Here is a 70,634-nt window from a genome sequence, read left to right as displayed (position 1 = left end):
TTAGAGGAGAAATTCTAGGGTTTCCGAAGGAGAATTTAGGGTTTCAGGTGGGGAATTTGAGTTATCTGCGATAAAGACGAGTGGACGCGTAAATGTGGACCTTGCTTTCGCGCTGTCGCTGGATTCAAATTTTTGCCTGAAGGGCGCGCATATAAGAAGAGTGGAACTTTTAACATTTGAATTAGCGTCCAATGTGGTTGGACTCTATGATGTCCAACCAACGGCTGAGATGGGAAATATTTTCTAAGGATTTTTAAGTCAAACTGATCTCTAGGAAACCGTATTCCTCCGTCCATCTCACTGTTCATTCAACACTGATTAATCCAAGATAAGTTCAAATTCGGCAATTATTTGCTAATGGTTCAGCTTGATTTTGATTAAGAAAAATTTGTGAAATTCTATAAAATATCTAAGAAATTTTGGAGATGTGTCGTACTAGAGTAACATTGAAATTAACATTGTTTCACACATTGTTGTGCACAGAACCATAGATGCTTTTCACAAGTATCTCGAAGAAAAGCATCATGGTTTTGCACACACATCTACATCAGCAATGTGTGAAACGATGTCAACTTCAATGTTACTATATCATTTTATGATATCTTTGGGTTTCTTTCCAAAACCCATCGTCTTCTACTTCCCTAGAACCGGCTCTATCTTGTTATTCAGATTTGAATGTTAAAGAAAATAAAATTTTGAAGATGAAAGGTAAATTTTTAATCGTATTCAAAGATTAATAGATAAATATTCATCATTTTAAACAATTGAGCCCTTATTCATGATTTTATGGATTTTTTGAAAAATAAAAATTGAAGAATTCTGTAACTATGCATTATATTTTATTATTATTATTGTATTTGCATTGGTAACATAGACTAGATCCCACCACCTCAAAGTTGTTTTTGCAATGTGTCAAACCAAACTAGGCCATGGTTCTATGCCCTTTTGACTATGGTTAGGCCTCTCAATGAGTAGTTAGAGGGCGGGCTTGAATGAGCCCTAACCCAATCCCTTAAAGTGGTGGGTTGCACCTAAGACAATCCTTAACCTCCATCAAGCCTCCGTCAACACGGGTTCAAGTTGTATTTGGGGTGATTTTTCATGTTTAATAGAAATACTATAATTTTCTTGTACTAACACAGCATTCCCTTCGGAATAAAAGGAGTAAAATAGAAAATATAGTAAAGTTAAAGAGGTGTTATTGAAAATGGGATGAAAATCATGAGAAGAAAAACAATAAAATTGAAGGGGGTGAAGAGGAAAGGCATTTAAGTGTAGAATAGTGTGGATCCGCTCCATTGTAGTTGAGGGGGATGTTTATACCCCCAATGAACTGTAACTGAGTGAGGTCTGTCTTTGTATTTTATTATATAGGTAAGGACATGTACTTTTTGGTTATTTAAAAATATATAATATTACTTTTCATCAAAGTTAGGATTCAATAGTTGAAAAATAGTTAGAAATGAGAATAAATTCATTATTTTTTAATATATTTTATTTATTTATTTTGTTACAACAGGATACTACTAACATGGGTTGTGAAATGTTAGAACCTAGCCTGGCCCAAATTTCATGGGTGGGAAATTTTAAATCTACCCTATATCAAGACCCTAAGCCTTGTTTTATCTAGTGGGTGGTCATATCAGGTTAACGGATTAAAAGATAAATTGACAGGCCCTAAATATTTTTATAATTTAAAAAATATTAATTAACATGAATTTGCCACAGCAATACGCACCCTTTCTCTGATTATAGTATTAAAGAAAGGAAAATGTTGAATTAACTTCTTTCGACACTCCACTGATGTGTTAGTGTGCAAAGAATCATAAATTTTTTTCCTTGTATCTTGAGGCAAAAATCAATGATTCTCTGCACACCGCCACATAATCAGAATGTTGGAACGACTCTTAAAGAAATCCAACATTGTAGGTAGCTATAAGAAGGCCATCTTAAATCTTAAGGGCGATTATCTAGATTCTTAAAAACTATGGTTCTTGACTACTCACAGTATTATGGTACTTATATCCTTTCCATTAGTTACTAGTTTGTGCTTTAAATGATAATTTGGTATACATTTAAACAAAGACATAACAAATATTATTAACATACATAGGAAAGCATCGTTCTTATAAAAAGAACACACTTTCAAATGAACTTAAAACATTTTCATGTGAAATCCCATAGATTTCATAGTGGAAAGTGCAGCTTAGGAACCAAATACAAGTTGTCTTTTTTGAACATAGTTAACCCAAAGGTCTCATTCATGTCCAAGTCTTCAGGTTTCATGTCATTAGGGAGCTTCCAATCAAAGTGGTACAATAGAGAAGCTAATGTAAGTTCCATGTTAGCTACTCCAAATGAGATACCAGGGCACACACGTCTACCTGCGCCAAATGGGATGAACTCGAAGTTTTGGCCCTTGAAATCAATTGAATTATTGACGAATCTCTCTGGGTCGAACTTATCGGGATTCTCCCAGCTGAGTGGATCCCTACTTATTGCCCAATAATTTATGATGGCCCGAGTCTTTGCTGGTATCTCGTACCCATTGATCGTACATGCCTCCATGGATTCTCTCGGAATCAGCAAAGGTAGTGGTGTATGCAACCTTAGAGTCTCCTTGACGACTAATTTCATGTAGTGTAGTTCGCGGAGATCGCTCTCTTTTACTGTTGCGTTGTCCCCTATGACTCGCCTGACCTCTGCCTGTGCTTTCTCCATCACTCGTGGATTTCTTATCAACTCGGTCATTGCCCATTCTATGCTATTGGACGCATTTTCGGTTCCACCCACAAACAAATCCTGGTTGGGAGCAAACAAAAATTCCATGAAGATGAGAATAATTTATAATTCTATTTGATGACTTAAATAACTATACAATGAAAATCGTTCATCGCTATTTATATTAAATGACAAGGAGTACATTATTGAAAGTAAAAAACTCACAAAGGTGGGAAGAAGACAGGAAAATGTGATTCACTCATTTTTCACAAATCGGTTTTCCTATCTCGATGAAAATCACTTCTCAGCAATCATGCGGACCATGGTTTTAAAACTCATTTTGATGTCTTGTCCATTCCATGAACAAGACCGAGTCGTCTCAGATGAGATATCCAGTTTATTTGAGTCGTCTGGGTCAAGATTTTAAAAGAAAAAACCTTAGAATTAGAACAATCCCAGTCTTTGAGATGACTTGTCAACTCGTCTCGTTGGTGGAAGATACCAAGGCAACTCAGACGAGATTTAAAACCATGATACAGACCCTTAATTCATGGAGGTCAAGATATGATTTCTAGACACAAAGGTTGACAAAAGATAGTACTAGCCATAGGGTACTTGAATGGTCAAATAGAGGTGGAAAGCTTTTTCGGATCTAGTCATACCATTACATTATATTGACAATTCCAAAAAACTGTTCATACTATGAGCATAGTATGATGGCGATCGGGCAGGTATGCCCCCATCGTCTAGTGGTTAGGACATCTCTCTTTCAAGGAGGCAGCGGGGATTCGACTTCCCCTGGGGGTAGGGTACTACGAAAGGAAGTTGATCATGGATTATCAATAAGTCTAGAATTGATTCTTCCGGGGTCGATGCCCGAGTGGTTAATGGGGACGGACTGTAAATTCGTTGGCAATATGTCTACGCTGGTTCAAATAGTATTCATATGTGATTTATCCCAATAAATGGGATAAGCCGAATATGATGATGATGATGATGACAATATGAATCAATATCTTCCACACACACACACACACACACAAAAAAACCAATATGAATCAAAAGATTAGAAAATCAGAATTTGTGAGAAGTGCAAAGGCATAACACACCAAGATGACAGCTTTAATGTTGTCGATTGTCAATGGGACCTCGAGTTCTTCATTCTTCATAACTCGGAGGAGAACATCAATCAGATCCTCGTGCTCAACTTCAATCGTCTCATCTTTCTTGACGTGTTCTTGGACAATTTGAGTCAAGATGCTATCAAGCTCGTAGAAATTCTTCTCCAACCGTGCCTTCATGCCGCTAATCGCACCAACAAATTCAAGAGAAGGGAAGAAATCCCCAACGTGGAAACCGCCTGCCAATGACGTCCCTTCCTTCATCGCGGCCTTAAACCTGAACCGATCATCAAACTTCTTCCCGAATGTAATCCGGGTGGTTATGTTATGATTTAACGTAAATAACTGCTCAGCTATGTTCACGGGTACCGAACAAGTAGATGAGATGGAGTGAACAAGAAGAGAGACTTCTTCTTCTCTAACAAATTTGTAAGACTCAACTCGTTTCATGCTTAGAAGTTCAAGGATACAAATCTTTCTCAATTGTCTCCAATAAGTCCCATAAGGAGCCAATGCGACATCAGTGTAGTTGTAGCCTAATAGCTTAGCTGAGACGATTTTAGGCCGATTTGCAAAGGCAAGGTCATGGGTCTTCATGATCTCCTTAGCCAGTTCGGCCGAGGAGATTATGATGGTTGAAACCGAACCGAGCTTTAGATGCATGAGTGGCCCATACTTTTTAGCCAAATCCCCCATCGAACGATGTGGTGAAGGTCCCAAAAGATGGTTCATGTTGCCGATGATTGGTAGCTTGGAAGGACCAGGAGGCATCCATTTTTCACGTTTTGGGATCAACAACTTGATCAGAAAGAGAAATGTGAATATAGAAATTAAGGTGATTCGGATCGTTTCGGAATTATAAATCTCCATGAATGGAACATAAGCCATTGGGGTTTCTAAGCTCATAACAATACCATCCTTCCTTGTCTGCACATATATATATATATATATATATATATATATATGGGTCGGGTTCCTGCGACACACATTGCGACACACATATAGACAACGTGTTTGTCTTATATGGGCAAAAATGTTTGGAATGGGCTGATTTTTTATGAGGATGATCTCTGTGATAAGGGGATCATCCATTCCAAAACTTGTAACTCCATCAAAATTGATTTACAAAAATTGGACGGTCTATAATTTTTCAACAAAAATTGGACGGTCATTATGAAACTTCTAGACTGTCCAATTTTTGTTGAAAAATTATAGACCGTCCAATTTTTGTAAATCAATTTTGATGGGGTTACAAGTTTTGGAATGGGATGATTTTTTGCCAGGATGATCCCCTCGTCACAGAGATCATCCTCACAAAAAATCAGCCCATTCCAAACATTTTTGCCCATATAAGACAAACACGTTGTCTATATGTGTGTCGCAATGTGTGTCGCAGGAACCCGACCCATATATATATATATAAAGGAAAAAAAACAAGAATCAACCCATGGTTGAGGATATCCATGAGATTCTCTAGTAAATGTTGCCCTAAATGGATCTTCACCAACCACTAGGAAACTTATTTTTTTCCTATAATTTTAAAACTCATTGAGTTGACTCAAATTTAGTCAAGTTGACTTGACTAGGTTAGATTTCAATGTGACTAATCCATTCTCGATTGAACGAACTTGCCGAATCAACTTGTTAACTTGACTGAGTTAGATAAATAATGCATCAAAAGTCAAGTCAAACTCCACCCAATTCAGTGAACTATCTTATATTTGATAACTCACATTTTTTACCTAACTCGATCGAATTGACATGTTTCAATCAAATTTGGGGTAGAGTCACTCGAAATCAATTTTGGATTAAGTTTCTCAATTATATATGGTCAAACTAGTCTTGGTAAGATTTTAAATTTCACTAAGGGTCGTTGGGACCACATTGATTACCACATTGGCAATCCAACACCACAACTTTCTAGATTTCATGAAAAAGATCCTATTAAAAAAAATCTTTTTTGAACTTGATAGGTGTTGTAAATAATATTGTTGTGGTAAGATAAAACATAAATGTTTTTATTTGTTTTAAAATATTTAAAAAATTATTTAAACATTTATAAAAGAGAATTTATATTCTGACACCTATTTCTACTTAGAGCATCCCAAGATATGTACTAAATTATCACATGAATTGGGTTGCTCTTGGTAAAAGTGAGTTAATATATTTTTCTTTGGCATACAAGTTTTTGAGTTGACTCAATTCAAGTCGAGTTGAATTTTCATATACTAAAACCATAGGTTTTTTGACTTGTATCTCAGATTCTTAGCTGTATACGTGATGCTCTGGTTAGAAAAGTCCATAAATAAATGGGTTGATTGCATGTCTTTGTCTAAGTATTTTGTTTGCTAGTGAGAAAGAATAATCATGGATACTAAAATCGAATATTATATATTTAATTGAGAAATTTGAAGTATCACTCCCTGTTATCGTTCAAAATAAAATAAACACTTTTACTATCACATAAGGTAGAGTCGTGATTTTTTTATGCCCCCTCTGACATATGCTTCTTGACGTGGCATGGGCTAGAATCGTAGATCTTTTTCCTTGGGATACACAATTGTATATACACATAAATAAATGTAATTGTGTATCACGAGGAAAAAGATTTATGGTTCTAGTACATGCCACGTGAGGGAGAGCATGTCAGAGAGGGGTGTCAGGAAATCATTATTCTATAATGTAAGATGGTTGGGATCACCTTAAAAGGATAATTTAGATGCACCCCTCCAAGTTTTGGAGAATATTGGAGATAACCCCTGTTCTTTCAAACCAATGACTACCTCCTTGAGGAGGGTCAACTTTGAGAGGCAAACAAAAAATGACCTATTAATACAAATCCAATCAATATACCAAAAGAACCTAGGTTCTATAGGTGGGGAAAGTTAAGCCCATATCTAGGAACGTGACCTACCATTATGTTCTCACAAGTCACAATGGCCACTCTGTAGCGACTTTCACTTTGAGAAGTCCACTAATGCATTTAGTGTCTACTTTGTAGTGGCTTTCAATCTTGATACACTTCTTTTTAGATCTCTTAGTAATCTTTTTCCCAATTCATTCCTTTATGTTGCTAGCTTTGATGCCTAATGATAAGTACTTATACACCAAAAAGTACTTATGTTGTTGAAAGGTTAAGCCAGCGTACCCTTAAGGTCATAACACCAAGGGTCCCCCGACCAACCTCAAGTCTAGAAGCGTGTAGTGTTCCACCATCAGTATGACCTTTCACCTTCTAAGCAACCAAAACAAGCTTTCGTTGGTGGAGCTATTACTATACATAGCTCATCGGTGGTTGTTCATTGTTTACCCTAATTTTCAACCTCAAGGGCATTTAGGTTACTTTCATTTAGTTTCTAAGAGAAGATCGCAGTCAAATGGGTAAATCACCAGTTTGTAAAACAAAGGGGTATCTCAAATATTCACCAAAATCCAGATGGGCAAGTCTAGATCACCCTGATTTAAAGTAGATTCGGCTCTAGTCAACCAGGTTATATATAAATAAATTTTTTGAATAAAAATTAAAACAAATATATAAATATGATTTGGGGACTAAGAATCTTCTAATCCACATTATAATAATAAAGAAAAATTATATTTTTAAATTGAGAGTTGTTTCTTCGAGGGTGGAAAATTTTAGTTAATAAGATGCAAAAATACCAATTAATTAATGAGACAAAACAATGACATAGATACAATTGTGACATCGCATACAGCCAAGGCCCCTCTATCAATAAAAAATTTGCAGTAATTGTGTGGAAATCTTAGAGAAGAAATATGAAAACTGCAAATTGGGATGTTAGGAGAAATATTTCTTTTATTAGAATCAGCTAATTTCTATATATATTTTTTCGAGAATTGTTGATGCAAATCAAACCATTTATTTATTTTTATGTCACAAATCCAGCCGTTGATACCTCTCCATCGTCTAATTCATCAAGCACAATCACACCATCATTCTTGATCATCGCTTTTGATCTCTAGATGACCATATATCGTCTATAGGAGGAGGATAACACTTAGGCAAGCAAGATTAGTAGTAAGTAATTATTAAGTGAATGAGGGTTTTGGCACCTAGTTGTGGTATCAACATTCACAGACTTTAACAAACTTAGTGAGGTGGCACCATTTGGAGTAGGATAACAAGATTGTCGTGTTGTCCAAATAAAGTGCGCTATATGACAACCCATACATCCAAAAATTGAATCAAGTTATAAAGATTTTTAGAAAAAAAAATTTGTTGCGAGACTCGAGGAATTTGGGAATTAGGATCACAGAAGTACGAGAGGATTGGGGCTTCTCTACGTTCATTTGTGTTAATATGTCTTCAACGCTAAACAAGAACACATAGAAAGTTTTTGAAGATTAAAGTATATATATGGATCAGTGTCCCTTGACTCCTAAGAATTACTAAACACATTGATCCCAATCTTGTAAATGCACTAATGGATGAGGTTATCATCGGGATAAGTATCTCCAAGATCGGTGTTATAATGATAATTATAAATCTCAACCATTGGATTTTGTGTTTAATGAGTTGGGATCATGTGTTTTTTTCACGAGTCATTCTTAGGAGTCAACGGATCCCAACCATTGGGATATGGTAGGTAGAAATGAATTTAAGACCTTTTTGGTGGGCTTGGCCGGTTGTCCTTTGGCCACATGTTTCATCTCAAGAGGCCTTGTTTTTAAAAAAGGTGTCCATGTTGGATAAAAATCCTTTTAAGTCATTTTTTTACATTTTTTCTATTAGAAAAAGATACCTTTGGAGAGAGAGAAACAGCATAATGTTCTAGGACAAAGAAAGTATGTCTCGTTCAATGCATTTGGAGATTTTGAGTCTGTTTTATTTTAGGTTGAAATTGAGCAAGTGTTTTTTGCGGGTTTGTTTTGATGACTTTGTATTCAAATGAGATCTTATGTGTGTAACTTTTAGCGTTCTTTACTTGTTGGTTTTGGTTTTTTAGTTTCTGTAGTTATTTTTCACCAATATATCTCTTGCAAAATTTTGTGATGCTTCGTGCGGTTGACCAAATTATCGTCGTACTCTTAAACAGAAAGACCAACAAAATAATAAACTTTCCCACTCATGCTAGTATTCAAGCATAATCTAGTTGATAATTCATGTATCATATTCATATTATAAACTTTTTTTTTGTTTTCTTCAAAATTTTGAGTAAATGTGTACTTCTAAATTCAATATTTGAAAAAGGGAAAAGATTGCATGGACCAAGGGAGTATGTAGAGTATGGACCGGGGCCCACATTTGGGGCACATAGACAATCCCATCGGTTCAAATGACAACTCAACCCTCTTGTTTGTGGTCTACATTAGGTTTGAAAGAAAAAAATTAAAAAAAAATATATTTTTTGGAGCTAGATCTTAAGTTTAAAAATAGATGGCCATTGACCTCTAAGATTTAAAATTTAAATCTAATAGTAAAAATAAAGAAAAACTTTTTTTTCAATTCTGCATTTTTTTTTTTTTTTTGGGCGGGGTTGTGGGGGGAGCTCATAAAATTCCGTACTTCATATACATGTGGCACCTGATGGTGTATTTGGGTGGATGGTCCTTTGGTCCATATAACCACATCTCTTCGAAATAATATCTTTTGCAACAAAAGCACTATTTCTAAAAGAAGTAGCAAATAATCCATTTTGAAACAAAAGCAACGAAAAAAATGGGTAATTGTGAAGCAGCCTTATGAATAACTTCGACAAAAAATACTCTATATAAAGTGGATTGAGAATCAAGCTTGAAGAAAACAAAACTCAATGTCCTCACTAATTTCTCCGAAAAATGGGATTTATATGAAAATAACGGGGCACCTAAGAAGTAGTTATGAGTAAAACAATGCATAAATTTAGAATATGCAATCTCACTTGACATATTTGTGCACTTTTTTTATCTTTTGGCCATTCCTTCAACCAGGGCATCCCACTTGGATTATATTCATTCAGATTGTTGCTTCTAGGTGTATATCTACTTGAATTGTATTTGTGAACTTTTGTATCAATGGTTTTTTTATTTCTTTCTTTTGATCTAAATATCTTGGGAAAAAAAAAGATAAATAAATTTTCATTTTTATACATATTGTTAGACAAAGTTGATAGCGAATTCGTAACTTTGAAAAAATAAAGTAATTAATTCACCACTTTCAAACCAAATGAGTAAGTAAGTTGATGTTTTGAAATCCAAAGCAGCGAATCCATTACTTTGAAATTGAAAAGAGCAAAAAATTTGTCACCTTATAAAGAAAAGAGAAGTGAATTCACGTCTTATGGTTAATAAGCAGTGAAATCGTGTCTGATTCATTAAGTTTTGTCAATGGTGTGGAGAATGACGCATTTATTATATATAAAAAAAGTTGAAGATTGAACGCAGTCCTTCTCTAAGGAGTGTTTTATTTTCATCCTTTATTCGTTATTGGAATCTTAAGCGAGTTATGATAGATAATTGTCTAAGATAATTAGTCAAAAGGGTATTGGGGTAATTCACATTTTTCGTCAACTGGATTATTAAGATTTTGCTTAAAAATTACGAGGCATTTAACAAGAAAACCCTATATTAGAATGTGCTATCTTTGTTAAGTTTTTTTTTATAATTTATTTATAGTTAAAGGATTAATGGTTAACATTTAAAAAGGTAAAATTATGCTCAAGGAGGTTTGAACCTAGGACTTGAAAATAAGACTGGCAATGGGTCGAGTGTGGGACAGATGAAGCATATATATGTATCCTTATCTTTCTCTATATCTAGATAGTCATATCTGATTTTTTACACACTTTTTTAGGATATCCACATCCAATTATTTATCCAAAAAATTTAAAAGATATTTATATATATCTCATTGTGAAGATGATGGAAGAACCTTAATTTTGAGTTATACATATATCTTATTGTGAATTTAGTGTATGAAATTCAGATAAATAAATATTCAAATCAAATAGGATACATATCCATATCCAATACTAAAATGATCTAATGAATTAATTATGGATAATTTTATCAAAGGATGAGCATGATTGCACCGACTTTTTTCAGGAATCTCACCCACATGGTAGTTGCACCCCCGGAATTTAAAACATCTTTGTTGAGGTACCCACATGATAAGTGCACCAACCAAATACCTTTTGTTATCATCCCCTATTGAACTTCACAACTCGTCCTCATTGTTGTCTCACAACAAACCATCTTCATCTTCGAACAAGAGTTGCTCTAAACCTTACAAGGCATTAAATTTAATCTCTTTTTTTGTTTGCTTATTATCTCTACTTTGTAATGTGGAAAAACGACAGAAACATTGGGGAAAATGGTAGGAATTGGTTTAGATTGGGGTTAAAACTATAATGCACAACATTTGAATGCTTAAAAAGGTTGATAAATGCTTTTATAGAGTATTGATAACAAGAACTTGTTGATAATGTGTTAAATCTACCCCCCCCCCCTCCCCCTCACAAAAAAAAAAAAAAAAAAAATTGTTTGCTTATGTCGACCCTAAAAGGTCAACATGTTGTAAGTCATGTCGATAGGACACGTCAAACATGGCTTAAGCCATGTCGACAAGACACACCTAACATGGATTAAACCATGATAGATGCATCCTGTTGGCACAGAGTTTTTGTAAACACAAAAATGAAAATAAAAAAATACTTGAAAAGATGCAAGTTTTATCTATAACTTTTGAACTATCCCATTGACTAGCTTTCAATTGTCGTACATAGTTAATCAAAATAATGATTTTTAGAACCTTTTGAACCCTAGAATCAATATTAAAAAAAATGGAAGAACTAAGGGGGTTCTCTTCGTCTTCCCCAATGGCATGAACAAAAGTTTAGTGTTTTAGATTTCAAATAATTAGTTGTAATGGTGGGTCCAGTGGGTGCAATTGTGCTCACCTTTCACACACTTTCTAAGGATATCCATGTCCAATTATTTATCCATTTTTTAACAAGATATTCGTATCCAACTTGCACCCAAATTTCAAATGAACATCCGAGTCAAATGTATATATCTCATTGTGAAGATGAGGGAAGAACCTTAATTTGGGGTTATATATACATATATCTTATTGTGAATTTACTGTATTAAATTATGTTCAAGGAAGTTTGAACTAGGACATGGAAATAAGACTTGCAATGAGTTGGGTGTGGGTCAAATGAAGCAAATATTTGTATCCTTATCCATCTATATATCTAGATATTCGTATATGATTTTTACACACTTTCTAAAGATATCCATTTTTTTTAAAGGATATCTGTGTCCGACTTGTACCCAAATTTCAATAGGACATTCGAGTTAGATGTATTTATCTCATTATGAAGATGATGAAAGAACCTTAATTTTGGGTATACATATATTTTAATGTGAATTTACTATTAAATCCAAATAAATAGATATTCAGATTAAATAGGGCACATATCCAATACTAAAAAGGGAAAATTATTTTTAAAATTATTTATTAGAAAAATAATATTTTTTCATTTTTTTTAAAGGATACTAAGTGGGTCATTTGAATGCCTTAGTTAGAGTTTTTGAATTTACCCTTGTCAAACCATGTTGTTTGGTTGTCTGGCTTTATTTATTTTTAATAAAAATTTAAAACAAAACAGTCAAACGACCTCGTTTAATTTTTTTAAATAAAGAGGTCAAATGACTTATTTTATTTATTAAATAAAAGGTTGAAACAAGACGGTCAAACGACCTATAGTTTGAAACAATTGGATGCAAAAAGGTTATTAAAGTTCTTTTTCAATCTTGAATTTAAATTTCGATAACGGATAGAAATATGGATGAAAATAAGCAATTTAATGGCCAATTTTTAATTACAACAGTCTATTTCCCCTTATAAATATGAGGTTCAAGGTGATCTTCCTCACCTAGTTTTGATGATCTTACTCTCTCTAATTCAGATTCTCTTTACTTTCTCTCTTTATTTGTCTTATTTTCTTAATTCTTTAGTTTTTTTTAATAAGTAAATACTTAATTTATACAAGAATATTATTAATTTTTAAAAGTTAGAATAAGAAGTATGGGTTCAAAATGTTTGAACCTAGGACTTGGGAACAACCTCCACAAGTCTTACTACTTAGCCAAGTGGCACTTCTTATGTCTTAATTCTTTAGTTGCTACAAGCAAACATCAAAATTCTGAAATGGCTAGAAGAAAGGTTGTATGCCGATATGGAGGTTATTGTGAAGATGTAACCTATATCGGTGTTAATGCTCAAATTTTAATGGTAACACCAGAGATTATATTATCAAAATTACATACGATGGTTGTTTCAAATTACGACATTAGAATGACTTTTATCTAGAGATTAATCATTACAATATTACATGGAAGGTTTTTTAGGCTTTCCACTCATTGAGATGAAAACTTTCTTCTGATTGTAAACTTTATCCGAAGAGTTTTCTTCCGCATTGGTGCTGACTTGGTTGACTTCTTATGATTTTGGGCATGACATTGATTTATTGATCTCTTCCTCTTCAAGATACTAGTCTGACCCTCCCTTGCTCACTTGCGTCTTTTAGGACGATAAAAGGTGGGAAGGATGGGGCCTCGGTGTGGTGCCTACCAACAATCCTCCGATGACTTAGTTTGTACTTAGATAAAGGAAAATGAACGAAGGAAAAAAAAAATCAATAGTGAACTTGCAGAGTGATTTTTTACTTGTCAAGTTTCAACCAACAACCTCTCTATCAGTTTTGTAGGTTTGTTTTTATAGACGAAATCCAGATACATGTGTCCCCACACGGCTAGTCCATATGTTTATATGAGCTATTTAGTTGGGATACACTTGAGTGCTTTAAAAGATGGATCCATCACTTGTAAATGAGGTTTCAATCTAATATGTAAGTGTTGCAAATTATTAATGTTAAGTAAAAAGATCTTTGACGCATGGTATTTTATCAGTCTGATAAGATCTTATTATATTTATCCATGTGGGAGGATGTGTTTGGGCTCAGATACTTGCTCGGGACTATTTATGTGCTATTGGTCTGGTCGAATACGAGTTAGGGGTTTGATTAGGAACAAACTAAGGTAAATACGATATTAGATTTAGATAAAAAACATATTAGGGATCGAATACGAACTCAAACTCAGGTCAGATATGTAACATCGTTAAGATGTGGATTGCTTTAACATATGTTTTAAATGAGTCCAAGAGCTCGAGTTTAACACTCTTTTGAAGTTGGTTTTGGTCTTTTGAGGTGGATGCATCAAGGATTGTCACGGTCTCTTGTTTTGACAAGTTTTTTATCTTTTGTTACGAATGAGGGTACTTGGGGGCATGTAAGAGTCCTCGTTTTTTTCCAGGTCTGTCTTGTTTGGCTATGGATTTTGAGTTCGAACTGAGGTTTGACTGGCCTAGTTGGTTTCCTTTAAGTTAATTGTAGTTTATCATCCTACGCCCGTCAACCTAAGGCCTTACCATACTCTTTTTGAGTGATCTCGGTTGGTACTGAACTTACATTCTACTACACGGTTTAGGTTTTATTCCTTCCTTGCTATTCCTTGGCCTTGCTAAGGTGTTGGATTGCGTACTTTCAACTCTCATCTTGATCTATAACTACCTAATGACTCTGTTTTTAATACCTTGGTATAAGAGCATTGACTCTTTGATACTTTTGACATGATGTCTGTGCTTCTGGTGCTCGGTTGAAACTGTGCTTCGTATTCTTTATAGAAGGGACATACACTACTATTTTTTCTTCTTTATATAATGCACTTGGTTCAGGGTGTAGAGCTCAGTACCTCTCTGTTTATTGACTCGATATAAAACATTGATCCATTATTTCTTAACAGATCTCCCTCGTTCCTTTATGGCACGTATCTTAATAAAAAAAGTGTGACAAAAATGGTCTCCACAAACCAATATTAATTGATATTAAGAATCAGCTTACTTGGGAATATATTAGAAGTGAATGAAAATTCTCAAAGTACAATTGTTTTTGTAGTCCATCCCAAAAATAAATATAATTCAGGATATGTTGAAATGCGTCAATCGAATTATAGTCACGTGAATTTACAAGGTGAACTTAGCTCATCAAATTAAGTACATGAAAATGCCTATAATCCAACTATATGTGATTCTGTTACAAGGTGTCAAATACAATATTTTATTTCTTAAACAGGATGGCCAAATGACATTCTTTCGGAACAAGGCAATCAAAGGACCTTGTTTTGAATGTAATGTACATACAAAAGGTAATTTTGGTATTTAAAGATTTTATTTCTTAAACAAGACAGTCAAACGACCTTCTTTAGTAACAAGGCAATTAAACGACCTTGTTAATATATTTTAAAAAAATTGTTAAAAATCATTATTATTATTTTTAATAATTTTCCCTACTAAAAAAGACTAGATGAAATAATTATAGATAATTTTATCAAATTCTTAATTTGATAAAAAAAATTATACCCATAATTGAATAACTCATGTTGGATGAGTTAGGTAAGCAGATATTATCTGACCCATTGTCTACCCTACGTGGAAATACAATCCACACATCTTACGAACTTAGCCAAGTTAACAATTCAACAACTTTTATTGTGTTCTAAAGAGGAAAGTTGGTAGTGAGAGCTGTCAATTCTCAAAAGTTGCAAAAGTTTTTGTGTTTGGAAGTCTTAACTCACCAACTCTCCAACTTTATAAAATTGTAGCATTTCAATTTGGCTAATGATAAATTGACTTACTAAAAAATACAGTACACGAATGACTTGGGAAGGGCACATAACTATAGATTTTTTTCCTCATGTATCTTGAAGAAAAATATCTATGATTCTGTGCCCCTGCGATGTCATCGACGTATAGACAATGTAGATTTATCATGACCCTTTCAATTTTCACGCCTAAGAGGCTTTCTCTTTCGTCTCCTATTTTTATTTTATTTATAATTATAGTAATGAGAAAATAAAAGGTACTAATTTTTTTTAATAAATTAATTCTCAATAAAAAAAAAAATAATAAAAATAAATCCCATATTACTACTTTTATTTGGATAATAATAATAATAATAAACAACCGGGTCTATTCGACTCGGTATTTTTCCGAGTTTTTAAACCATGCCAAAATTCCCAGAAAGCGAACGAATCCTAACGTACAATCCGCAAAATCTGCAAAGAAGTACGTGTCCTCATCTTCTCAGTCCCAACTCCAAGCAGAGGTACTCTATTTTGGACTCACAACCTGAAACTCCCTCCATTATCCATTACAGAGAGGGAGAAATATTTAGGGTTTCTGACTCACAGGATTTGGTGAGCTCCCTTAACTTTGAATTTTGATGGGGCGTTATCGCGGTGTTCCCAATTCTGCAGACGAGGATCCAACCCAAAGGTTCGTAATTATCTCTCTCCCTGATCGTTTCTACCTTTCATGTGTGGAGCGATTTGAGCTATTTTTGATGGATTTTTGGTTCGTAATTCACTGTTTTCGTTCTTAGTTTCAGTAAAGGAACCTCTTTTGAGCTAATTGCGGCTTTTCTCGGTAGAGATTTCTACTGTTTCTGTTGGGTTTCTAAATTGTACTGATGTTGTTTGAGTACAGTTTTGTTTAGATTGAACTTGTGTTTTATTTCAGGTTTAAATTGTTCCAATTAGCTCTACTTTGTATTAAACATGCCTATGTATGTGATTGCATGTACTTGAGCATTCATAAGGGAATTGATTAATTTTGAAGTTTGTGTTTTTTATTTATATTGAGAGAGAGATGCGTCATTTTATAATTGTAGATTTATGCCTTAAAATAATTCTAGACGTGATGTTGAAGTGGTTGATCAAGTCTACAAGGTTATATTTGTTATCTTCTCGGCCTTTCCACTTTCTAACCTGTTTACTACACAAGGGGAATGAAATAAGAAACAAATGATAGACTAGTAAGGTAGGTAAAATGATCTTGATCATGTTTAGCTATCATTAGAAAGAAAATTACTCTTCCAAGTGCCAATCTTCTTTCAAATCTCTCTGATTCAAACCAAATTGATACACTAAAAACATCCAAGGGTTATTGGTGTTGAGAGTTAAGCCCTTATCTCTCTGGGGGTCACAATATACCACCCCATTGGGGAAAAAGAGCTTTATTGAAATTCCAGGATGATCATTACATGAACCTTAATACGGTATTTATAGAGATTACATCAATGGTAAGCCTAATCTAAAAATCCTAATTAACATAAATCACTCCTAATTTTAAATTTATATATCTTAATTGCCAATACTTCCTAATATAGAAAATACTAATTGATGTATTCTAACCATTTCACTCTCCACCACGACTTACCACTTGTGATAATATATGCCGACAATGAAACAATATATCTCATGCTTCTTAGTACAATGCATCTTATTCTCTAACACACATTCCACAATTGGCATCTGTTGAGGCCCACTTTGTGGTGGATTTTACTTTGTTACCATTCATTTGGGCCCTCCTTAGGGAGTCTTTTCCCCTAGACTTTGCGACAATTTTCACTTTGTTACCCTTCTCAGGCTCTCACCCTTTTCCCCTGGTTACCCATTCCATTGGCGCCTACCAACTCTATGACACCCCCTTTTTTATGAGTAACTCTGTGGCGGCTTTCCAATCCAGTAACTTTCTTTTTGGGCCCCTAGGATGCTTGTTCCCCTGGTAGCTTGATCCGAGGTCTGAACCCAAGATTTGGTGATGACTCTGACACCATTTGATACGAAGCAAGCCAATACACCTAAAACACCTAGGTGTTAATAGTGCCGAAAGTTATGCCCTTTATCTATTTGGGGTCATATGATTCTTCATAAGATCTTGAATTACCTTGGAACAAGAGTTAGCCCAGTATACCCAAATAAAATGATATAAAGCTACCTGCCTTCCAATCTAGATTCAACACTAGGTAATCTAGATTCAAGACTAGGTACTCACTGTTTCTCACCCTCACCCTAAAAAAATGGTTGTTAAAAAGGTTAACACACATATTATGGATGTGAGAGGAGGTCGAGATTATATGAAGCACAAAATGATTGAATTACCTTTTTTTTTTTCTGTTTTTTTTGTTACTTTGTTTTCATTATAGTTTTTCTTCTCTTCCCTTTGTTCTTTGTAAGGGACCATCTCGTCCTCTTATTTCGTTATTTTATAAAAAAAATTATACATTCAAGAAAATGATCCTCGAGATTTGCTATGCTATTGATCTTGGTTCCTTCTTTATCCGAATTTGCTATGTCAAGGGTTTACATGCAAAAGATTCTTTGACGCCCAAGTTACTCTCTGTATGGTGCGAAGTGGTTCAAATAGAAAATCACACCTTATTCATGGCTTTTACCCCCTTTCATAATTTCTACCTATTGTTAACTTGGCAACCATGCTTCTTCATTTTTTGCCTCTAATAGTGCATCAATTACTCATAGTGTATAACTACCATACAAACAAAAGAACTTACTCGTAATTGCCCATAACTTGGAATTGTTTCGTACTTCACACGGGATCCCAAGGTTTGGCCAGCTGCCTTCAAGACTCAGGTTCTGCTTCTGAGTTCTACTTCGATATCATTGATGTCAGATTGGAATCAAGCTTATACTTAAAACATTTTCCTTGTATTTGGCTCGTATTTTGAGGTGACACGTGTCACTAACCTTGTAGTTCCAAAATTACCTCCCACACATACCATTTGCACCTTCAAAGCACCACAACACACACGATCATAATTGTTAGATGAGAACAACACTGTCCACGTTATAGAAAATCATCTGCAAGATGGAGAAAGGTAATAACAGCTCCAAGCTCACACACTTTTGTAACCTTTTATCACGCCACCGACTAATGTTCTCCTTTACATCCTATTACTATCACAATGAAAAGAAAATGAAACTAGGTATCTTCTTGTCTCAGACCTTCAAGCTTCTATAATATCCCATTGGAAAATCGTTGATCAAAATAGAGAAGGCAATTGTAATCTCTGTTCCTCTATCTAGCCCCAAATCTCATCATTCCTGACATATAATCTAAAAAGTCTCAACCTACTTGATCATATATTTTTTTCCAGATCAATCTTGCACACAAACCTTGGATCCCTTGTGATGCAAGTGGTGACCATAACTCACTTTGTAGCATTTATGTTAATAGTTTCCAAATTGTGTATTGGGTACTTAAGGGTAATTTAGTAATTTTCTTACTTGAGTTGAATCTATACAAAAGATTTTGTAGAGAAGTGAAAAGACTTTTGACTATTTTGTATTGTATGCAAATTCTTTGCTAGAGAGAGTTTGGGTGTATGTACTCCTATACCCTTGTGCTTCCTCTCTACTTTCTTGCATTTTTTGTTCATTTTACTCTGATCTTTCTATTTGCTTCATTTGGTATCAAAGTCGTAATTAAATCTGTCATTTTGATGGGTTCTCTTGGTGGCAAAACGAGGATGAGTGGGTAAAAGTATTCCTAAAAGAATCCATGAAAAGATGAAGAAATTGAGGTATTGAGAAGGCAAATCAAGCGATTAACTTGTCTAGAAAATTTTCATGGTCTTAGGGTGCAACATGAGGATAGTGGTGCTTGCGAAGGTGATGAAAACCTTTTCTACAATTGTGCTCCATGTGTTGAGTTGGACAAGGAGGATTTGAGGCCTGAATGTTGCAACTTAGTGGGTGTTATAGAGACTAGAGACCACGGAATCAAGGTCGACATATCGGATTTTAATGGGCACCTATATCTGTATGAGTTTCTCAATTGGATAAATTCCATAGAGAAGTTCCCCAATATTAAAGTTGCTCTTGTAGGTATGGAGGTGAAATTAGTTGTTACTAAATTAATAGATTATGAGTCGATTTAATAGGATGATGTTCAAAACACACGAATCCGACGGGGAAAACGAAATACTACATGAGAGAAAATGAAGTCTAAGTTGAGAGAAACTCCTACCGATGGATTATGCACAAACTCTATTTTGGGGATTTCAAAATCTACCTCAAGGAGATAAGAACGTAGATGAATAAACTAGCAACTTTTTACGAAGTGTAGCTTGAATGAAAATGAAGTGTATTTAGTTGCTCGTTACGTTAATGGATTCCATTTACCAATATAAGGTAAATGGGCATTGAAAAATATGTGGAAGGTGTCCGGTTCCCAACAATTGGCTCTTAAAATAGAAGTCCAATTGAAGCATGAAAGAGTTAGGAAGACTTTGCTAGAAATTAACTTGTGCAAGTCATATGGAAGATAAAATACCTAGTGTTCGAGGAAATGTCCCAATGAATCGTGGAGATCAAATCAACATAAAGGATACATGAGAAGAGGGATCCTATTCTACAATGAAGAAGGGTAGTGATAATATTGGTGCTTCTTCAAGTTGACCTACACAAAATTTGGATTGACCATTTAATTGCTTGAATGTGGTTAGACCTAGCATAGATTGCATGATTTTTCAAAGTCCCAAGCCGGAAACTTAGTCAATTTAAATGAAGGAAAAAAATGATGAGAGTGATGAACATATGGACTTTGATGGTGAGCTGATTTATAATGTGAAGCCTATGATGTGTTTGACGAAATTACTACACCGGATGAATGTGGGAGGCTTGTCATTTGCAAGGTTTTGGGCATTCCTCAAGCGCCCAAAGAAGATTGGTTACATATTGGGATCTTTCATACTTAGTGCATAAAGCAAGAGTAAAGTATCAGATAAGAACTCACAAATAAAATAGATTTGGAAGGAAAGGAACCTTAGAACTTTTGAAGGAAAGGAATCCTTGATCCAAAACATTATTTTTTCTATCTTGGGGTCTATTTTTGTGTGGAGCAAGATTTTCAATGAGTCAAAGGGGGTCTTTTTTGAAGACTTTATCGCCAAGTGGGATTGGGTGTGTAGTATCGATTTGTAGTGTGCTCTCGGCTTTGTTTAGCTTTTTTGCTTTGCTTTTCTCTTATTTGTACTTTTCCTCATGGTTTGCTCGACCATGTTATCAATAAAGATCTTTGATTTATCAACAAAAAAAAAAAAAGAGAATATGAAGGATTATAGAGGAATCACTATGGTACAAGGATACACAACCAAACTCTCTACAAAGGAGTTCTCTTCATTTGCATATTTCTTGATTTTTTATTTATTTTTTGACTATTTTATGAAACACTTCTGGATTAACTGAATTGAATCCCCACCAAATAATTACCAAATCCAAGTTTCAGTTCCCTATTTATATGGTTTGATTGCTTAAGAGTGTATGCTTATGTCAGTTCAATGAAAATTTCCATACATTTCCATCACTCCGGAGTATTTCTACCATTTCCCTAAAATTTGCATTATTTCTACATTGGATCGAAAATTTCCCTTAAAATTTTCTCATATCCTTTTCCGGAAGGTCAGAATATAGCTCAACAACAAAATTCATATCCCCCCCCCCCCCCCCAAATTTTTTTCTCTTTTTCAATGACATGCCTTATCAGAAGAAAAATGTATACGAAACACAAAGTAATGGAAGGCCGTAGGCCTGGAGGAAATTGGAAATTTAGTGCCTGTTTTTCACCATGTAATTCATGGAGAATAAAATCAGAGGATTTGAGATTGGTATTTCATTCAGCTTATTTAATTGGTTGAACCAATAAGCTCATGCATCCTTACATGTATTGCAGCTCAAATAATTTTACAACTGATTAAGCAACTCTACACTGTAATTTGCACATAAAATTAGTTTAACTGAATGGCCATGTGGTTAACTACATAACTGCTAACTCATGAATTTTTAGACAACTATGGTATTTTAAGAATTAGAATATGTGCGTGCGTGCGTAAGTGTGTGTATCTTTACTATTATAATGAGTGAAGACGGAGTAAAAGTGGTTCGACACCAAATTTGGATCCCATAAACGCCCTCACCTTTACATTTAACTTTAATATAATCAGGGTCATTTTGGTAGAAAACCAAGAAAATTGCAGTCCACGACCTTAGAATCACGTTGGATAGTTTACAAAATTACAAAAATATCCTTTTTTTTAACTATGTAATAATAAAAAAACCCTTTAATCAATGTTTTAAATTACAGATAAGCTGTTTTAATACATGTGCATTTGCACATGCCACCTTCTAGTATATATATATATATATATATATATATATATCATATATATATATATATATATATCTGTAAATTATTCTGTTAAATAGTTGATGAAAACCTTTATAACTCGCTAAATGTTTTTGTGCTACTTGTGCCAATTGAGAATAAGAGAACCAAGTGTTTATAACATTTACTTTTCCACACACATTGAATAAACTGGATACGTAAGCAACTCATATGTGGTTGAAGCTTAAAGGCGAGGATTTATGTAGTGCCCGAGACTCCGCTATTGTGAGGACCATGGCGATTTGGGCCCGAAGCTTCCATCTGCGGTTACATTCTTTATTTGGGAAGCCATTCTGAGTAAAATTCTTACCATGGACCAGCTCATGTGGAGAGATGTTAGGGTCTACATGCATGTGCATGGATGATGGGGAATCGGCAAATCACATCCTCTTGCATTGCTCTTTTGCTCGCCAAATTTTGGAACACTTCCTTTCCTGGTTCAGCATCTAGGATACTTCCCACACTCTACTGACCGTCTTTTCCAGTTGTGGTCTATACCACCAAACTCCTCTCTGTTCCACTGTATCAGGCTTTTCTTGAGATCCTTAAAATTTTTCCATAAAATCATCCCAATCTTTCCCTCAAAATAGGAGTTCCATCAACTTTCACTATTACGGAACTTGAAGCCACATATTTTTTAATATGAAGGGTGTTGAATGTTCCTACAAATTCACATCTTGATTTTTTTTTTTTTTTTGGTTTACGTGAAGTTTTATTTTTGCCTGCCCATATAAATTCACTGTGTTGTATGCTTTTGTAGATCAAAGAGAAAAAGGGCTGCTTCAAGTGGAGAAAATTTGGAGTCCACAACTTCAGGTTTGTTTTGAACGTCTTTAGTAACATCCAAATAGTGAAAGACATGCCGATGTAACTGGTTGTAGCCAGCTATTTTTGTTGATGAGAACGCAGTTGGAAAATAGGGAAGTGTTTGTGTGGGAGTCGCACCATGCACACCCAGAAAATGATATTTCGAAAGAATGTGGCAAGTGGTTCATGAATTAAATCCAATAGATATCCACTTTGATTATCCAATTAAATCAATTTTTTCCCTAAGATTTTTGTGAACTAAATAACCCAAATGGCATCCACTATGGTGTGGTAATAAGTCCCATCCTAGATGTTCCTAATGCTTATCACTATACGTCTTACATAGCAAAGGCACAACACTTTCAGTATCTTTTCCGAATCCACATGTATCAACTTGGACACACTTGTCACTACCTCATTGTAACTCTTTATTTAAATATTTTTTAATAAAAATATGGTTTCTAGAAGGAGCTGGTGCGTTCTGTCATCCATAGTCCATACACTAATTCATTCAAGTTGTTAAACACAATTATATTTCTTATGCAATCTTTTCTCTCAAGCAGATACTTATTTTATTAAGTTACTAAATAGTTCTATGTTTTGTGGGAATGTTTTTTTAATGAAGAAGATTCTTTTTTTGATTAGTTATCAATAGGATACTTGTGTTTTTCAATATTCTCCTTTAGTAACTCTATTTTTTAATTGAGTCAGGTCAAGGGACAAATGAAGGGAAGAGAGCCTTATACCACTGCAATTACTGCAACAAAGACATTTCTGGAAAAATACGTATTAAGTGTGTTAAGTGTTCTGATTTTGACCTATGTGTAGAGTGCTTTTCTGTTGGTGCTGAAGTTACACCTCACAAGAGTAATCACCCTTATAGGGTTCTGGTCAGTATTACCCTACCTAACCTACTTCTTTTAGTACCTTGCTGACTTCTAGATTCTTACAGGTTATTGCTTGGATATATATTTTATTTTGTAAGCATAATCATATTAAAGATGAAAGGAGGTCTCTGCAATAAATTATTTGGGTTAATGTTATATTTTCTTTAGCAATTGTGTAAATTCAGCCTCTTGATTCACCACTAAATTTCCATATAACTCTGTGTGGAGTTGATGTTTTTAATAAAAAGCATGAATGAAAGAAAATAGTTCACTCATGGGTGCGCACTTACTACAATATTTCAATATTATATTTTACAATTTTTTTTTTGCATTATCTGTGAAAATTCTACATAGGTTCCATATCTGTGGTACTATTACACTTCCTAAGTTATTTAATTTTAGACATAATTCCTTTGCCGAGAGGTTTCTTCAGAAATTTGTTACCCAAAATGGTTTGAGTAATTCCTTTTCCATTTTTCATTTCCATTGAAAAGTTGTTGTTAAATCTTCTATCATTGCAAAATAAATGAGCAAATATGATACCTTACAATATTCATAATCTTCTATGTATTTTATTCAACAGGACAATTTGTCATTCCCTCTTATTTGTCCAGATTGGAATGCAGATGAAGAGATACTGCTTTTAGAGGTATTTACTTGTCTTTAATCTAATATAATTCCTTGTTAATTTGCTTATCATTAATATTTTTTTCAGTAAGTAGCATATCATTCATTGCTTTTGATGCTTAGAGGATTGATGTTGTGGTTGGAAACTTATGCCTATAAAATTACTATGACAATCTACTTCCAGGGAATTGAAATGTATGGATTAGGGAACTGGGCTGAAGTTGCAGAGCATGTCGGCACAAAGAGCAAGGCTCAGTGTATTGAGCACCATAAAACTGCTTACATGAACTCCCCGTGCTTTCCTCTTCCAGTACAACATTTTTTTTTATCTATCTCAATTTTCTTTCAGCTTGATACTTTCAATTTAAGAAATTAAATTTTCGATATATAAAAACTTTGTAGGACATGTCTCATGTTGTTGGAAAGAATCGAAAGGAGCTTCTTGCTATGGCTAAGGGGCATGGGGAGGGCAAAAAAGGTCAGTAATGATGTTGACGACGTATTCTTTGTTTGTTCTAGTTTATTCTTAAACTAGGGTTCTCCCGTGCCTGTGGCATGGGCATCCTCTTTGGGGTTAAGGGGGTAAGAGCGGAAAAATAACAAAGTTGGAGGGGTATTATTAAAATTCTTTGAGGTTAAGGGGGTAAATGAGAAACAATTATAAAGTTGGAGAGGTATTATTAAGAAAGGAGGAGAAGAGGAAAGATAATAAAGTGGGTTAAAGGGGCAAAAGAAGAAAGATAGTAAAGTTAGAGGACTATTATTGAAAAAGGGGGTAAAAGAGGAAAGATAGTAAAATAGGAGGGTTATTATTGAAAAAAGTGTGTGTGTCTCTGGGGGGGGAGGAAAGACAATAGAGTTGAAGGGGTGAAGAGGAAATGCAATATATTGGGCAGTGTCGCTCCACTGTAGGTAGAGTGGGATGTTTATACTACCCCCCCCACCCACACACAAAACTGTAGTAGAGTGGGAACCACAGTTGTGTTATTATATAGATTGGTTGCTGTGTTCAATTTGACTAAATACACTATAGCAGACAATATCACTCAATCACCCGCTCCTCTCATTCCTGGTGTACTTGTAACTGAAAAAGGGTTGCCTATTCTTACATTCTGTTGACCGCCTCAGGATTTCCTGCACTGGGGGAGCTCACATTTAAGGAAGAGTCTCCATTTTCTCCTTCTAGGGTCAAGTATGGCTACTTTCTTCATCCCTACCTTTAATCTGTTAAATAGATCTCTCATGCTGATTCTTTTTAATGTGTGTGATCAGGATTGAGGATACTGTTGTTGGTCAATCCCCATCTAGCTTAACTGCAGGTATGGCATTGTATTCTTGACTAGGTGTGTCGGATTAGTGGGTTCTATCCATTATTTCTTGGTAGGATTGAAATAAAGCTTGTCTTCTGCATTAGATGGAGATTCTGGGGCTGGTTATAGCAGCGCTAATACAGGATCGACAAGTGCTGTTAAGAAGGCATCAAATATGGCCCAGATCAAAGATGCTCCTGATGCAATCAAATTGGAAGGTTTGATTTCTGTCACAATGTATTGTAGATTGAAATGGCTATCAGTTTGCAAACTTTGAAGATTTTATCCTTTTTTTTTTAACTGCTAGTTTGGGTAGCTAATATGTTCCAAGCTTTTGATATTGTCCATGAAAGTCTTTGGTTGTATATTGTTTAATAAATGTTAAGAAGTAAGCCAGACCAATAACATCTCTTCATTTAATCAGAATTTCAACTTGATCTTTCCTGTTGGTTTTTTGTAGTCCATAGATCATAAATGATAAGTATAATAAATGCTTAAATTTTCCTAAACCATGCAGCAGGCTTAAAAAATGCACATTGTTGTGCATAAGGGTATCTGGGCATGTAAGAGACTTTGATCTGATAAAGGTCCTCTCTCTTTTACTCTTTTTTTTTTTTGGTTATATCCTCCATTTTCAATGTAGGCCATATCATGTAATAGAAATATTTGTTCTGGGTGCACAGTGCACTTATATATGTATTTGTTCTGGGTGTGATTCCTTTGTGTTTTTGGTGATCAGGTATGGGATACCTGACAATAGTCTTAATTTCTGACTCTTTATTGGGTTTGGACCATAGGTGACAGTTATTGTAACTTGTGTGCTGCCTTTTTGGTATAAAAATGCGACTTTTTTTAGTGGAAGTATTTCTGTAAAATTTTAAATTTCTACCAACATATTCTGTTTTAGTTTCTTGTATATATGGCTAAAATTTACAAATGCAAAAAAAAATGGCGAAAGAACATATTTGCTTTGCGGTGGAAGCTAAGAGGTTTTCGGTGAAGAAGTGATGGCGAAAGAACAAGATCGTCGTAACAGTGGGCGAAATAGACAGAAGAGGATCTTACTATTTGGATTTCACTCAAGAGGAAGTGAAATGGACTCAGGTTTTTTCGAATGAAGCTCTAAAACTTCATCCTGAAAAGTCACTATGGAGAAAGCCGTGCTCGGAGTTGGGAATCAGAATAGCAGAGAAGGGTTTGAACCAAAATGGAAGCTTCATAAGAATTTTCATTGTGCGAGACCGTAGGAGTTCACCAACTTTGTTTATCCCAAGAGGAAAGAGGGACTTTGGGTGGAGGAGCTTGGCTGAGGCTCTTTCAGAAGTGGTAAAAGAGGTAAGAGCAGAGTTACCAGCACTGGTAAAGAGTGGAAGTGAGGGTGGCATTGGGTGGAAGACCATGTGTGCTGTTGAGGGTGATGAAGGGTTAAAACTGGTAAATCAGAGGGTGTCGAAGTGAGAATGAAGGCGCAAAGCCAGAGGGGTTGGGAGAAGATAAGGTAAATATAGAAGTTGTAGAGGCGGGTGTGTTGAAGGATAGAGGTAAGCTAGAGAAGCATTTGGAAGATTGCAACTCAGAGAATGATGCGCTCAACCTAATTGTGCTCAAGGAGAAAGGTTTTGCAGAATGGAAGAATGCTCTAATTTGTGAGGCTTTGGAAGTTCCAATTTGGGGGGAATATAAAGGCTGCCTTGGAAGGATTATCAGAGATTGATTGAGATGGATACAAAAAAAGGAGTATTCTTAGCGGAATCGAAGGAAATACAATTTTTTTTTTAAGATCACTCAAATCCATAAGAGTGGGCACCATTGTTATTTCATTACGAAATTGGTGGGCAAAGTGCAATGTTGTATCAGATTTGTGGTTTGAAGGAGAAACTTTGGTGGAATTATGGGGGTTACCTATGTTCCTCTGGGACTTCAAATTGTTGGAAGAGATTGGTAATGCTTTGGGTGTCTTATGGAAGTTGATGAAGCAACAAGAAATATGGACATTTTTCAAGTGGCGTTGATTAAGGTGGTTGCATGTGGAGCTGCAATACCCCGCTCGATTCAAATTCAGTGCGAGAAGTGCTTTTATAAGTGATCGTGAGGACGATAAGTATAGAAGATCAGAAAATGGGTTGAAGGCGAGGGTGGATGACCCAGAAGGAAGCTTACTCTCTGATGGGATGAGAAAGCACAGGCTGGGCCAGGAGTTGGATCGATGGAGAAGATGAAGTCTGGATGTAGTAATTCATGTCTGGGCTTATCAAAATCTAGAGGTAACCGGGAGTTAAACAGTAAACTCAAGGGCCAATTAGTTTCAAATTTCAAATGGAAGAGCTGGGTTGTTAAAGTTCTAACATGTGGAGGATTAAGTCGAAAAAGGAAAAAAACAAGGTAAGTTCGTGTGCGGCTGGGCAAAGGCACTGGGTTAAAAGTCGTTTTGGGGAAAGGTAAGTTAATGGATAAACATGTGGCAAAGAAAAAGGTTTCATCGAAGAATAGTGTATAATTCTCTACACAATAAACTAATCGAGATCAGGAAAACAATGGTCCACATACGTCAAATACCAATACCATTTTCAAGGGGACACGTGCAACGGGAGTTCAAAGGAAAAAAGATCCATGGACTACGAAAGCACATGGGCTGAGGTTCAAGAAAACTAGAGAATGGGCTATGAATTGGGATTAAAATTGTAAGAGATGGGCTGGGAGGGCTATGAAGTTGGACGAAGTGAGGCGTGGGCCATATGTGGGCTTGGGTAAAATTAAAAAAACATTGGTTTAGGAAAAACATTTGTGGGGGAGGGGGGTTGGGCTTTCACAAGGTGGGCTGTATAGGGTTATTTTTTCAAATGGATTGGGTGATGTTCAAGCTATTTGTAACGAAGTGGATTATGAAGATAACTTAGGAAAGAATGAAACAGAAAAGGCAAAACATGGATTTGAGGAGAGGTTACTACTACGGGGTGCGAGTGAGCAAGAAAGAGAAGATGGTGATCGTCTTTTGAGTCCTAAAGGGAAAGGGGTTAGTACAGAATTACTTCGAGGAAGATCAAGGTGTTCGATTAAGAGAAAGAGGGACATGCTTCTGGTTCCAGTTGCAGTGGTGAGTGTTAGATTAACATCAACTCTGCAATTGAAGAACTCGTCGTGCCTTTTTAGCCAAAATTCTGGTACGTTTGCTTTAAGGGTAAAGGTCCCTGGGTATTTTCGGTTGAAGGTATAGTCTCCTCCTATGGAAAGATTTACCTTTTATCCATTTTATTAGATATCCTCTCTAATTGGTCAGTTTCGTTTTCCTTTAGTGCCGTGTTTTTCCCTTTCTTTAGAATTTGTTGGGTGTGGTCGTCTTTTGGCTTGTATGTATATGTAGGAGAGGTTCTGAAACTTTGGAAGTCCATACTCTTTCAACAGACTCTGAGGATCTCCAAGATAGAATGTGCCTTAGGAGGAGGTTAGTCCTGAAGTATCTGATGAGCCCAATCATTTTATCCTGACATAGACTATCTTAGAAGACAATATTGGGGTGGTTCAGCAAGTCATCTCTGAGACTATTAGAAGTAGTGGTTGTGGGGAACTACAAATCGTAGAAGCTCAATTAAAGTTTAAGGAAGCACCAGAACTGGAAGATGAGACGTGGAGACTGGAACTGGAGAGGGGGATGCTAGCGTTGTTGGTGCTACAAGTAACAAATGTAGCAGTGAAGTGTAGAATTTGTGCCCCTGAAGATCAGGATCTTACATCGTTAATTTTGAAGTTGAACTTTGGGGAAGAGGAATTTGAATTCCTTATCAGACTAGACAATAGCAAGTTGGGCCAAGTAGTACCGTCGAATTCTTTGGAAAGGTAGAGTACAGTTGCAAGGTCTGTCTATTAGTGAAGATGAGGGTCAGGATGAGGTGGATGTTAATTTGGATTGAGTTAGCAATCTAAGTAGGTATATCAGGGGATCTTTGCTAGTCCAGTAATGTTAAAATTTTTGTGATGGAATGTTAGAGGAGTGGGAGATTGGAAGAAAAGGTCGATAGTAAAGGCTTGTATTTTGTTGAACAAGCCTTACATGGTGGTGTTGCAAGAGTCAAAGCTACAAGTGTGCAATGAGGTGGTAATAAAGGATCTTTGGGGAGGATGTGTTGGGTGGTGTTGTTTACCATCATTGGGTGCTTCGGGTGGTATAATTATTATGTGGCAGAAGAATAAATTGAAGGTGGAGGATAAGTTGTTAGGGGCATTTTCTGTGTCAATTATGTGTAAGAATGTGGATAATGATTGCAGTTGGGTGTTTACAAGAGTGTATGGTCCAACAAAGACTAGTGAACGACAAACAATTTTGGGAAGAGTTGAGTAATGTGCTTGGGCATTGGGATAAGCCATGGTGTTTAGGTGAGGATTTTAATGTTGTAAGGTTTGGTTATGAAAAACTAGGAGGACAGCCGCTATTTCGAAGGGTATGAGGGACTTTGGGGAGTTTGTGAATAGATTTTCTTTGGAAGACTTGCCTCTTGAAGGGAGGTCGTTTACTTGGTCTAATAATCAAGGGAATCTTAAAATGTCGAGGCTTGACAGATTATTGGTCGAGTGGTTGGGCAGATCATCTCAGTAATTTGTCACAATTCGGTGTTCCTAATCCTAGCTCAGACCACACCCCTATTGTGTTGGAAGCAGGAATGATTTGAATAGACCAAGACCGTTTAAATTTGAGAACATGTGGTCCTTACGGATGATTTCTATCAGAAGGTGGATGATTGGTGGAAAGAATTGGTGTTCGTGGGTAACCCAAGAGTTATTTTTAGGAAGAAAGTCAAAGCTCTCAAAGGAATGATCAAAGTGGGGAATGTAAATGAATTTGGGACTGTGGAGGTGAAAAAAAAGGAGGTTCTTGAGGAGATTGATGCTATTGATAATAAAGAAGAGTGCCAAAATCTTAATGCGGAGGAAAAGGTGAGAGAACAAATTGTAGGGCAGATTTTCATAAGGTTGCTTTGATGGAAACAAAAATCAAGAATAAAATGACTTAAAGAAGGGGAAAAGTCACATTGATCAAAAGTACCTTGTCCAGTATATCAGTTTACCAACTATCTTTATTCCCATTACCAAAAAGTGTGGAAGATTGGAGAGATTGATTAGTGACTTTTTGTGGAACGATAAGGAAGGAAAGAGAAAGTTTCACTTGGTAAAATGGAAGATGATTTGTTTTCCAAAAAAAGGGGGTTTAGGCATAAAAAGATTCAAAATGTCGATTGTGATACTCTTAGGAAAGTGGTATGGAGGTTTGAAGAGGAAAGGTCAAGTGTGTGGAGGAAGATTATTAAAGGGAAGTATGGGGAGAAGTTACACAGTTGGGAGAGTGAGGAAGTTAAGTTACCTTATGGTTGTAGTTTATGGAGGGGAATTATAAGTGTGAAACAAAGGTTCAAAGAGTTGGTGGGTTTTAAATGGGATAGTAGTGAGAGAATACGATTATGAGAGGATAGGTGGTGTGGTAGTTCTCCACTATCCATACAATTCCCAAGGCTGTATGTGCTTTTTTTGAAAAAGGAAAATTCAATTGTTGAATTTTTTAACAACTCTAGTATTGAGCCCGTATGGGATCTTGGTTTTAGAGGGATTTTAATGATTTAGAGATACAGGAGTTGGTAGAGTTGACCTTCAAGCTAGATCAGTCCTTATTGGAGAGATCAAGTCCTGATAAGAGGGTATGGACTTGAACGAAGGACAAAAACTTTTTGGTTAACTCATTTCGGGAGACGCTATCACATTAAGGAGTATAATCATTCCTAGTGGGTCTTATTTGGGGCCACAAGTTCCCTCGAAAGTATCTTTTTTTCATTTGGTTGGCGGCATTTGGTAAAATCCTTTCTTATGATAACCTTATGATTAGGGTTTTTTTGGGCTTACTATTTTTTCCTTGTGTATTAGAAGTGGGGAATCGATATTCATATTTTGATCCATTGTCTTTTGGCACATAGAATTTGATTTCATTTCTTGTATCTTTTCAATTGCTCTTGGGTGTTCCTTCTTCGGTCTTGTTACTATTCCAACTTTGGAACTATAACGTGTTCGTGGGTACGAAGAGGTACCTATGATCCATTACCCTTTTGCCATGGGCTGTATAATTTGGCGAGAAAGAAATCGAAGAGTTTTCAATGAGAAGGCCTTGGAGTTTCTAGACTTATGGAGGTGCTAAGTTGCATGTTCTTTTGGAGTAAATTGGAGCCGGATTTCAAAGGGATGTTCTTTGATGATTTTGTATTTAGATGGGATTCTTTGTGCAATAATTAGTTGTGTAAATTTATATTTTGTGTTGACTGTATCTTGATGTATTCTGGCTGGTTATCTCAACTGGTCTTCTTAGTAATATAATTGATCTACTTATCAAGAAATAATAATTTACAAATGCATTCTACCAGTTTTGTATGTAGAATGTATTTGTAACAATGCATGAATGTTGTACTTAATTATTTGTTCTTTAAGCAAGGGATTTACATATTGAGGTACGTATAGTTAATATGAGATGATTATTGTCATTTCTATGTATATAGTTGATTTGGGCTGTCTAGCTTTGATGTTAATTGGATATATGGTTGAACGATCTTGATATTTTTTCCACACTCCATGTTGTTATAGTTGTTTGATGACTTAGGAGAGTGTTTTTGTGCTCATTTGATCATTTCCTACCATTTAAATGAAAATTTGCTTAATATTCTTGTTATCTACATGAAATTTATACTAATTTGCCCATTGATTGAAACATTTTTCCCATTTCCCCACAGATTAAAGGAACCGGAACCAAAATTTAATATACAAATATGTACTTTTTTTTTATCGATCAAATATGTACACTTATTATACTAATTTTTAAACCCATATGTAAAATTTTATATTCTTATCATTCATGTGAAAATTATACTAATTTGTAAACTGATTTAAACATTTTTACCATTTCCCAACTGATTAAAATAGACCATGAACCAAAATTTAATATCATGGTTGTCAATTTCATTACAAACTAAATTCTGCTTTTGTGAACCAACCTTAGACATTATTTCTCACAATGTCTATAGTTGGACCTGCTTCATATGAAATTCACACACACTGGAGCATTAGTGATTGAGCTGAGTTTAAGTTCTTTAAACGAAGTATTCATTGCATGTGATAATGAGTCCTTTTCTCAACCATTTCCCATTTTTTAAATCTCTTTTGAGCTAAAAACATTTTAGTGATTTGTTTATGCAGTGTTCTTCCTTGTATAAGAGAAATGCTTATTCACTTTCTATATATGGTTGGCAGATTCTCACATAAACAGGAGTGTCGGAGTAAAGAAGCCTAAATATTCTGGGGACGAGGGGCCTTCAATGACTGAGTTAAGTGGCTATAATCCAAAGAGGCAGGAGTTTGATCCTGAATACGATAATGATGCCGAGCAGTCACTTGCAGAGATGGAATTCAAGGATACTGACACTGAAGCTGAACATGATGTGAAGCTGCGAGTGTTGCGTATCTATTTGAAGAGGTGGGTAGTCTATTTTGTTTGTTTTTAATGGATATTCATACAAACATACAAAATGTACACATGTATATAGTACATGAAAACTTATGACTAGCGATAGAGTAAGAGAGATTGTATTGCCACCCCAACTTTTGCTAACGCCACCCCAATTCATATGTAAATCACAAAAGAATTAGCTCACATTGGCAAAAGTTGGTGTGGCAATAGAAGCTCTCTAGATTAACCACATCATACATATGAGCAATAACATGTGCACAAAAAAGGTAATATTTAAGTAAGTTATGCAGAAAGGGTACTCTAACCAAACACAACAAATAATGCTAGTAGGTTTGGGCCAACAATGATTTCACTATGGAGTTCCTTATTCCCATGGGTTTATAAATATATCAAAGGTGAGCATATTTCAAATTGTGGGAAGGTGCCACTTAGCACGTGGTAAAGGCTTGAGGATAGTTGATCCCATGACCTAGGTTCAAATCCCGTTGGACTCATCTATTAACCACTAATCCCTTGCTTGCTTAGCAAAAAAATAAAATTGTGGGGGACCATTCATGGAGTAGAGAGCTTTAATTTCCCTCTTTTTTTATAGGTAAGCTGGACTTGAACCCATGGCCTCAAAGTTGTTTTGCAATGTGTCAAACCAACTAAGATATGGGTCTAAGCCCTTTGATTTCCACCTTTTTAGGTTTTGATTTCAGATACAATTTGGATTTCGAATGTTATGGTTATCATGGTTGTTTTAGATGCCAATTTGAAACAATGGCTGTGCAAATTTCACACCAATTGGTGTTTCCGCAGGTTGTTTTATAGAATTGAATGGAGGAACAAGATTCAACCAACTCCAATTTTTTTGGTTAAGGTTTTGATGATGATGATGATGCATTTCTTTCTTTGTTCATGTACACATCAGAAAGCCTCGGTTTTGTGGATCTGGTTGTTGGAGTTAGACTAATAAATAATATATTTTATAAATGGAATCAAGGTTTAAAAGGACCCATATTAGCAGTATAACATGTTTCTCTCTCATTCAATCTGAAGCTACAAGCATTAGTTCACAGGGGAGGATGTTATTGTTGTGGCCATTATGTCGGTTACATCCTACATAACAGTATTGGGACCTTTGTATAATATAATAATAATATTTGAAATAACATTTGAAATTTGTAAATTCAAATTTATGAAAATAACATCCGTTATTTAAAAAAAATTGTAAAATAATTGCACAATTTATATTATTGTTAAACTAACTCCAAAAACAGGACCATTTCTTACATGATGACAACCTTCATTTCCTGTTATTTTACAAATAATAATTGTTATGAACAGTTGAATGGCCCTAAAACAGATTGATTTTATTTTCCAAAAAATAGAATGGGGTCCCCGGCTCCCAGCTGTACCCAGTATAAAGATCATTATTTCGTTACTTTTTGATGGGTAAGCTTGACTTGAACCAACTGAGCTATGGGTCTAAGCCCTTTATTAGTATTTGTATGGATGTTTATCTTCACTTGTAGGCAAACGGGCAATACATTCTTAGGTCCACATTTCCTCTCTTTTTTTATCCATGCTTCAAAAGTGCTGAAACTACTTGGCAGGCTTGATGAGAGGAAACGCAGGAAGGATTTCATATTGGAAAGAAATTTACTTTATCCTGATCCATTGGAGAAGGAACTCTCACTCGAAGAGAGGGAGATCTATCAGCGTTATAAAGTTTTCATGCGATTCCATTCCAAAGAAGAGCATGAGGCGTTGATTAGGACTATTATTGATGAACATAGAATTCAGAAAAGAATTCAAGAGCTTAAGGTAAGTTTCTTGTCTGACATTGAATACTCAATTGTGTATTTTTTCCCCTTTATTTGGGAGATTAGACATACCCCTCAAAACCCAACCTCATAGCTCTTGTGCAAGTTCCCTCTTCTAAGCTCATGTTAAATTTATCATTCAGGAAGCTCGAGCGGCTGGCTGTCGTACGTCATCCGAGGCAGATAGATTTCTTGAACAGAAGAGGAAGAAAGAAGCTGAAGAAAGTGCCCGTAAAGCGAAGGAAACCATTCAGGTTGGTCCTAGTGGTAAAGTATTGCAAAGGGTGAATCGCCCCAAAGTAGAACCTGATAGCAGTAGCCCACGGGTTACTGTGAAGGGATCCACTGTGTTCGAGTCTGGCGTCAAAGATTCCTCTACAACTGCAGGACCGACTTCTTCAAGTTTCTTGGAGGATTGGGATATCACAGGATTTCCCGGGTCAGATCTGCTATCTGAATCTGTGAGTGCGCACAGTTTTCTTTTGTTGTATTTGTTAACAAATGGTGACTTTACTTCATTTTTCTTGTTATAACGTTTAGCCAAAATTGAATTTGTGGAATAACCCATCTCTACCAATTCTGAATGGATTGGTGTGGGTGCCATCCTATTCGCTAGGTTTGAATTTGGGTTTTTGGTTCGTGGTTCGCCACTCTTGAACGAACCCGGTTTGTAGAGGTAGTTCGTGGCGGATATTTAAGTCATTAATATTAATCTCATAGAAGAAGACTCTACCCAAGGGGGCGTATAATCAGTTTAACAACAATGGTGTATCTTTAATATGGACCAAATATCGGGATTTCTATATCTCTAATATTGACCTAACCATGGGGACATCTCCAAAATTCACTAAAGTAATGAGGTTTGTTAGGTTTGCTGTTTTTGACGAACCCACTACAAACCAAACCTCGAACTGGTTCAGTTGTACCAGTTCGCGGTTCACTACTATACTAGCGAACCTGGTAACATATGTGCCATCCATAGGGTTGCAGCTACAAGTGAGTTGGGCTACCTATAAAATTAGTACCATCCACAGGTATTGATGCTAATTACAGTCGAATCTTTGGTGGATGGAGGAGGAAGCATGAATTTTCATGCAATACGGCATCATTGTAGTTCACCATCTTGAAGTAAAATAAGACAGCCTTATAATCTTTTTGGTTCAGTTCAATATATATATTTACAGTTTAGGTTTTGACGTGAATTAATTTTGATATTTGGCAGGAACTACTACTATGTCGTGAGACCAAATTGCTGCCTTCTCAATATCTTAAAATGCTGGAAGTCATGTCGGTGGAGATCATTAATGGAAAAATCACCAAGAAACCTGATGCCCATAGTTTCTTCAAGGTTGACCCGGGAAAAGTGGATAGGGTTTACGATATGCTTGTCAAAAAGGGAATTTCTCCACCCTGAGTAGCTACCCTTTTGTTCCTAAAGAGTTTCTTTTTTCCATATTTATTCGATGTAAATGTTCATATAGCTCATGTCAAGGTTTAGAAGGGATTGTTCGTCCCATGACTTCTAATTTCTAATTTCTGATTTCTCAAGGGCTTGATCAACATTGGCTGGAGTTCATCCCATGATTCGATGATGATGGTAGATCCACTAGTCCATGAAGCCCACTCAGGTAATCTCCATTGATGGTCAACATAATCCATCATCTTTGAAGAAAACGTTACTGATTTTTCATTGTTTCCTGAATGGGTTTTTGTATGAATAATTATTTAGTTTAATTTTTTTGAGGTATTCTTTGGAAGCCAAGAAGCATGCTTCTCCCGATTTGTTAGCACAGGCGCTTCAGTCGGATCTAACACCTGAAAATTCTAATTTTTCTTGATCGCGATCTCATCATAGTTCAAGTCAGATTTTCTTTTCTTTTTCTTTTTATGAGGAATTGACTTGATCTTTTCAGATGTATGATCTCACACGATACCGTTTGTCAGAAGATTTGGCAACTTAAAATCCAGTTCAATGCCATGATTATGTCATGTGAAAAGTGGAAGGCAATTCACGGGCTACAAAATAAATAAACTGATTCATTTTTTATAGTTACTATTGCCACACCAACTTTGACTAATGCCGCACCAACTAGGTGCAATTCTTTGGTGATTTACATAAGAATTGGTGTGGCATTAGTAAAAGTTGGACTGATCACCATGGTCATAACTTACAAAAATCATCCGAGACCAAGACGACTCCCTACTCATCTTCGTCTTTTATCCGTATCTCAATCTTTTTCTTTTGTTTTAACAGATTTAAAATCAGTTGAGACCATCTTTCTTGATTGTGAAGGGATGCACAATGGGATTTAAACCATTATAGGCTCACGAATATTGGGTTATTTTCCTAATCATATTATTTTGAGCAGAAAAATTCCCAACTCAAATATATTAAAGGGAGATTTAGACGTGCCCTCAATGTTTGATGAATTTGTGATCTACCCTTACGTTTTCAAAATAATGGCATACCACCCTTGATTAAGGTCTAACAAATAAGAATGATTTATATCTTCTTATCTTCAATCTCTAGCAAAAAACCCTTGATATTTCTCCAAAAAATCAGACGTCTTCTTAGGCATGTTAATTTTAAGGTCTTTGGCTAGATACCCTTAGAGAGTTGGCTCAACAGGAAAACTACCTACTTGTCATGTGCTCAAAGTTGGATTTACTTTGTTATACGTTGGGAAACTTTCGTGGGATTGAGACCTGTGACCCTAGTGATTATGATTTTTCATTGAATATTAATAGGAATTTTTTGTGAAAAACAAAATCTTTAAAACATTCTCCCCCTCTCCACTGGTCAGTTCCTCTCTCTTAGTCTATGGATGTCTTGAAGAGACTAATGGTCATCTACTTGCTAACCTGTGTGTAAAGTTGTTGTCGCTGAAGCAAAGAGGAGATTGTTGTTGATGTTGTGAAAGCAACTTGCTGAATTAAGTATATTGTTTTGTTCCATGATGTTTAACCTATTTGATAACTCTGTTCAAAATTTTTTGAATGAATTTAAAACTAACGTTTCAATAAAAATCAAATTGATTTTTTGTCATATAACTTATACCTAAAAATATATATTCTTTGCCATGTGTGAATCCATTCTTCCTCTACTCTATCCATGCAAAATTATTACTCTCTTGCCAGTTTACTTATATGATAGCTTCACCTATTTTTTAATTTTGAAACTTCTAAACATTTTCAAAATAATCATACAATTGTATAAATAATAACTTCAAAGGTGCTCTTTAGTGAGGTATTTTTTTAGAAAGGGAGAGGTCTTGAGTTCAAACCTCATCGTTGGCCAACTATAAGGATTTATCCTAACTTACCTGATAATTGTGATTTGTGGGATATTACAAATACCCTAAGAATTTAGGTGAGATATAGTCCTCTAAGAGGGTAGTTACCTCTTCCCTTCTAGTTGGGCTTACGGTCGGAACACCCTAATCATAAATAAATAAATTGAAAGGTTCCCTTTAAAATATTTCTACCCAATTTTTGTCTTCATTGAATATGTTTCACTCCTTCTTATTGCCAAATGACATGAAAGAGGTGGATGTCAAAAATATTATGCCTATGAATTACAATATAAATCATTATAGAACATAGAAAAGATAAAAAAAAATAAAAATACACTAGACACTTAAAATATATATATTTTGAAAGAAACATGTTTTGAAAAAGAAAAATAAAATAGTTTGGAAACAAAACATACAAATCAAAAACAAAAAGTTTTCAGAAAAAAATAATAAAAAACCTTAAAATAAAGGGGGGCGTTCACCTGTTTTTATAAGATGAAGAAGGAAAAAATAGCAAAGCAAAAAAAAAAAAAAAAAAACCTTGAAACGAAAAAAATCCAAAATAAAGAGGCGTTCTCTATTTTTAAAAAAACAAAGACGAAAACAGCAAAAAAATACAATAAAAAAAAAGTGTTCAAAAAAAAAAAAAAATCTCCCATTTTATTTTATGGGTAAGCTAGAATTGCAATCACGCGTTCCCATGTTCTTATAAAACATAGAAGAGAGAGAGAGAGAGATCGGGGGGTCTTTATAGGGGGGTCAATGGGTACCCATTTAATCAAAATAAAAAATCCCAATTTCGATTCCCTTTTTATTGGAACCTATTAGAGTTGGATCTAAAAATGAAATCGAACCGATAAGAACGAGGACCATTAGGTTCTATCCAATGGGTACCCGCGGGTACTTGAAATCAATTTATTTTGTCATTTCTTTTTATATTATAGATGATTTAAGATATTCTTTTATTTCATAATTAATGCCTATTCTATAAATTTTTTCAATTTTTTATATCAATTATCGATTGAGTTTAAAACAAGTTATCTCTTCTAAAAATTTATTACTTTTTAATAAGATAAAATTTAATTTTTGAATTTTTTTAATAACTTATGCCGTTAGTATAAAAAACTATAACTAAGTTAATGATTTTGTAGATACTATGCTAAGTTTTTGAAAGGAAATTTTTTTTATAATGACTTAAAATACTTTTTTCTCATTCGATTCTTGAGAAACTTGTTCGAGACCAAGACTCAATCAAATGAGTTCTTCATTCATTGAATTATAAATCACTACAAGTGAAGGAGATAAAAGATTGACAGAGATTCCCTTTATAAATTAGGGTGAACTCAATAATACTATTGGTAGTTATGGAATCATATTAGTTATACATCAGTATTGCGCCTGATTCCTTTTCAGTCAAGTATAGTGTTTTCTATCCCATCCCTTTTTATTCCCCAAGCTCTGACCTTGGGTTTCCGCTTCATTCAAGTCAGGAAAAGTCACTAACAAGAGATAGATTGCATTCTAATCGACAATCTTTCTCAAGCGAAGGTTCTAAACCTGAACCGTCTTGGTTTCAGGTATGTACGAGACAGATGGACAAATCAATTTTTCGAACGAGATTTAAAACCCCATATTCATTTTTCTAATTTTCAAACGATATTTCAAACATATTAGACAACTCGTTCTGAACGACTAGGTATCTGGCATGGACGAGACTAGACGCGAAACTGAGTTTTAAAACCATGGTGGGTACTTGTCTTTTTTTTTTTTTCTTTTAAATGTAGACCGAGATGACTCGCCCGAGTTGTCTCGGTCTCCAATAAGTTACAAAGTCCAAATCATTCTTCGAAGTGGGTATTAAAGGGTTTTTGCCATTTTTCGAAATTTAAATTTAGCGTATTTCTTCAAATTTCGAAAACCACTAATTTTTTTCTTTCAGATATCAGAATTACCAGTAACACAGATCGATAAAACACAATCCCTCGATCGATCACCATTAGGATTTAGGGTTTCGATCCTCAAACAGAGAACAATGAATCTTGGCGATCTTAACAAGGTCTGGGAGGTCAAACCTCTCAAAAAGCCTGGTGAAGAAGAAGCAAGAAAGATTCTCGAGAAAATAGCGAAACAGGTTCAACCGATTATGCGAAAGCGTAATTGGAGGGTTAAGCTTCTCTCGGAATTCTGGTAAAAAAATTTCCTGATTTTTTATTTTTATTTTTAATGAATTATTCTCATGGAAATTACAATTTTTAGTTAAAACGTGAAAAATTCCAGCCCGAACAATCCGTCTCTTCTAGGGTTGAATATTGGAGGAGGTGTGCAAATTAAGCTTAGATTACGGAGGCCGAACAGAGATTGGGATTTCTTCCCTTTTGATCAAGTTCTGGATACCATGCTTCATGAACTCTGCCATAATGTTCATGGTCCTCACAATGCTGTTTTCTATAAGCTTTGGGATGAGCTTAGAAAGGTATTGTTTCACTCTTCTCATTATATTTTCTATTTGCAAAGATTGACAATAAAACAGAAATAAAAAGTAAAAAAAAATCCTTTTTTCTTTTCTTTTAAAGTAGAGATTAGTAGTAGCTTAGACTTGTAACAAGTTGAATCTGAATTCCATTTAAACTCTTGAACTTGAATCGTTTAATAAAAGGGTAAGGTTTGATTTCTTGGATATGTTGATATATATATTTTATTATTATTATTATTTTTTTCATTTAAGCAACATTAATATGTTCTATTTATTCTGGTTTTTGTTACGTGGGTTGGCCATTTTTGGAGTTATTTATGCTATATTTTAACCTTGGATCTTTTAAGTTACACCCACTCAAAGTGGTCATATGAAAGGTTTAAGATCTTGTCTCAATGCAATGTTTTGATTTAGAGAAAAATTTATACTGTACCAACTGAAACATTCAATGTTTCGGGGTCAATGTTTCATATTCGAACCATGGTCATATGTGCCCATTTTATTATTTATTTATTATTATTATTATTATTATTATTATTATTATTATTATTGTTTTTGGTGTTTCTACTGGGCAAGCCTATTTTTAGTGAGATCTTTAACTCAGTGATGGCGGGAATTGAACCAAAGTTTATGGTATAATCGCCCATAGACTTCATCAACTTATCTACTTGACACTTTCACTCGTGATTACGTGTAAAGTATTCATGCCCATTTCATGGATTTGATTTGTCTATTTACCTATATGCTCTATGTTCTTGTATGCATCGATAAGGTCTATGTATATTACTGGGCAATTAGCTCTTTGCAATCGGAATTTTGATTTGGTAACTTATTAGCAGACCTCTCTAAATAGATAGTTGCAACATTTCTAATCGTAAAATAACAGGTATTAACTACGAAAGTGATGGATAAAAAGTGTTGCCATTCCAGAAACATAGGTTCTGCATGGACAAATCTCTGCTTATGATTACGAACCTCATCCAAATGTCACCTCTATAAATCGTCTTCTTTTAATTAAAAAAAATAATGATTACAAGCCAGAAGTGTTAGTTTAGGTACATTAGTTTCTTGGAAAGTCTAACTTCAGGTCTTACAACTTGGGTGTGAATGAGCTGGTTTTTCCTCCCAACGTTATACGAATTTTTGGATTATGAATTAATGATGAAGAAGATTAACCATGACCCCGATTCCTTTTTCCTCTTCTGTTTTGAGACCATAGTTGTTGGAAAGTTTTTGAAGATTTCGGTCCATGAACACATTTTGCTAAGGTAATTTCTTGTTTATATATTGAATTACTCTACTTGGTTGAAATTTCGGCCTTGAACTTTGCTGTAACCACTTTGTGCAAAGTCTAGAGAAGAGTCATCGAATGTGAAGAAAATTGTCTATTAAGTGATGTGGTGCGCAAGTTCCTTCTTTATATATATATCGTGGCATCGTGCTTTTCTTCTCAACTTTTAATCTAAGATTATATTCTCTATGGATATAGTGTGCTTTTGTGGACTGAGCATATGTAATGCTTACATCTTGATTCAATTCATGCCTTTATTTCTTTGGTTGTGCTTATAAAGTATACATCCTTTGATTGGGTGGATTGAAGTGGTATAATTCTTATATACCTTGATACAATTCTTGCCTTTTCTTCATTAGTTTAGTTTCCTTATAAAGTATCCATCCCTTTCACATTTACTTTAATGTTCTTCTTCAGGAATGTGAGGAGCTAATCTCCAAAGGGATAACTGGCACGGGGGAGGGGTTTGATCTTCAAGGGAGACGTTTAGGTGGGTTTTCTCGTCAACCCCCTTTGTCAACTCTTCGCCAAACTGCACTGGCTGCAGCAGAAAAGAGAGCACGTCTTGGTTCTCTATTACCTTCTGGTCCTAAACGTCTTGGTGGCGATAACAATATTATGGTCGCACTGAGTCCAATACAAGCTGCCGCAATGGCTGCGGAGAGGAGATTGCAGGATGATTTATGGTGTGGATCTAAATCTTTTGAAGTTTCTGATGAAGAAGAAAGTAGCTCTGATGTGCCTCAGAACCTTGCATCTGCTGAAAGCTCAAAATATTCTAGTGGTTCCAATACCCATGCCTCGGACACTACTACGTGGAAAAAGAGCCACGTGTCAGATAGTGGTTCATTTATTCAGTCATCTAAGGTGGGATCAGAATCTAGCTTTATGGACAAACCTGTGAAGGCTTCCACTTCTGGGTCCATACATAATCATGGGGTGGCAGATAACATCGAGGGTAGAGTGATTTGGGAGTGTGGGAAGTGCACTTTGTTCAATCCGGTAAATGTTTTGACACCAATTTATGATTTCTTCATCATTTGATTTCTAGTAAGGTTTTCTATTTTGAGCATATGTGTTTCTTTGTTTGGGAGATGTCATATTGGGATGCTTATTGAGTTGGAAAAAGCCATCATCTTCCCCCTTTTCAATTGTTTTTTGTGTTGTTTACTTTTTATTTTTACAGTAGGTTTCGTACTAATCTAATTATTTAAGATTTTCATATCTTGTAAGGAGTGTAAGTTAAAAAAATTATCTTTGATTAATAGATATAGATCAAATTAGCAATTCCGAGTACAGTAAAAATATACTTCAGAAAAGCTAAGAAGCCACAATAAATGACTAATCAGATCTTACTTTTAAGCTTGTTACAAAACCCTCTCCAATCTAAACAAAAAGTCTTAGAAGAAAAACACCCTCAAATCACCTTAGACCAATAGAAACATAAATCCTAGGATACTAGCAATGACAACCTGAAAAATATGTTCTATCTTGTCAAATAACAATTGTTCCTTTCTTTTCAGATGTCTCAACATCCAGCAAATGCGGTCAAACTCTATAAAATCCTTTCTCTGAGATTAAGATGATATCGATCTAGGGAAATGAGATCACACTTTATGAGTGAGATTGCAATAGATAAGTAAGTGGTAGACAAACTCAACAATAGCTTTACTAAGATAACAGAAATTCACAGAAGTAATGATATGGGTGATACTGTTAACTAAAGTTAGGATTCTTTCTAAAACAATATATCAAATAAAAAAAGATAGCTTAGATGGGTTATTTGGGCCTTGTACAACTATAGTTAAAAATCTCAGAGGCTTTACAGGCAGAGGGGGTGTTGTAAAAAGATTTTGACAGAAAACCTCCATCCTAACTTCTAATCCACACCCCTTCAATCATCAGCGGGATGGATGGGAATGAGAGAGATATGATTTGTATAAGACTAGCATCTGAATCAACTTTCCATCATTGAAATTTCTGAAACCGAAGTCCCAAGACACCTCATCCCCGACCCAATTCATAAAATTTTGAATTGGCAACCTCCACTTTGGTGAAATAAAGTACAAATTTGAAAATTGCAAGTCAAAGTGACGAAGAGACACACTAGAGATCCTCCCACAGTGGACCTTGGTTCCTTTCCTACCTCGAAGGCACTCCCATGAAATTCTGGAAAGACTTTGAGGATACCGTTGCGGAGAAAAACTTTATTAGAAGTTCCTAATTGAGAAGTTGCCAAGAAATGGTGTTTTATTCTCTTAAGCATATTCTCCACTTGTTCCTTTCAATCCCTCCATAGCAGAGTGTATCCTTTGTTAACAATGTGCCAATGAACGGTGTTCTGCGCTCCAAAATCCCAGCTCAATTGCTCTTACGATTTACAAAGAGGGGGGTGGGGGGTATAAATAACCCTGTCAACTGGGAGCACTTTGCTTTAGCTAAGTCAATAAATCAGGGTGAGTATAGCCTGATATTTCTAATGTTTTATTCTGATTTCAGTTGATTACAATCATCTTATCACCATTAGAGACCTCAAACTATCCTTCGTGAAACACTGTATTTCTAATGCAGTGGATGCTCATAAGCTGTATTTGTTATTAAAAATTTCAAGAGAGTTGGGATATAAAACTTATAAACTATAATAGAACTATTTTCATTTTTTGACATTTTTCTAGTTTTTTGAGATTGTTTTTTGGCAACTAGTTCCTTTATTTGAGTTTCTACTGTGTATCTCAATTTTAATTTGTAATGTTAGACTATGTTAGTTGAAGTTAATGCCATGGTGCATTACAGTTGACAATGAGGAAAGGACAATTGATTAACTTAGGATGATTAAGTTTACTTGAAAAATGAAAGGAAACTCTTGCACTGGTGATGAACCAAAACATTTTTACTTCCAACTTGGCATGTGGACTACCTAAGCATTGACCCAAAAGTTCAATCAGAGGACCAATTGTTGTATTTTTATTTTATTTTTCCTTTTTGAGTGAGTGACCCATTCTAGTTTTGTACAGTCTCTACTTCGAAAATTAATATTACCTGCTGATAAGTCTAGTCTGTTCTCGTCCAGTTTATCGTTTGAACTACTTATTATTCCATAAGCATGCTATAATATTTTCCTGTGAGCCACTTGCCTCCCTAGACCTCACTAATGCTACTATATGACAATTATGGTTGATTATTGCAGCCGTTGGCTCCAATATGTGAAGCTTGTGGTAGCCAAAAGCCAAAAGATGTTGGAACAAAGTTCAAGATCTGGTCATGCAAATTTTGTACCCTGGAAAACAGCGTGAAATTGGAGAAATGTGCAGCTTGTGGGCAGTGGAGATATTCGCATGGAGCACCAGTGGCCACTCCAGGACTCAATCTTGGCACCTGAGAGTTGTCACTCAGAAATGGGTGTCGTAAAAGCCCAAACAAAATATTTTGTTAGTAATTTTGTATGTATATGGATTTTATGCCAACTAAAACTTTCTGTATTTGTAATTATTGGAACTGTTTGACTTTAAAGATCAGCATAAATTTTTTTTTTTGGTAAGCTTCTGGTTTGCATCTAGAACCACAGTTTTGGGTTTGATGATATTGATGGATCGTTAAATTGCCTTAAGAGATATGTGTTGTTCAGGGTTACTTTTGTTTCAGGCTTTTAAGCGATTAATGAGCTCTTTTCATGGTTTTAAAACTTGTTTTGACATCTCTTCCCGTCCATGAATGAGACCGAATCGTCTTGAATGAGTTTTCCAATATGTTTGAGTTGTCTTGTTCAACAATGAGAAAAATGAACTGTCATTTTAAATCTCTTCTGATACTTTGACTTGTCTATCCGTCTCGTTGGTGGATGATATCGAGACATATTGGACGAGTCGGCTCGGTCTCTGACAAGATTTAATACCATGGCGACTCAAACTAGTGTCTGGTGCGCCAGACCCAAGTGTCTTGGCTTGAAGGTATTTATCTGGATCGGACTTGGCCCTACTTGTCAACCTGGGTCAGTTCTAAGAGAATTCATTTGTTCGATCTAAACTCAAAAATCAGTCTCATTGATGATTCTTAAATCTTAAAGACAAATTCTAGGGGTGCAAATAGTAAGGCAAAAAAGTTCATGGGCTCGAGCTTTTGATCTTCCTAACTGCTCCCAACAATAAAGAAATAAGAATAATTATTTAGAGCGGCTATTGCCACACCAATTTTTGCTAACGCAACACAAACTGTGTGCAATTCTTTGGTGATCAACATAGGAATTGGAATTGGTGTGACATTAGCAAAAGTTGGTGTGGCAATAGTAGCTCTCTTATTATAATTGCTGATTCTTAAAAAATAACCGATAACGTAAAAGATGGGTCCTATTGGTTATTGGATCGTTTGGATGACCCCTGAAAGAACTGGTTATTGCTTTTATTTATTATTTATTTTTGGGTGATTTACACGTACCCACTCCATGTTTTAGTGAATATTTGAGATAATCCTTATGTTTTCAAACTGGTGACATGCCCCTTGACCACAGTCTCCCTAAATAGAATAATGAAAAATGATCTAAATGCCCTTAACTTCAACCAGTAAATATATATATATATATATAAACCGAAATCAGTCCTCTTTAGATAGAATAAGTTAGATTTTCTACAAGGGTTTGAGGGTGAGGTTGAAAATGCTAGAATAAGGATGGAGTTTGAATGGTTTAAAAGTAATTTACCATAGGTTGAAGAACTTGATATGAACTGAATTTGGAATAAAAGATACGTTTTCGTAAGAAAATGAGGGTATTTAAGTCATTTTCATTAGAGTATAATAAAATAGTGAGGTCAAGTTTGGGTGCAACTTGGTTCAGTTTGAGGTCAAATTGTAATCGAACTAACATAAGTCGATTCCAATAAATAAGAATCAGAACTCAACCAAATCAATCCAAACTAAACTAAGCTCGCTTTGGTTTAGTTTGATTCTATGGGTTGCCACTATTTTACAAATTGGAAGTAACATATTTTAATGAAAAAAATGTGCATAGGACGACAAACCATTAATCTATCTATAAAAACCATTAACATATGCCCTAACTCTTAAAATAATTCATAGGGTAGTTTAGGTGGAATGGTTTGTTTACGATTACAGATCTATTGATGATCCCAATGATCGTGCTTTAAACAATTGATAGGGTGATTTAGGTGTACCCTTCACCCTTTATTTGGTGAATAATGGGAAATGCCTCCCTTGACTTGCTAAATGACTTAAATGCCCTCATCTTCATACTCTAGCTAACCAAACCAAAATTTTGCTCTTATGGTCAAATCGACGTTCAAATTCATTCAGATCAATTTGTATTTATTAAATAATTTTATTTTAAAATATATAGAAGTAAAAATATCAAACAAGAGAAAACGAAAAAAACATGAAAATTTATGGACTCTTTCACGTGGAAAAAAAAAAATCAAAGATTTCAATCTTTTTATTTTCTTCAAATCTATAAAGGCTTTCAACTTTATTTTTTATTTTTTAAATTATTAATAATATTTTTTTTAGTTACAATAATTTTTTAGATGAGGTGTGATATTCTGACTCCCCCACGTGGCATACTCAAAATACTCTTTTGACGTGGCATGTGCTAGAACCATAGACTTTATGTCTCAGGAATCCACAACTGCACATCCCCCATAAATCCGTGTAGTTGTGTATCCCGATGAAAGAAAATCTATGGTTCTAACACATCCCATGTCAGGAGAGTATTTTAAGTATGCCATGTGAGCGAGTCAAATTATCATTTCCTCTATTTAGATTTCAAGTACTTGATGTGGTGTATGTACGATTGAACCATGGATTTTGGTCAAAAAAACAAGGTTCTTTAATATAATCGCTTTGTTTTAAAACTCCAATTAGATCGGTTCTATCTGATTTTTAAATCATTGCTCTGGCCTAGAAACCCTTTTTTTTTCTTTCAAAATCCATAATCTTCGAGCCAATGTTTCAAAACCTAGACCCGATCGACCTGTCAAACAAGGCTGAAATCGAACCCACAAGCCCTTTAAGGATTGATGGTAAAATTCTACTTTTGTGAAAATCGGATGACTCATTCATTTGGATTAGTTGAATCAACCAATGAAGAGCCAACTTGAATGAAACTTAATAAACAAACTTTCAAAGTTAATTAGTTTTTTTCTTCTTCAATTTTTTCTATTAGACTTTTATATATTTAATAATATAATATCTCACTTTTTTGATCTGTTCGACTAACTTGGTCAGTCAAATATTGGTTCTAGGTCAATAACTTCAATGGTAAATTTCTTTTAATCCATTGAATCTTATATTCAATCTATCATAAGGTTTGGCCGACCCTCGACTCAACCAGTTGCACGTAAAACTTCCTGAGGGTGTGGTGCGTGTGACCGTGGTATTAGTCTCACTCGAAGATTGGAGATACCCATGATAAGCATAAAAAATAAAAAATAAAAAATAAAAATCAATCTATTGTATTCTATTTCGTTTTAACCGTTAGAAGAAAACCCATGATTTCGTTACCCAAAATTTCGTTGTTTTTTACTTCCCCGAATTTCTATCTTGTCTCTTTCCTTTAAGGTTTGGAATTTGATGTAGCTAGAATCATAAGGTTAAAATTATTGTCTTCAAAAGGAAATATCAAGATTAAAGATAACTGGATTCAAAAAACAAAAAAACAAAAAAAAGGGTTATAGGGTTGAAGTTAGAAGGTATTCAGGTCATTTTCTATAAGTCAATAACACAGGACTGAGTTCAAAGGGGGTATTCCATCTATTTGAAAACATAGGGAGGGTCTCTAAATTTCTCAGAAACATGGAGGGGTATGTCTAAAATACCCAATTATATTACAGTGCCTTTGTTTCTGGTCTTTCTTCCTCCTCTCTCTCTCACTCTTTAAGCTCAGATTCAGCTCTCATCGATGCCCAACTTCTTCTCTTCTCTCTAAGATCAATCGAATTTTATTCAAAGAGAGAGGTAAACAAATCATTCTTTCCATCATCTGTTCCTGAAGATATCTAATATCGTAATTTTGAGGATTTAAGAGCTCCAAAAATGGCGGGAATAGCTCTCATATTGGATCTGTTAAGGAAAAATCCAACCCCAACTCTGCACTCCTACGGATTATTCTCAGCTTCCATTGCTGCTTCTGCGGCTGCTGCTTCTATTGCTGCTGGAAGACCTCTTGCTTCTAGGTTTTTATTTGGGTATGTTTTTTTAAATCTCTGTTAAGATTCGAAGCAAGTTAGAATTAGGGAATTTCTCAAGCTGGGTTTCATTCAAAATGATTTTTTAGTAATGGGTCATCCACTGCTTTGATGCAATTGAACATACAGGAAATGTTGATTGAGTTTTTTTTTTCCAATAAGAATGAAATTAGGTGTATAATTTGGGAAGTTTGTAACATGGGTTTGAGAGAATAATTTGATTTATTGTTTATTTTGTAGATTTTCATTCTGATTTTAATGAAACTATTTGATATTTGCTTTATTCATCCTTTCTTCTTCTTCTTTTATTTTATTTTATTTTATTTATTTTTTCTTTTTTCAATCTCAAGCCTCAACTACTACATACTATATCATGGATTCAAATTCATGCTAATTCCTTGTTTTTTTAATAAGCTAAGCTCATACTAATTCCTTTCAAAATGGTTTCTTAGTAATGGGTGATCCACTGCTTTGATGCAGTTGAAAAAACTGGAATGGTTGATTGATTTTTTTTTTTTTTTTAATATTCTTCCTAATAAGACTCAAATTAGGTTTATAATTTGGGCAGTTTGTAACATGGGTTTGAGAGAGTAATTTGATTAATTAATTATTTTGTACATTTACATTCTGATTTTAAAGAAAATATTGATATTCCTTAATTCACCCTGTCTTTTTTTATATTTGTAATCTCAACTACTACATACTATATCATGGATTCAAACTCATACTAATTCCTGATGGTATTCATCTAAAGTATTTATGTATCCTTTCGATTTTAGGTCTTAATAATTTCTCTTTATATACCATCTGGTTTGTTGGTGTGCATTGAGACCATCTTATATTTGACCCGTCTTTTATTTATTTATTTGTATATTTTTTATAAGCTAGCAGGTTAGTGGTTAGTAATTAGTAGTTGAAGGCAGGTTTTGAACCCAAGTTGTGGTATCAACTTTAACTAGTCTTTGTAATTCTCTCTGTTGAATCTTTGGTAAAGCTTTTGTTGTGGAATTTTTACTGTTCTTACATTTTTCAGTGATGGTGGGATATCAGTTGCCTTTTCTGATACCGGAGCAGAATGGACTGGAGATTATATTTCTAATCTACGAAGTGCTTCTGAGACTGTCTTTCATCATGGTTCTCTTGCATACAATACCAAAGAATACCCAATAGAGCTAAAACCTCTATTTTCAGCTTTTGGATGGAAGTCCTTTGCAATGACGTCTGTGAGGTCATTTTTAATGTTTTACTTGCCTCTTTTGGAGCCTCGTTCAAACATAGAAGAGGATGATGACGATTTCCCACAGGACGCTCCAGAAGAACAGCACACTGATTTGGTCGTTCCTTTAAAAAAATCATTGAAGCAAATAGTTCGCGAGGTGATCACAACTTTCTTCCATTTTTATTCCATGAATATTTATTTGGTATTGTTAAAATCATACTCGATCAATGCTTGCTTTGTTGTTCCATCTTGATTGAGGAGTATCAATGAGTAAATTTGTACACACTGTATAAGGTTGATAGACTCTTTTGTGTCTTACGAAGCATGACTGATCCCAGATGGTATGAGTCTCAGGCCCTGTATGAAAGCATAGATAAATTTTCCTTAGAAAAGAAATGTCTATTGTTTTGGAATTTCTGTAGAGTAGAAATTTTTTCTTAAGGAAATATTTTGGAGGAACATTTTTCCAAGGTTCCTTACAGGGCCTTAGTTTAGCCAAGTCCAGAGACAAAAACCAAGACTTCTGGATTTTAGTGCAATGGTAGAAATCATAATTGCATGAGAAGTGATACAACTTCTACTCTTTATGTTTTTTTTATAATTCAGAGCTTTGAGGATGCTGAATACCAGTTTTAGTTCCTCGTCAACTGAAGTTGGAACACACGCAGTTAATAACAGCAGATGGTCTTCTTACTTATCAGCAAAATGAAATTAAACCATGACCTTAATTTAATAATGTCAATGAACTTTGTGCATTTTAGTAAAACCATTGCAACGAATGAAAATCGGTTAAATCAATAAATAAATCAATAAAGCCTTGTCCTAACTATTTGGGGTCTGCTAGACGAATCTTGTTCTTCATTTACACTCTTAAGCCAATAATTTATACTAAAGCATGCTTCTTCAAATCTTTTCATGACTGCATCAACTTTCTTGGTCTTTATATTGTCTTTTTATAGTATTCAACTTGCACTATTGCAAATTGTTTAATGGTGCCACCAATGGTCTTTGTTTCCCACTTACAAACCATCTCAGTCGACTCTCTCTTATTCGTCTTCTGTAAGAGTTGCTCCTCTGTTTCCTCAACTGCACCTACTGTGAAATTCAGTTCAATTTGCAAATCTTTGCGTGTTGCCTGCATGTCTATTACAACAAAAGGTTTGTAAGTTGGATGTATGAATGCAACCTCCAAATCTTTGTAAAATGGAAAAATACTAACCTTAAGCTCAGAATTATTTTTTTCTTACTCTTTTCCCTTCTTTTTTTTCCTCAGTTTGAGCAAAAACCCTTGGAAACGTTCCTCTCCTTCGTTCTCTTCTCCCTCAATTGTTTTTCTTCTTATTATTATTTTTTGATAAACTCCTCATTTGCTTTTCAATTTCAGTAGGACTCCTAAAAGTTCGGAAAGGTTGGGGTTTACCAATTTTGTTGAATCACAAAGTTGCATGGGAGTTGTGGCTTTTGGGAACATTGTTGTACTCATTTTAGTTTTGGTTCTCATTTGTACTCTTTAAAAAGAATTATCTTTAGTTTAGCTAAGGTTTTCAAAAAGATTAGTTCGGTCATGGTTTCCTCCATTGCCAAGTGTGCTTGAAGTAATATCCGGATGGACAAATGGAACAAAATGGTCTGGCTAAGCTGGACCACAGGCACTCCTCTTTAGAAATGCTTTATTCTTATTATGGTGAAGTATTTGTAAAAGGTGTAGGAAAGTAGGAAAATTTATGCTACTCTGTTTTTTACCCTCAGTTGTGGGTTTGATAAATTTGCCCCCGACCAAATGGAAAGATGATTTAATAGGTTTGTAGTGAGATGATATGGCATGTAGGAGGCACACTGTTTGTTGAATGAGGAGACTGAAAGACAATTGTTCCCTCTTATAACAGTAATAAGAAGTTATTAATACCCTAGTAATTTATACATACATAAATACATATACATATATATTTGATAATTTTTAGAAGAATGAAACAATCAAAGGGAAAAATTCATAAAAAACCTAATTTTGGGTCATTCACCATGTGTGTGTGTGTATAAAAGGTTAGAAATGTTGGAATGACCTGATCTTTTGCAAGGATGCTCCTTGTGGTAGCAACAGAATAAATCAACCGTAAGCTCTAAAGCCATAGTTGATTTGCATCTCTGTCAATCTCTCTGTCTCTCTTTCTTTCTGTTTCTTCACTATTCTTATTCTTACCATGTTAAACCTATTATTCCACATCTTCTTTTGGGCATTGGAAAGTTGTACTATTTGATGGCATATTGTCCAACGGTCAGAATTTTTTTCTTTGCAGCATATGCGATGTGCAAAATCGCATATGCAAATAACCCGTGCTAGTCGCATATTGTCATGACCCATTTTTATAATAGGATTTTCCAATGAAAATCTTGATAAAAACTGGATCCTGATTACTCAATATTCAAAGGAATTGTGGAAACTATAATTTTCATTAATAAATAGAATATTTACATCAAAACGATGACATCTTTTCAATCATCCTACTCAGTAAATTAAGACAGAGTATTACAAATTATAGATCGACCCAATTGTTCCTAATTAGCATCCGTTCAATTCTCAACTTTCCCTAGTTCTCTTCTTCTTCCTAATTATCTGTAGACATGAAAAGTCCGTGACCTATGAAGCAAAGCAAGGGAATATTAAACCATACAACTTATACATAAAATGAAAAATCAGAATGAAATGAAAAGAAAAACTTGTCTCGTATTGATTAAAGTTTCTTTGTGTGTGTATATGTATATACATATATGTATAAGGATTTGCCACTTAAGATTAGGATCAACCTATCTTGAGGCAACTGTCGCCTCTCAAAGTATTTAACCAATTAAAAGTTGCCTTGACCAGGTTATACCCTCTCTTGAGGTACCTTGCACTCCTCATGATATTTTACCAGTTGAGGTGTTTTGTTTACTACCTGGGGACTTCCTTACCTCCTGTCCTTGGATAAGGAGCAACCTTACCTAAGATCAACCTCTCTTGAGGTAGCTTATACCCCTCACATATTTAGGCAAGTAGAATTGGGTAGTAGTTGTATTAATTTAGCATTTTTTTGTTTATTTTTATTTGTAAATTCCATTTTAAAATATTTTTGAACAAATTACGGCCCTCAACTGTTTATTTTGTTAGAAACAAGAAGTTTATGTAAAATTTGATCATATAGTATGTAGAAATTTCAGGCGGCCCGGCCAACCATTATAATTGTAAAATAACTAAATAAAAGAAAGGTTTTAGCCAAGGGTTAAAATCAAGTATTAAGTGGCTCAGCCGACCACTATAATTTTAAGATAAAGTAAACATAAAATATAATAAATTGACTTTAGCCATGGGTTAGAATCAAGTATTAGGTGGTTTGACTACCATTATAATTTAAAAGATTAAGAGATTGAAGCAAGGTGATTAATTTGTTGGAAGAAATATAAATGAAAGAAGGTAAATAATTTAAGGTATATAAGATATAGTTCAAGTCAAATTCTTTGGCATACGGTAATCTTTATGGGTTAATACTTGCCTTCAGATTGGTTGTTATTGACTTCTTGAAATTTGTCGAAAAATCTTACCTTTGTGTCCAATATCGCAATCTCGTGTACCACCTAGCCTAAGTATGTGGAGATGTTGGAGGGATGGGGTGTGTGTATGTGAGCACAAGAGAGTGAGGGAGAATGCTTAGGCCAATTGGTCTAGGGGGGTATTTATAGGTTAAGATTTCATAATGGTGATTCACGGCTCAAGGTTCATGAATTAATGAGGGAATGAGTCTAACTATTTGGGAATGAGTCTAACTATTTGGGAATGTTTAAGCATTAATGAGTGAACCTTGGGTTCCTTAACAATTAACTAAGGGGGGGTGAACATGCATGAGACGTCCAAGGGTACACCTAAAACACATTTTAATGTGTTCACACCCACATTTAATCTCCCTTGGGCCACATGACTCCTTATGTGGCTGCCAATTGTTTGCCCATGTGGCCATGCACATAAATTCTCTAGTATGAGTTAGGAACCTAGGGAATTTATGTATAAACCTATGTTTAATCCAATATATCACCTAACCAATATAAATAAATAATATAAGTAATTAAAATTAATTTATACCTACCCACTTACTAATAATTATTTAATCTGCAAAATGCTTACCTACTTATTTACTAGTGATTGATTAATTGTTCAATCTTCAAAACATTTCTTTAGGGTTCTAAAAGAAAAGAGAAAAAATCGAGGTCATGATACATATGCTATTTAACAACATTGCAGGTACACAAGGCATGTGCTGGAAGTGGTGATGGGCTTGTCCATGGGATTTGTCGGACTAAGTCTGGATACCCATGTATCAAAAAAAAAAAAAAACATTGAAAGAGATTTTTAGAAAGAAAAGACAATTGATAAGAGAAAAACTTAAGCTCAACTAAACCAGTAGAGTTGACTGAGACGATGCCAAGTGGTGTATTCTTACGAATATTCATCTAAAACGGGGGAATCTCCGAACTATTTCCTTGTTTTTTTCCTCAACTCCGAAGGAAGGCCGGTTTCTTCCCACAAGCATTCCTTTCTCCCCTTAAAATTAACAGATGCCGACAATCTAGGCAAGGTATAAATCCAATAGTAAGATCCAACTCCCAAAAATTTACTTGCTAGAGTACAATTCTATGTCAAGTCCATCTCAAAGAAAAAAGAAAACAATGTCGTATTTTCACTTTGTTCAGGTTCATTCCAAGTTTCCAACAACTCATCATTGTCAGCAATCCTTATCTCAAATACCTGGAGTCAGCTGAATGAACCCTATGATTCACTAGGCATATCCCATTGGGTGTTTAGTACAACAAAAAAAATAAACACTAAAAACTGAGAAACGAAAATCAGTCTTCAAGATTACCCTAGTTGGGTTTTCTAATAAGCCTTGTATCCAGTCCTCTCTTTGCCACTTTGTGTTTACATACTGTTTTTGTGCTGGGGAGTCTTTCACATTTCTTTTATGTAGACACATTGCATCATCAATTTGCCATTCTTAAATCTACTGATTTATCAACTCTTTTGTTTTTTCGTTGCTTCTTATACTCCCGTGTTTGATGTTGGTATGTTGTAAACTTTAGTGAGAGTATCTTGTTCCTTGTTCTTCTCTACAAAAAGCCTAGTACGGAGGTTCTACTCTATTGTTAACTTGATCCACTCATCATTCTAAGTTTTTAGTATATCTAATTTATGCTTGTATTAATGTTTCAGACTACTGTTGTAACAACCAGACGGATACTAGAAAGGCTTGCTGTCCATTATGTTTCTCGACGTATGGCATGGAAGCTTCTAAAAGGTACTCTCTTTGTAATATTACTAGGCACTGCTTTGACAAAAATATGTTTGCAGCACCTTACCAGCCTGAAAAAAAAAGGATGAATGAAGAACAATATTTTTTACCACTAATGAAGAAAAAGTACTTACGTCACGTATGTAGATACATATAATTTGGAAAAGTTTCATTGTAACAATCGTAGTTTATTCCTTTATTTGATAGTTGTAGTTTTTGTCATTTTTTGGGGCAATTTTGTTCTGGAAAGATAACATTCAAATTTAAGGATTATTTTGCCTTGACTACTTGTTTCTGTACTGAGAACAATATGTGTTTGTTTCCCGATGGAGAAGGCCTAAATTCTGGATGCTAGGAACTTTTCCAGGATGGTTGACTGTTTTGGATGCATTCAGTAACCATGCCATCTCTTTCAGGAAAAAGCCTCATTTTCCAGCGTTCAGTACAGATAGTACTCGTCAAGAGCGACATAATTCCTGAAGTTATCAAAGCTTATGTTTCCTGAACACGTGTCCTAAACACTGTTGCGTCTTTCATGGACACTTCTAAAAGGATGAAGTACCCATTTCAGACATTTTTGGATTCCGACACTCCGACTCTGAGTTATACATTCGATTTTTCTACCTTTATTGTGAGACATTGACGAGCATTCTATCCTAGATAATGAATTCTGCACTTTTTAATTGAAAATTTCTCTGTAGAAAAATATATTATTGTGTATTGCCTTGTCTATATGTATATGATGCATATTACAAGATGTTCATTACCTAACTAATTATTATCCTTCATCACATAAAAAGAAATATTTTTTTTAAACCATTACAAAATATGAATCCATAGTTGTTGTTGGACTCTGATACCCACACCTATCTATCTATATATATATATATATATATATATAGCCTAAGAAAATAAATCACAAAATAAATCACCGGGTGGGCAGAAGTTTCTTTTAGGAAAATTTTCTTTTATTGCTGATCTGACCTTGCTCTCCTGCAAGAAACTGTGCATAACTTATTTTATATCTAGGCTGGTTGAATGATAGCAACTGATGGATTCAGTCAATATGTACAGATGTTCCCAAGTCAGCCAGGCGCAAGGCCGAAAGGGGTATACCAAAATCGGTTTACTTCTTCAGCGTCACTAGAACGACGTTCAGAGGTCAAAACGTTCACGTCAATAATGATGTTCCCTTCCATCTTTGTAATTGGGTTGGTTGATTATATGACCTGAAACTTCTGCCCCTTTGTTTTGATTTAACAGGACATTTGCTAGGAGTTGCAGCATCGTGGCTCGTCCAAGTTGGAATTGAGATATATCGATGTTTTTCTTATCTAGTTAAAAATAAAGAGGAGGCTGATGAGGTTGATAAAGCAGAACAAATCCGGCTTCTTGGAAGGAAGATCTCTGGAACAACTGTTAGGTGTGGTGCATCCTTAGTTTTTGCTTCCATTGGTGCCGGGGTTGGTGCAACCCTTTTCCATCCTTCAGCTGGCCAGTGGATTGGTAAGAATATCTCATTTTTTTTCATCATTTTTGTTTAGCGTTTGATTTGCACCCATCTTGGTTCAGTTATTGGGTTAACATTCGTAGCCTAGGTCATGAATAAATTTCAACCTTTTAAACATGTCAACGACCCAAAATTGTAGAATCCCCACCATTCTTTGTCAGTGTATTTTAAAATGGTTTGAAATGCTGCCTCATGAAATCATGGCTTTCAATCCAAAATGAACTACTAATTCATCGATCAGTGTATGCTCAAAAAGTTACGGGGTTTGGGGTTCTCCATTGTCTGTGTAGCACACTCATTTTAGGCTTAGTTGTGAGTCCTTTTCATCTACAATGATGTTTGTTGAGGTACCAAGAGAGCCTATATTATTTTTTAACTTGATTTTATTGGACGATTTCTGTTAGAGGCAATCTTTTTTTTTGCTGATCGTGGATGTCCATATCCATATCTGATTTTTACCCAGATCCATATTCAGATCCGACTCGGATCACACTAGCTAAGATCATATCCGAACCATTTTATTTTTATTAAAACTACATCTAGATTCGATCCGACCGAATTAATTGATACAGGTCGATCGGATAATGCTAAACCATTTAAGATTATTTCAAATAAAATTACTAAAATGTGACGAAATGATGACTTGAACTCAAGACCTCTTCATTTGGAAGAGAGGCCTTGTCCACTACACTCAACCGTTGTTGGTTGATGAAAGATGACTTAAAAAAATATAACAATACAATTTGTAAAGTAATATATCATTCGGATCTTGACAGATATAAAGATGGAACTCGAGTCAAGGGACATCAACCCATATCCGAACCATATTTTAATTTGGATATACTTGATGAAACCAAATCCGTTAAATTCGGATTTGGATCACCCGTATTCCGGATGAAAATCTGTACCATTTTAAGCCTTAGAAAAATCCCCCAGTCACACGCACTGCCCCCTTGGAAAGTCCTACATGCAACTAGTTGAGTCGAGGGTCAATTGGACCCTGAAGAGTGGCCTCAAGGAATTCATTGCTTCGTGGGTTTCTAACACTGGACCTACCCTTCGGCTTACCACTAGGTCAATCCCTTGGGGTTATTATTATAGACAACCTATGCCACCCATTTTACCTTGATTTTACCATACCAAGATATTAACTGAGAGAAATCATGATTCATGAATGAACTTTCTTACAGGATGTGCCGTTGGTGATTTGTCGGGGCCAATCATTGTGACATTTTGCTTCGAGAAAGTACTTCATCTGAATCTCTAGAGAAGCTGGTTTGAGTTGACTGATTCTAGCACTGGCAATCAAATGGGACAATAGCAAACTGCAGATTTTAAAAACGATGTCATGTAGCTTCTACATAAAGTACTGTTTTGCTGGAAAGTAATTCTATGCAGGTTTTGGAGAAGAAACCATTCCACAGGCCCCCATCCTCATTTATTTTATGGAGTTCTCTGCTTGCTCTCATTATCTTCACCTTCTTCTCATTTGGGTATTAGAGATATCTGTACTGGTACAAGAAATAAGTTGAGAAATTGGAAATTGGTGGCGCCCAAAAATTTGTTGCGCTTATCAATCTGCATTCTTGGAACTACATTTGTGGCTTCAGCTCTTTGGTGGAATTTACTCTCAAGAAAACTATTTGAAGATCAACATCTTGTTTTTTTTTTTTTTTTTTTTTTTCTGTGTGTAGAATGGAACAAACCAAGTCCTTGTTTTGCAAATGAAGTGTTTTGCCTCAAAATACCTCAAACATGGAACCTAAGTTGAAACAGCGTGTGGGTTTAGTGACTCAATTCTTCCGTTGGCGCTTTGGGAGTGAATCCTTCTCCAACCCCCCCTTTCAAAATATGGGAACCTGCTCCCAAAATGTTGAAAACTTGCTCTTCATGAAGAATCCCATTTTATCCATCATATTAAGTACATATTTTTTTTTATTATCTCTCAAGTAATCAAGTATGTCCCAGAAAAAAACAATTGCAATAAAATATTCGTGAATATTACAGTTAGAAGACTACATTATTGTTGTAATGATAGAGACATTAAAAATATTACTGTAATTAAAGAATTAATCGAAAATTTTTGAAGTAGAAGAAACTTTATTCATTAAAATATTTATTGATTATTGGATTGCTAATAGATAGTAATATTGATCAATATTTTGTTGTTGTAACTAAATAGAGTGGGGAATAGAATAGTAATACTAGTCAAGTTATATAAGTACAATAATGTACCCACTATTTTATTTAAAATTTATTGAATAAAATATATTTATTTTTCTTAAAATTGTCAATTCTATATTGTAAAAGAGTTATTTTTTGGAACAAAGAATAAGTGGTGATGGAATAAATAAGCAAAAGAAGCATACAAAAACAAATTGATATTTGAGTATATATTCTATAACACTCAACACCCTAAGATATTTTTAAACTTGGCGCTCCCACGTTCCCACTCCCCCTCTCGAACCTGCAGCCACTCCGCTCTCTGGTCACTAAGCTAGTTAGTTCATGGTGTTCCAGCTCAAAAGGGTGAAAAACAAAGGAAAAATAAAATTTTAACAGAAACAACACTGTTGTTTGAATATAGTTTAGTCCAAGGACAGATAGGGGGAGCCTAGCATAAAAAAGAAAAAAAAGACAGAGAAGGTCATCTGGATAAGTATTCAGTTTTGTTTATAAAATTATCATTGAAAGCCTATGTTTTTGGATCTAGGAAAGGAAAACGGTTTTATTTGGGAAAATGCCCTTTTGTCACAAAACAATTTATTCTGACCCATTCTTGTATTCTCACCTTTCAGGCAAACTGTAACATAAAATCATAACTATCCTCCTAATCTTGATCAGAGCGTTTGGGTTTAACTATGCAAGTTGAGAATAAAACAACTGGAAACAAACATCAAAGCAGCAACCATACCCAATGGCAATGGCACCCACTCGAGGGACATAGCCAACACTTTCTCTTACGTTTATATTAACTAAAAGTGTGTACCAATCAGAACAGCCTTACTTCAGATTCTCAATTTGCATTCTTCTAAGCTAATTTAAAAAACTATATGTGATGATCACAAATACTCAAAAAAAAAAAAAAAAAATAATAATAATAATAAAATATTCAGTTTTACTTGGAGCTCCCAATGATAGTGTTGATGATGCCTGTGGATCCAAGAAAGTTTGGCTCCAATCTCTTTGAAATCCTTCCTCCAAAATGATCCACCAAACACAACATAACACAATAAAACAAACAGAGGCAAAAATGTGAATTAACACATGGTAGATTGCATCAAACAAGGCAAAAGGAACAACTCGGGGACATTCGAAGGAAGTTCTAATCCCAAGAAAACAAGCAAACCAGCCTTACAAAGAAAAAAAAGAACATAATCAAACCCATCCTCTTATAGATCACTACATAGAGATAACATGATGTTTTAAAGATGGGGTTGGGTTACATGAATTTCTATAACAGAATTCCGACTTGTTACGAGTCTTCACCATTAACTAAGATCTCCCCAACGGACATTGTGCTTGGCAGCAAGATAATGTGCTCCTACTGGCCCTCTACTGCCATATGGGTAGAGCTCAGGTGCAATCTTCTTCTCTTCTAATTCTTTCAACAATGGTGTGAAAAGTGTCCAGGCTGCATTGAGCTCATCACTTCTAATGAATAGCCTGCGCTCTCCTTCAATGGCGTCTAAGAGAAGCCTCTCGTATGCATCCGGTATTTCTGTTGGATACCTTTCATAGATGAACCCCCAAAAAAATTAGTTTAAGATTAGCACTTCTTTCCTTATTCTCTTTTACAAGGTCATTAAACTGACTCAGATATTTATTTTAGTCAAAAGTGAAAGGTGTGCATCTGCTCTTGTGCACCCTGTGATGTATTTCTAGGATAGAGGGTTAGTGTATAATTTCCATTTTTCACAAACCAAAGATTTGAGGTCGGCTGAACGAATCATGTTCTTTCATTCCACTCTGTCTAAAGCCAAGTCTTCTATTACTGAGAGCATTCATATCTCCATCCCACCATAAACAAATCTGGGCCTATAATCATGACTCATTTAAAGTTATTTTCTAATAATATATCACCAAAATAGTAACGAACCCAATAACACATTGGTAATTAGATTAATGTTCAGCTGCACCAATATATGTACCCCAGCGATCATAAAATAATAAAAATGAACGAAGAGAGCAACAAATCTAATCCAATATCAACTACATGTTACGTATATTTTCTTACCTTGCTTTGTAAAGAAGATTCAGGTCACTGCGGTCCAATCTCATTCCAAGACCTGGAATCTTGTTATTGATCCTAAGATATATAGCTTCATCAGGTTGTACACGGATTACGAGCTCATTAGTAGCTTTATCCAAATCAGTTCCAAAGTTCCTCTTGTACAAGTTGCCCGGGACGTCTCTGAACTGCACTCTGATCTCTGCTCTGCATTCTCATTGCAACAACACGCGGGTCATTCAACCATATAAAGCTTCACAATCATTATCACCCATCAATTCCTTCTAAATCCATATAAAGTTTCACTCCTAGTCCTACCTCTTAGTATGGAGAGCTTTGCCTGCTTTCATCAAGAAAGGCACCCCATCCCATCGTGCATTATCAATGAATAGAGCAGCTGCTGCAAAGGTTGGCGTAACGCTGTTCTTTGGCACAGTTGGATCGTCTGTGTAAGCAGGATAAGACTTACCACCCTTGGTATGGCCCTTATATTGCCCCACTATTACGTTGTCGAGTGTCAGAGTTCTCATAGACCGTAAAACCTTGACCTGAATCAAGATCAAATCCAATATAAGAAAAACGATTTCTAGTGTTTGTGCAAAGCTATACATATATTTTATGGAAACCTAACGTTTCCGTGTTAATTAGAACCTAATCAATGGAAAATCGGTACCCGGGGATTGCAAGTAGGCCACTGTTGGATGTCAAGTGCCATCCAACGCCAAAAAAAATGGATGGTCCTTGCTATCCCATCTAATAATTTCTTTTCCAGAGAAAATGTAAATTTATGAATGGTTTGAATTATTCAAACAGATCAACATTTTCAGACCTTTTCATTCCTGATGTCCTCGCCATCTAAGGTGACAGGTGTCTCCATTGCAAATAGAGCTAGTATTTGAAGGAGATGATTCTGCATAATATCCCTGATAATACCATAGTTATCAAAGTATCTGTAGATGAGAAGAAACCCAATAAGTGACTAAGTCAGTCTTTCCCTCAAAAAGAATCATTTTCTATGATCAAAATATTGAAGGAGTGCATTTTGAACTAACCCGCCTCGACCTTCTGTTCCAAAATCTTCCGAAAATATTAGCTGCACATTTCTAATGTAGTTTCTAGACCATAAAGGCTCGAAAACAAGGTTGGAGAAGCGGAGAACCGAGAGATTCTCAACGAGCTCTTTCCCCAAGTAATGGTCAATCCTGTATAAGAATAAACCAAGTTCAATTATTTCTTTCGTTATTTTTCTATTTTAAGAAAAGATGATAGCAAAACATACCTGAAAATTTGGTCCTCAGATAGATAACGCTTGAAACATCTGGTCAGTTCTGCAGATGATTCTGAGTCACGACCAAATGGTTTTTCAACAATAACCCTAGTCCACCCACTTGTTGAAGAAGCACGACGGCTAGCACATCTCACCACGTCCACAAATATGTTTGGAGGAATTGATAAGTAAAACAACCTATTGGACAATTTACCACCCTGAAACACATCTTCAGATACTTTCAACTTGAGTGTACAGTGAACTAGACAGACAGTAACAATTATGATGAAGATGTTACAAATCACACAAGTCAATAGAAAAAATAAAATGAGACGTCTATCGCAAATACAACACTGTTGTGATAGTTGTCAAAAGATGAGATCATTGCTATCAACTTTGCAAGGTCAAAATAGAATTTAGCACATCCACAAGTAAAGACTTGCTAGAGAGCTTGTCCGTAATATGTTGAGGGAGGTGGGGCTTAAGCCTATATATCAATAAATCACCAACGGGAACCCAAACTATGTGACTGAAGATCCCAAGATCTAGGCTCAAGGAGTAAACCAGTTGTTAGGGTAATTTGTGGTGGTACTACACTACCCATCCCTATGGAATAGTCGTACACATTTATCATTGAGAGAATAAGCTTATACGACTATTAATGTTTTCTCCGGTTGGAAGTCCCATGGGGTATTATAATAAGTGATACTCTTGATAGAAGCGCTTATATGAGTCTAGAAGTGGGGTCACTTTTGATGTGAATTTTGGGTGATTCTCTATAGTGCTCATGAAAGCCTAGGAATGCTCTTGGCCGAAATGAGTACACTTTCAAGAGCGATGGTGAGTTAGAAGAGTTGTGTGTGATCCATTGTCTTGGTTTACAACATAAAGTTGGATAGTTCAAGACGAAAGTTTACTGTAGAAATAGTACACTTGATAGATCTATTTTAAGCAAGGATTTAAGTTGACCTTGTCACCCATGTATGACTTCTCTACTATACTCCAATGCTTTGATTTTTGTTTTGTTTTTTTTTTTCAATCATGTAGGGAATTGTTGTAATGGTGCAAGTGAATGAGACAAATCAGGAGGGACTTAAGAGTCCTAGCCTCTAAATTTCTATTAAGATGCTAGCGTCCAACTCCCAACTGAGAAATTCAAATCTGCTCAAACATAAAACTAATTACTATGGTTGGAAACCATGAATATGAACATGATGCCATTGAAGTCTAAAAAGCCTCAGTTGTTCAAGATTATCACTTTCAATTATTTTCATCACAGTTTAGGCATAATAATAGAAAATAGACTCAGGATCCAATACAGTGTTCCGTTCCTATTAAATACCTATATGTGTCTACGTGGCACGTTTTAGTTGGTGTTTAAAACACCTCAGGTCCTATTCAAGCCATTCACGCTGGCCAATGTATCTGTTTCCAAATCAAATTGTGCCACGTAGACACCATTCCTATCTATAGGAATGGGGACACCGTATGGGATCTTGACTCTAGAAAATAATACTATTAGAGATCCAAAACTCAAATATGTACAAAACAGAGTAGGCACATTACCTCTTTATCTTTCAGTTTTTCGTCCAACTCTGAAAAGTTCTCCTCGGAATCGTACAGACCCGAATGGTAGAAGCATCTTTGCAAGAACTGTTCCATCTTATCGCCGCAATTTGCACTGTAAACGCCGCCAATATAAATAAATGCAAGATGGAAACTAGATTACATGTATGGGAAAATGACATAATGTTTAAGAACAAACGAGTAGTACCTCTTGTCAATTCTGCAAGTCAAGGTTTTGCTAATCATGTTTCTTAGTTCCTCATCGGTCATTTTACTTCGAGCATAACCAAAAATCGTAAAATGCTGTTATAGGACATAGTACATCACATTGTTTACAATTCAAATCATTATCAAATTATAAACTAATGAAGAAACAAAGAAACAAACCTCAGGCAGACAGTCTTCATAATAAAGAGCGAAAAGTGCAGGAAAGATCTTCTTCTTAGCAAGGTCCCCAGAAGCTCCAACGACCGTAATACTAGTAGTAGACTCCATATTTTTTGAATCAGAGAACAAAATTGATCCATCTTTAGTTTCAATAGGTTCTTTTGCTGAAGAATTCCCAGCTAAACGTACTCCAAATAGCAAATAAATCAAGAAATAAAAAAGACCCATCAAGGAGAACATATATATCAAACCAATCAAAATCAAAACAAAGAGAAACCCAATTGAAATAGAACAAAAAGAAATTAATCAAGAAAGAACAAAACCCATCAGGAAGAACAAACAGCAAATAAATCAAGGAAAAAAAGATCCATCCAGGAGAATGTATATATCAACCCAATCAAAATCAAAACAAAAATAAACCCAATTGAAATAGAACAATAGGAAATTAATCAAGAAAAAAGAAAACCCATCTGGAAGAACATAAGTGCATGGTCTCAAACATCTCCAAGGCAAGAAAAAAAAAAGAAAAAAACTTTGGGAAAAAACAACATTAAGCTAATCAAGCTAGAAACAACACAAGAAGACTAATCAACAGCATAAATAGAGTAATTGAGAACTCACCATCTTGCAAAGAAACAGCATAAAGTGGATGCCCATTTGAGGATTTGAGTTCAAACAGCTTTCTAAGATGGGAAGTTGGATTAATATGAGATGCTGAGGTGATAGTTCTCCTCCTTGTTGGTAGAATAAATTTTCTCTGTAGATGTCTCTCATGTTTGAGTGGAGAGGATGATAAGGTGGAGGAAGAACAAGGACTAATACACCTAGCCATTTAACTGGGTTTGCAAGGAATATTAGATTTCTCTTGAAGAGAGACAGAAACACAAGTGATCATAGAGGTCTTATTAGAATCTTAGAGTGTGGAGAGAGAGTGAGAAACCAAGATGACCATTTTAAGGATTTATAAAAAGTTCATTAATTTCTCCAACACAGACCAACCCACAAGAGACCAATTGGCTCCTCAAGTGATCCAAGAGACTTGGAGTTTGAACTATTACTTTTTATAAATGAAATGTTAATTAAATCCACTTTTATGTGTGGATCAAAAAATTTTCCCTCAATTTATTATTGTATTTGTTCTAATCAGACTGTGTCAGATAAGGAAGTGAGGGCTATCCACTTGAAATTTGCCACATGGCACACTATTTCGGGCCCACTCACACTGTGCAGATTGGTCAACTTATCCATTTCTGAGTTTTAGCCCATCATCATGGGTTTGGCTTGTTTTGGTTATAAGGTGACTCAGCCCCATAACTAAAAAAAAAAAAAAAAAGCTTTTTTTTTTTTTTTTTAAATCTTTCCATAATTAAATCAAATTATCTCCATCATATAATCTTCTAGAAATTTCTTTATAAGGAAATAAATTTGAAGAGTAATTTTTTTTTCTAAGCTACCTTCCACTCCTGGCCCACCTAAGTTTTAGCCACATAAAGACATGCTCAAGTTGAAGAACTCAATTAAAATGAGCTATGAAGGACAAATAATGCCCAATTGTATTGGATCAGGACATGATCTTTATTGAATTGGGCCCTTATTGAATCTCAAATCCTCAACCTACACCTTAAATTATAGTTAGCTTGGATTGGAATTAGGGTGCAACCAATCAATTGATAGCCCTAATAAGGGTAAGCACTAAACCCGCTTGACCAAAAGTCAACCTTATTGACTAGTAAGAAAGAAAACCGGAACTAGAAAATTATGTGTAACATCAAAATGACTTGTAGTAAAAGCTTTTCGATGAGTTTCGATTTATATTTATTCAAAATCTATATTTCCTAACAAAAAAGAAAAAAAAAGAAACTAAGTTATGATTTTCAATCCTACATGGGGTGAATTTACGGGAGGGTTGTAATATTGATGTTGTTTTCGTGTTATCTATTGAGAGTTTCACTAACGTGAAAACAAACTTAATTTAATTCCCCTTGTAAACTTAAAATTAGTGTTACCCCCTTTTCCTATACAGAACTAGAGGTGATGGGTAGAGTTGTGTCGTGTCGTGTTGAGATAAGGGTATCCTAAAAATTTACCCTAACCATAATCGACCCAGTCAATAATCATATCAAAAGCTTAAATCAAAACCCAACAGATATATTAAATAGGTAACCTGACTTGTTTAACCCGTTTAATACATTTATAATCATAAGTTGAAAAAGTAAGTTTCATTTGCACCATAACATATAAAATGCCATTACAATAAATAAAGTTACACAACCATAAATCAATATCTACTAATATAAATTAAGTATCACAAGGCATAAATATAATATTTTTCAAGAAAAAAATTCAAAATTCTTAGAATTTTGTCCTATCCCTGTGGCATCGGATCAAGTTTTTGGATGTCACAAGGTAATGCAACTAGAAAACTTTTATTACTAACTTCGTAAAAGTGTTTTCCCTTTCCCAAACTAAAATCTCAACCTTTAATTATTTGAAAAATCTTTTAAAATACTCTCTATATTTTTATAAAATTTGTTATAATACAAAGTTTGCTCGCAATTCTCATTTGTGCGAACTAATGTTCTACAAAATTCTAGTAAAAATGATAATTTAAAAGTCCTACATAATTATTGATATTTGAGATACCTCCTATATTTCTTGATTTAAAAAGACATGTTAATGACATAATAATTTAACATGTCAAAATAGGTTAAGCGGGTTGACATCCCTAACATAGACACGACCAATGGACTTATTGTGTTAGATGGGTTGACACTTTTATGACCCAAACCACCCCTATGCAAAATTAAAAATTCTAACTTTATTTTTTTGTTTTTTTTGTTTTTTTGTTTGTTTGTTAGAAAATAGAGATTTTAAGTTGGAAAGGTGTATAGAAACTCATCTAAAGTTTTTACCACCATATATTACATGAAGTGGTAATTTTTAAGCTCACTTTTACAAAACTACATCAAAATTTTACTGGAGGTACATTAATGAAGAAAATGCAAAAAAATATCTTACAAGATGATCTGATTCATGAATGGAGAAGACCAGGGGTGGAGTTAGTACATAACTTTGAGACACCCCTATATTTTCAACTAATTACATGTCCCATTTGCCCCCACTCCCTCACCTCTCTCCCCATTTGCCCCTATACCCTCACCTCCCTCCAATTTTTGCCCCCATAGAACTTTGAGACACCCCTATATTTTCAATTAATTACATGACTCATTTGTCCCCGCTCCCTCACCTCTTCAATTTTTTGTTGATGACATTGGCTCTTGATTGGGACTTCTCAAATATTAATTGGAAATGTCCTTAAAGGTCATTTTCTTCAATTTCTAACTAAAAACCTCTTAATTTCTCCTTAAAACCATTCATCTTCATTATACAATTAATTATAGTCTGTCCCCACTACAGGAAAATCATGGCTATGCCCCTAGAGAAGACAAACTAATGAATAAAACCCTAAAAATGAACTAATTCAATGAAGAAAAGAATCTTTAAACCTTAATTTGATCATTTTAATCTTCTTCGTCTACTTTTTTTGTAAAATTTTCAAATGTATAGGCACTTTGGTAATTGGTCGTGTGAGAGTATTTTTGGTATTATAAATAAAATCAAAATTACATTGTTAATTCGTTGTTAGATGGTGACACTGGCTTTTGGTTGAGGGAGACAATCTTGATCTTGCATTTTGTAGGGGCAATCTTTAATGTCCACAATTTCACAAGGGATATTATTAAATTTCTCAAACAATTATCTAGATAGTTTTGTAAATGAGGTAATTGCAAAACTAAACTTGCATTTAAAAAAAAAAAAAAACTACAAAATCAAATATGAAAATCAGAACCCCAATGGGTTGGCCTAGTGGCAAGTCGGGCCTTAATAAGCTCCTTGGGAAGGGTAGGTCAAGTGTTTGAAACCCCACGAAGCAATGAATTCCTTGGGGCCACCCTCTACAATTTGGTTGAACCTCGACTCAACTAGTTACATATAGGAATTTCCAAAGGAGCGATGCCTGTGACCATGGGATTAGTCGCACCCAAGGGGTGGGGATACCCACGATAAGTAAAAAAAAAAAAAAGTATGAAAAACAATATTTACAAAAATAGGGATACATCCATTTTAATAAAAAATTCCTTTTACAAAAATGGCGAATTCACTTTTTTTTTTTTTTAAAGCAACAAAGTAGACTTAATCAAGACGTAACTTTGATCTAGGAATCTTTTAACTATTATTATATTTTCTTTTTTGATTGCTCATGAAGATCTATCCAATATTGAAAGGGATACAATCATTCTTATTTTTGAATATCATTTAGTATTTATTTGGTATAATTTCACAATTGTCCAATTTAATTTTAAATCCAAAAAAAAAAAAAAAAACCATTGAATTTAAGGGTGTCAATTGTTCGGTTCCGGTTCGGTTCCCGAGAAACTTAGAATCATAACCATTATATTTAGTTTGGTTCTAGTTCCAAAATAAATGAAATCGAAACTGAAACTGTCAAAAATCACAGGTACCCATCTGTTCCAATTTTCAAGAATCGAATGAGAAAAATAGTATTTCAAAATATTATAAACATTTTTTCCTTTTAAAAAATTAACATATTCACAACAAAAGTATCACTACGTGAAAATTGGAAAATTCGACAGAAAAAATTGACAGGTCAAGGCCCACGAATTTTAGAAACTGAATTTTGACAGTCTAGGATCGTCAAAATTCTAGATATTTCCAAATTTGACGGCTTAGAGCTATCGAATTTCTCCCATCCATCATTAATTTGACAGTTTTTATCCGTCGAAAAAAAAATTTGACAATGAAAAATTCGACGCCAATTCGACCCCTTTGTCCATCAAATTTTATGAAATTTGACAGCCCAGGGCCGTCAAATTTGAGCTTTTTTCACATTGTGTATTAACTTACTTATAATACTAAAGATACAAATTAATGATATTTTTCAAAAAAAAAAAAAATTATTTTTGTTTAAAGTAATAAAATTTTAGAAACGTAACTCATTTTAAGTTTCAATCCATGATTTATATGAAAAATTGAAGAATTTTATATAACATGCATTTATTTTGAAATAAAAAAATAACTTGTATGATCTATAGTATGGAAAGAAATCACAAAATAAATCGGTTTCAAGTACTCGTGGGTACCCATTGGATAGAACCTAATGATTCTGATTTCTATCAGTTCGATTTCATTTTAGATCTAACTCTAATGGGTTCTAATAAAAAGAGATCCAGAATCGGGATTTCCGATTAAATGGGTACCCATTGACACCCCTGTCTGAATTCACCGTTTTACCCATTTTTGTTAAAATTAAAGTTATTTACCAGAAAAAAAATATATATTTATTTTAGTAAATTTTCCTTTCATACCGACTTCAGTCATTTTTCCAGACTTCATACCCATTTTTGTAAAACACCCTTGCAGATTTTTGTTGCTCTGTATAGAAGTTCAAATTAACTTCTATATAAGAAGGAAACCATCATTTTTCCTTAACAAACTAACACCATCTTTCATCATCACGCCTTCAGCCTACCTCATATCTTCCCTATCCTCTATATCCGACAAGAATACATATAATATGGATGAAATTGTGCATCAAAAACATCAGAGTGTGAACAAATTCAGTAAACCTCACTTTCTAAAGAAGGCCCTTCAACTCTTACTCTCAGTTTCTGTATTTTCTTTTCTCTTCTCATACTCTTCATGGCTCCCTTTATTTCTTCATCCCTTTAACCTCTACTACTCTGCCTTTCCTCTCTATTTCTTTAACAACACCATTGATAGGAAGTACATGTTCCTCATCTGTAATGGAATCCTTGTCTTCCTCGCTAGAAACTCCGGTTTTATCGGTTCTTCTCTATTTGGGGTTGATCTTCAAGATGAATTCTCAAACCAAAACACTGGCCAACGCGAGTTTCTAGAGATGAATTATGTTATAGAGGAGAAACTAGAAGTTCAAAGTGTTGGGTCTTTCGAGAACGTTGTCGTCGAAGAAGATAAACAAGTGGGT

The 70,634-nt window shown here is 34.9% G+C and overlaps 8 protein-coding genes across 13 annotated transcripts in view; 5 read left to right on the top strand and 3 right to left on the bottom strand.

Moving 5' to 3' along the window:
* The window catches only part of LOC147391844 (structural maintenance of chromosomes protein), a 5,263-nt gene extending 5,123 nt beyond the window's left edge, over positions 1–140 (bottom strand). The window contains exon 1 of the mRNA XM_086417239.1: positions 1–140. This exon is cut by the window's left edge and continues 648 nt beyond it. The gene's annotated coding sequence lies outside the window, so the exon portion shown is untranslated.
* A 2,047-nt stretch (positions 141–2,187) lies between these two features.
* LOC147391842 (desmethyl-deoxy-podophyllotoxin synthase-like) lies at positions 2,188–4,729 on the bottom strand. Its single transcript, XM_086459663.1, has 2 exons — positions 3,831–4,729; positions 2,188–2,802 (listed from the first exon to the last, which is right to left on the bottom strand). The coding sequence occupies exons 1-2, from the start codon at positions 4,710–4,712 to the stop codon at positions 2,188–2,190; spliced, it is 1,497 nt and encodes a 498-aa protein (XP_086315789.1). The 5' UTR covers positions 4,713–4,729.
* On the top strand, positions 3,272–3,610 carry LOC147391843 (uncharacterized). The gene is given in 3 exon segments (XM_086457701.1): positions 3,272–3,277; positions 3,378–3,474; positions 3,477–3,610. Coding segments are annotated over 3 exon segments (156 nt in total). The 3' UTR covers positions 3,530–3,610.
* Positions 4,730–15,899: 11,170 nt separating the features above from the next.
* On the top strand, positions 15,900–36,913 carry LOC147391841 (transcriptional adapter ADA2-like). 5 transcript variants are annotated; one of them, XR_015170220.1, is made up of 14 exons: positions 15,900–16,182; positions 22,691–22,746; positions 23,449–23,627; positions 24,208–24,273; positions 24,436–24,561; positions 24,654–24,729; positions 25,380–25,443; positions 25,524–25,570; positions 25,666–25,779; positions 32,840–33,062; positions 34,655–34,865; positions 35,008–35,325; positions 36,087–36,492; positions 36,778–36,913. XR_015170220.1 is itself a non-coding variant. In XM_086417101.1 (13 exons), the coding sequence occupies exons 1-13, from the start codon at positions 16,130–16,132 to the stop codon at positions 36,276–36,278; spliced, it is 1,725 nt and encodes a 574-aa protein (XP_086273227.1). In that variant the 5' UTR covers positions 15,900–16,129; the 3' UTR covers positions 36,279–36,913. The 5 variants fall into 5 exon arrangements, 1 of the variants encoding a protein (XP_086273227.1); XR_015170219.1 differs by having other exon boundaries at positions 36,623–36,913; XR_015170217.1 differs by having other exon boundaries at positions 36,609–36,913.
* Positions 36,914–40,024: 3,111 nt separating this feature from the next.
* LOC147391840 (zinc ion binding protein) lies at positions 40,025–45,459 on the top strand. Its single transcript, XM_086417102.1, has 4 exons — positions 40,025–40,344; positions 40,435–40,630; positions 42,339–42,923; positions 45,109–45,459. The coding sequence occupies exons 1-4, from the start codon at positions 40,190–40,192 to the stop codon at positions 45,298–45,300; spliced, it is 1,128 nt and encodes a 375-aa protein (XP_086273228.1). The 5' UTR covers positions 40,025–40,189; the 3' UTR covers positions 45,301–45,459.
* Positions 45,460–48,672: 3,213 nt separating this feature from the next.
* Positions 48,673–58,809, top strand: LOC147391839 (isopentenyl-diphosphate delta-isomerase). The gene is made up of 6 exons (XM_086458710.1): positions 48,673–49,111; positions 50,145–50,487; positions 55,567–55,651; positions 56,720–56,806; positions 56,909–57,151; positions 58,346–58,809. Exons 1-6 carry the CDS (start codon positions 48,960–48,962, stop codon positions 58,420–58,422), a joined length of 987 nt encoding a protein of 328 aa, XP_086314836.1. The 5' UTR covers positions 48,673–48,959; the 3' UTR covers positions 58,423–58,809.
* A 1,602-nt stretch (positions 58,810–60,411) lies between these two features.
* Positions 60,412–65,660, bottom strand: LOC147391838 (glucose-6-phosphate 1-dehydrogenase, chloroplastic-like). 2 transcript variants are annotated; one of them, XM_086458777.1, is made up of 10 exons: positions 65,228–65,660; positions 64,607–64,794; positions 64,428–64,522; positions 64,220–64,334; positions 62,666–62,871; positions 62,439–62,588; positions 62,216–62,336; positions 61,705–61,934; positions 61,393–61,593; positions 60,412–60,887 (listed from the first exon to the last, which is right to left on the bottom strand). In XM_086458777.1, exons 1-10 carry the CDS (start codon positions 65,436–65,438, stop codon positions 60,647–60,649), a joined length of 1,758 nt encoding a protein of 585 aa, XP_086314903.1. In that variant the 5' UTR covers positions 65,439–65,660; the 3' UTR covers positions 60,412–60,646. The 2 variants fall into 2 exon arrangements, with proteins under 2 accessions (XP_086314903.1, XP_086314904.1); XM_086458778.1 differs by having other exon boundaries at positions 64,607–64,785; positions 65,228–65,659.
* A 4,401-nt stretch (positions 65,661–70,061) lies between these two features.
* Positions 70,062–70,634, top strand: part of LOC147391837 (uncharacterized) — an 895-nt gene continuing 322 nt past the window's right edge. Inside the window, exon 1 of the mRNA XM_086459860.1 lies at positions 70,062–70,634. This exon is cut by the window's right edge and continues 322 nt beyond it. Coding sequence (XP_086315986.1) covers positions 70,203–70,634 — 432 coding nt within the window. The 5' untranslated portion in view covers positions 70,062–70,202.

The sequence above is a fragment of the Akebia trifoliata genome, chromosome 11 (assembly GCF_017979445.1).
Source record: "Akebia trifoliata isolate Shusen 1 chromosome 11, ASM1797944v1, whole genome shotgun sequence".
In the NCBI taxonomy this organism is placed as follows: Eukaryota; Viridiplantae; Streptophyta; class Magnoliopsida; order Ranunculales; family Lardizabalaceae; genus Akebia; species Akebia trifoliata.
Note: the sequence above shows the minus strand (reverse complement) of the source record. Positions and strands in the feature narration are given on the sequence as shown.

What these genes read in the sequence shown, in the direction of transcription:
- LOC147391842 (XM_086459663.1), bottom strand. Translation starts at nt 4,712, where the DNA reads ATGGAGATTTATAATTCCGAAACGATCCGAATCACCTTAATTTCTATA. An exon ending in ACATTAAAGCTGTCATCTTG is followed by an intron (nt 2,803 to 3,830) that starts GTGTGTTATGCC and finishes GCTCCCAACCAG; the next exon opens with GATTTGTTTGTGGGTGGAAC.
- LOC147391841 (XM_086417101.1), top strand. Translation starts at nt 16,130, where the DNA reads ATGGGGCGTTATCGCGGTGTTCCCAATTCTGCAGACGAGGATCCAACC. An exon ending in TGATGCAATCAAATTGGAAG is followed by an intron (nt 25,780 to 32,839) that starts GTTTGATTTCTG and finishes TATGGTTGGCAG; the next exon opens with ATTCTCACATAAACAGGAGT. An exon ending in CAGATCTGCTATCTGAATCT is followed by an intron (nt 35,326 to 36,086) that starts GTGAGTGCGCAC and finishes GATATTTGGCAG; the next exon opens with GAACTACTACTATGTCGTGA.
- LOC147391840 (XM_086417102.1), top strand. Translation starts at nt 40,190, where the DNA reads ATGAATCTTGGCGATCTTAACAAGGTCTGGGAGGTCAAACCTCTCAAA. An exon ending in TTTGGGATGAGCTTAGAAAG is followed by an intron (nt 40,631 to 42,338) that starts GTATTGTTTCAC and finishes GTTCTTCTTCAG; the next exon opens with GAATGTGAGGAGCTAATCTC. An exon ending in AGTGCACTTTGTTCAATCCG is followed by an intron (nt 42,924 to 45,108) that starts GTAAATGTTTTG and finishes TGATTATTGCAG; the next exon opens with CCGTTGGCTCCAATATGTGA.
- LOC147391839 (XM_086458710.1), top strand. Translation starts at nt 48,960, where the DNA reads ATGGCGGGAATAGCTCTCATATTGGATCTGTTAAGGAAAAATCCAACC. An exon ending in GCTTCTAGGTTTTTATTTGG is followed by an intron (nt 49,112 to 50,144) that starts GTATGTTTTTTT and finishes TACATTTTTCAG; the next exon opens with TGATGGTGGGATATCAGTTG. An exon ending in GGCATGGAAGCTTCTAAAAG is followed by an intron (nt 55,652 to 56,719) that starts GTACTCTCTTTG and finishes CAATATGTACAG; the next exon opens with ATGTTCCCAAGTCAGCCAGG.
- LOC147391838 (XM_086458777.1), bottom strand. Translation starts at nt 65,438, where the DNA reads ATGGCTAGGTGTATTAGTCCTTGTTCTTCCTCCACCTTATCATCCTCT. An exon ending in AAAAACTGAAAGATAAAGAG is followed by an intron (nt 62,872 to 64,219) that starts GTAATGTGCCTA and finishes GATGTGTTTCAG; the next exon opens with GGTGGTAAATTGTCCAATAG. An exon ending in AGGACATCAGGAATGAAAAG is followed by an intron (nt 61,935 to 62,215) that starts GTCTGAAAATGT and finishes ATCTTGATTCAG; the next exon opens with GTCAAGGTTTTACGGTCTAT.